Source organism: Bos indicus, chromosome 11, assembly GCF_029378745.1.
Source record: "Bos indicus isolate NIAB-ARS_2022 breed Sahiwal x Tharparkar chromosome 11, NIAB-ARS_B.indTharparkar_mat_pri_1.0, whole genome shotgun sequence".
Taxonomy (NCBI): Eukaryota; Metazoa; Chordata; class Mammalia; order Artiodactyla; family Bovidae; genus Bos; species Bos indicus.
Window position 1 is genome coordinate 48,850,244 of NC_091770.1, and position 71,530 is coordinate 48,921,773.

The 71,530-nt window shown below is 46.9% G+C and overlaps 1 protein-coding gene, 2 long non-coding RNA genes and 1 pseudogene across 3 annotated transcripts; 1 reads left to right on the forward strand and 3 right to left on the reverse strand.

Moving 5' to 3' along the window:
- Positions 1–13,553: 13,553 nt before the first annotated feature.
- On the reverse strand, positions 13,554–16,563 carry LOC109565757 (uncharacterized). The gene is made up of 3 exons (XR_002181694.2): positions 16,460–16,563; positions 14,491–14,531; positions 13,554–14,235 (listed from the first exon to the last, which is right to left on the reverse strand). It is a non-coding gene; the product is annotated as an uncharacterized lncRNA (long non-coding RNA).
- LOC139185782 (uncharacterized) lies at positions 15,367–53,468 on the forward strand. Its single transcript, XR_011569284.1, has 4 exons — positions 15,367–16,158; positions 16,412–17,028; positions 19,486–27,415; positions 53,078–53,468. It is a non-coding gene; the product is annotated as an uncharacterized lncRNA (long non-coding RNA).
- Positions 53,469–60,617: 7,149 nt separating this feature from the next.
- Positions 60,618–63,105, reverse strand: LOC139176103 (antimicrobial peptide NK-lysin-like). Its single transcript, XM_070799826.1, has 6 exons — positions 62,950–63,105; positions 62,574–62,678; positions 62,408–62,493; positions 61,982–62,083; positions 61,100–61,268; positions 60,618–60,754 (listed from the first exon to the last, which is right to left on the reverse strand). The coding sequence occupies exons 1-6, from the start codon at positions 62,999–63,001 to the stop codon at positions 60,741–60,743; spliced, it is 528 nt and encodes a 175-aa protein (XP_070655927.1). The 5' UTR covers positions 63,002–63,105; the 3' UTR covers positions 60,618–60,740.
- Positions 63,106–70,080: 6,975 nt separating this feature from the next.
- The window catches only part of LOC109566164 (dnaJ homolog subfamily C member 11 pseudogene), a 1,931-nt pseudogene continuing 481 nt past the window's right edge, over positions 70,081–71,530 (reverse strand).

The window sequence follows — 71,530 nt, forward strand, 5'->3', positions numbered from 1 at the left end:
GAAGATCACTGAGATCCCATGGGAACAGGGGAGGAGAAGGGAGTGGATAGGAGTGGTCAGCTGCGCTGGGCGGAGGTGGAATGGGACTCAGACCCAGCAGGTCTTCCAGGACACGCTCCTCCCCCCGCCATGCTGCCTCACCTGTGGGCCCAGGGGTTGGCATCAGGCTAGCCTAGGAGGTATCTGCTTTGCCACTTACCAGCTGTGTGGCCTTGAGCAGCCCCTTTACCTCTCTGAGCTGTAGTTTGTTATCTGGGCATTACTTCCTTAGTCATAAGATGGAGTGCCATGCACCAGAACTGGAGAGGCCAAGTGATGTGAAGGGTCCCTGTTATTGTGATTCTCAGCCCTCCAAGTGGCAGACCTTCAAAGTCCAGGCTAACTGCCCAAGGTCCCCCAGCTTAAGGGCAAACCTGCCACCCAGGGCTCACTTCCCTTAGTCTCCTGGAAAAGTGGAGGCAGACCAGCCTGCTGGCGCCCTCTGGTGGTATGATACAGTATGAACTACACACAGCATAGCTGACTCCTCACAAGAATTTAGAGCGCAGGACTAGAGTGAAGTCGCTCAGTATATCCAACTCTTTGCGACCCCATGGTTCCTCTGTCCATGGGATTTTCCAGGCAAGAATACTGGAGTGGGTTGCCATTTCCTTCTCCAGGAGATCTTCCCGACCCAGGGATTGAACCCGGATCTCCTGCATTGTAGGCAGACGCTTTACCGTCTGAGCCACCAGGACTGCTGCTGCTGCTGCTGCTAAGTCGCTTCAGTCCTGTCTGACTCTGTGCGACCCCATAGAGGGCAGCCCACCAGGCTCCCCCATCCCTGGGATTCTCCAGGCAAGAACACTGGAGTGGGTCGCCATTTCCTTCTCCAATGCATGAAAGTGAAAAGTGAAAGTGAAGTCGCTCAGTCGTGTCCGACTCTTCGCGACCCCCATGGACTGCAGCCCACCAGGCTTCTCCATCCATGGGATTTTCCAGGTAAGAGTACTGGAGTCGGGTGCCATCGCCTTCTCCGGAGCTACCAGGACTGGTAGCCCTGAAATGAGAGTAACATGGATTTTGTGAATTCATAGAAATGCCAGAGTAAAAAGGCTTTCAGGGCTCCAAGTGGTCTCACACCCTGCTTGGAATGGGACAAGACACACACCCCTAGAAAACCTATGTGCGCGCATGCTCAATCTCTCAGTTGTGTCTGACTCTTTGCGAACCCATTAGGCTGTAGCCTGCCAAGCTCCTCTGTCGATGGAATTTTCCAGGCAAGAATACCGGAGCGGGTTGTCATTTCCTCCTCCAGGGGGTCTTCCCGACCGAGGGATCAAACCCACGTCTCTTGCATCTCCTGCCTTAGCACTCGGAGTGTTTCCCTCTGAGCCACCTGGGAAGTCCTACATTAAAAACAGCCACTGGGCGGTTCCACATCCTCTGTGTGGCTGATCCAGGAATAGGAATGAAGCTAGAAAGAGAAGTGAAGGCAAGAGCTTAGGGCTTGGGTCACTGGGAACAAATGCTCAAAAGCCAGGCAGTAATACCACCACAGTGGCAGTGAATATAGGCTCTATTTCTACATAGGCTCAATTTCCTTGTAACAACCCAGGGAAGTAAACCCATTGTACAGATAAGGAAACTGAGGTTCCTAGACCAAAAAGAAAAAAAAAGAAAAAACTTGCCAATGGAAAAGTTAACAGAAGTGGGATTTGAACCCTGGCCAACTGACCCCAAAACTCAAGCTTTGAACCACTGTGTTTTGTGGCCTCCTGAGACCTCAGTGACCAGCATCTGACCAGGCGAGTCACTGGGCCACGTACAGGGCTGGCCTCTCTGGCTGGCCATGCTGGCCTCCCTGCATGTGCCACCAGGCTGGGTGAGCTTCTTGCTGTCCTCTTCTCAAGGGAAGCCTCTGGCCTCCCTTGGACCAGCTCAGTGATCCTCCAGGTCAGGGTCAGATGTCAGGGGTACTTCCTCTGGACATTTGATGATCTCAGGCATATGGATCCCAGATCTTATCCAGGCACTGGTACCTCCTGGCATTGCTGGGTGGAACCTACCCAGCAGTTCCTTAGTGCATACACACCACCCATGGGGGAGGACAGGAGAACTCTGCCAGGTGGCACCCCATGATTGCCATCTCCTTGGCAAATGAGATGGATCCTTGGATCCTTGCTACTTGGAATGCTGCATTCCTGAGTCTAGAGTTCCCATTTCCGACTGTCCAGATTGTTCCAAAGAGGGTGTGTCTTCAATTCGAGCAAGGAAGAATGGAATTAGACTGCCAGAAGGCTACAGAACGCATATGATCACTGCCTTCTGGAGTTGTGCTCATATCCACACTGGATAGGACCACCCAAGGGAGTGAGCAGAGAGTAGGATACAGCCAGCCTGGTGGCCCCCAAGTCCCCTCCCTACCTTTCAGTCAGAATGCCTGAACTGCCGCCATTAACCAGCAAGACACTGGATCCAGAGGACAGAAAGGAGATATCCAGGCAGAAAGCTCTCAAACTCCCTCTCCAGCTTTCCTTCTAGCTCCCTCTATCTAAGTGACCATCTAAATTGTGGAAAATTGAGAGACTTTGGGGCTGGGACAGGGCCTGGATAAGGACATGACAGGAGGGAAGCGGGGAGGCCTTTAGTACACCCTCTCTAGGACTCCCTCTCTGGGGTTCTGTCTCTGGCATAAGCTTGGGTATCCCTTCTCAGGCCCAAGCACATGCTCTGTGGCTAATGCAGCAGACTCCCCTGCACAAGGCAAAGTCCATAGGGCACACTTGGTCCTGACTCCTGTGGTCAGGAAGGAAATGGGAGGGTCGGGTCCGGAGAGAAGGGGTTCAACAAGCATGAGGGGGAGCCTGGTACAACAGGCAGGTGGGTGCCAGGTTCTCACACAGTTGACCAGAAGTCCTTTGAAACCTGGGACACAGCCTGTCATTCCTTTGGGTGACTTCCTTTTTTCCTCACATGTGTTAGGGGCTGCCAGCAATCCTCTCCACCTGCAAGCATGCAGGCATGGGTATGTTCCTCCATCCCAGGAACCTGGACTGCCTTGGCTAATGGAGGCCTGCTGGAGTAGAAGTGATGCTGCGCTTTTAAGGGCACTGGCTGTTTCAGCTTCCTGCCAGTGGGAGCCCTGAGTCACCATGTGAGGGGTCCAGGCTACTGTGTTGCAGGGCGAGGCCTCATGGGAAGCCCCATGGTGCCTGCCAGATCTGTGATGGAGGAAGGGACCCAAACACCTGCCTTCAGATGCTTCTAGCCTCAGCCTCTCTCTCTCTGTAACCACATGGAGAACCTGAGTGAGAACTGCCCAGTTGAGCCCAGTAAACCTCCAGAACCATGGAAACGTATCCTGAATTGTCGTGTTAAGCCACTGCATTTTGGGGTGATTTGTTATGCAAGCAATAGAGAACTGAAACATTCCAGTAGGAACCAAGGTTGGCATCTAGTCCCCCGTTTCTCCCATTTCCTCTCTGATCTCATCCCTCAGTTCTCCCCATAACCCACCCCATCCTTCTGCTCTCACCACACTGGGCTTCTTCTATACTTTGAACTTAGCCAGAAGGCTCCCTTCTGCCTCAGGGCCTTTGCACTGGCTATTCCCTCATTCTGGAATATTCTCTCTCAGGTAGCCTGTGACTCACTCCCTCATCCTCCTCTGGTGCCTCTATGTCACCTTCTCAATGAGACTGTCCCTGGGCATCCCGTAGAATTTGTATCCCCACCCCTTCAGAATCTTCTGCCTCTTTCCTGCTTTAATTTTTCAAGCACTTGCCATCATCTGACATATATGCATGTATATTGCTGGGGTTTTTGTTTCTTTGTATCCTGGACTAGAATGTCAGCTCCATGTGGGCAGGGATTTTTACCTGCCTTGTTCACTGCTATATCCCAGCATCTAGAACAATCCTGGTACACGTGTGTGCACGCATGCATGTGTACTTAAGTCACTTCAGTCGTGCCTGACTCTTTGCGACCCTGTGGACTGTAGCCTACCAGGCTCCTCTGTCCATGGGTTTCTCCAGGCAAGAATACTGGAGTGAGTTGCCTTTTCCTCTTCCAGGGGATCTTCCTGACCCAGGGATCAAATCTGGGTCTCCTGCCTTCGGGGCATATTCTTTACCATCTGAGCCACCAGGGAGGTTCACTGCTCAGTTTGGACCAGGTCTTACTCAACTATTCAATCAGCTGCTTTGATAGAAGAAGCCAGTGGATCCAGAGTTGATCGTGTCTTAGAAACAATTGCTGTGACCACCGAGAACTGGTGGTTTGTCGAATTCACTTTCTTTCTCTCTGGCTTCGTGTCTCCTGGCCTGATAAACAACATGGGGGACAATGGGTGCAAATCAACCATCATCCAGTCACTTGACAAACCTGGCACCTGGCCAGGCCCCGTGATGGGACTGGGACAGAGACATGAGGTGTCTGTCGTCAGGAGCTCGAGTAAGTCCCACCTTTGACTTGGTCCACCTGTGGTGATTCAGTGCGCATTTGTAGACACCTGCTGAGGCTAGGGAAACAGCAGTGAACAAAGCAAAAACCCCTGCTTCGGGGAGCTGACGTTTGGCGAGAGGGCATGAGGTGACCACCCCAAGGAGCTCCGGGTCCAGTAGAAAGATGATACAAATCCAAGAGCTGTTAGACACAGTTTGAAGTGACACACACTGCAGGGAAAACTCTGGGAATTCCAAGTGTGGCAGAACCATTCTGGGAGACTTCCTGGAAGAAGAGGCATTTGGGGTTTTGTTTGTTTGAATATTCATTTGGGAAGATCCCTGGCAGCTCAGACGGTAAAGAATCTGCTTTTAATGCAGGAGATCTGGGTTTGATCCCTGGGTTAGGAGGATCCCCTGGAGAAGGGAATGGCAACCTACTCCAGTCTTGTTGCCTGGAGAATTCCACGGACAAAGGAGAGCCTGGCAGGCTACAGTGCATGGGGTCGCAAAGAGTCAGACATGACTAAGTGACTAACACTTTCACTATATTTATTTGTTTTATTTTTTGGTTGGGTTGGGACTTTGTTGCTGCACGTGGGCTTCCTCTGGTTGCAGCGAGTGGTGGCTCCTCCCTTGTCACGTGTGGTTTCTCACTGCGGTGGCTTCTCATTGCGGAGCACAGGCTCTAGGAGCTCAGCCTTCAGTAGTTGCAGCGCAGGGGATTAGATGCTCCATGGCCTGTGGGATCCTCCCAGATCAGGAATTGAACTGGTGTCCCTTACATTGCAAGGTGGATACTTAAACCACTGGACCACCAGGGACGCCTGAAGAAGAGGCATTTGAACCAGGCTGGAAGGACAATGGGATTTTTGGCCAGGCAGACCTCCTCCCTGACAAATATCCATAGCTTACTCCCTAGCCTTGTCTCAGCCTCCTGTTATGTCACCTTTCGCTAAGGCCTCCCTTCACCACCCACTTACAACTGGAACCGTACCCCTTTTCTCCTTCACACACACTCTATGATCCACTTACACATCTATGGGATCCATTTGGCCTGCGTTCCCACCTGAAGTAGACAGGAAGCAGCAGGGAGCAGTGGCACCCACTCCCTCATGGAGCCTAGTGAAGGTTCCTCCCTGTGGTGGGTAAGATGGCAGAGCAGAGAGGGGATGGTAACGGGGCCCCGCCTTGACATCGGGGATTTGCTAAGAAGTGAGGGGACAGCCAAGCCTCAAGGAGACTTGGGAGAGCACACCGCCAAGAGGACATGAGGGCTCAGGCTCTGTGCTTTCCTTGACCAGCATCTGACTTGGCCCTGCCCTATCTGGTCCTCTTCCCTCCCCCAACATCACACTGTCCCCCAGATTCCTTCATTCCAGTGAGCTCTGATGGGAAAGTCCAGGGTCTTCAGTGGCTTCTCCTATGCTCCTCCTCTGCCCTCTATGTGCTCTGATTCAGTAAAACAGTGTTATCCATCTTTACCCCATGTTGTCCATTTGAATTGTATCACCCTTGTGCGTATGTGCTGAGTTGCTTCAGTTGTGTCCAACTCTGTGCAACCCCATGGACAGAGGAGCATGGGATTCTCCAGGCAAGAATACTGGAGTGGGTTTCCATACCCTCCTCCAGGGGATCTTTCCAACCCAGGGATTAAACTTGGTGAACTGTGACTCCTGCATTGCAGGTGGATTCTTTACCACTGAGCCACTGGGGAAGCACATCACCTTTGTAGTTTTGTTTACTAATTTATTTCTTTTTATAGTTATATAAAAATTAAAAGTATAAAGCCTAAGAGCATAGCGATGTCCTAGGGCTCTGTGACAAGGTGTCACCTTTCAAGACAGGAGCATACATTACTCAGGGTTTGAGAAATTCCAGGCTGGATGTTATCAGAGTTGTCCTAAGTTCTGACTTGCTGATCTGGGCATCGAAAAATGCATTCTCATCCCAGGACCAGCTATGTACTCTTCCCTTGGGTATCTGCTTCCTCTGTCCCCCTGCCCTTGCAAACCTCAGTTTCTTCATCTGTAAAATGGAAAGAGTAAGAAGGTGATGGCTCCTACCTACCTGGAGATACTCCCACCTTTAACATTTCAGCGTCTGTCTTAAGCGTCTTCCAAATCCAGAGCACAATGGGGAGAAGTGAAAAGTTCACTGGCTGTAAAGAAAACTCTCTTGCAGGCCTAACCCCTATCGCAGGCAAGAAAAGCTCTGTCATGGAGCCATCAAGCCCACTGGAACCCAAAGCCTGATCAGTCAGGGGGCGGGCAGAGAGCGAGCCAGGGGCCCATTAGTGCTTCCCTCATCAGGACCTAGTTGTCAACAGCCTAACAAGAACTGGCTTAAGCCAGTGATCTCCCGAGAGCTGTTACCAAGACTCATAGGCATGCTCTGTGGCTAGATGAGAAACCAGTGTGTGATAACTTTTTTTTTTAGGAGAACAACTTTCAATTCCCCAAGGAGCACATTCCTTCATTGTGAAGTATTCCCTACCCATCTCCCCCATTCCCTCAGAAAAGAAAGGAAATTAAAAAAAAAAAAAAAGGGGCTTGGCTGCTTCTTCTGTACAGGCTCCTTGAAAAACTATTTTTACAACTCTCTGAAAAAGTCCTCTCTGATGGCGGCAGCCGGAGCCCATGGGGGGCGTAGCGGAGCTGACGCAATGCACGTTTATTAGCAGTGAGGAAAATTTAAAAGGTACCGCTCTACCACAGCCGCCCCACAGACCTGGGAAGCCCTGGGGACAGCTGTCGATCTGGTGGTCTCTGGGCTGAGTCCTCAGACACACTTAATCAGTTGCAATCCTAGATCGGCACAGCCGGAGGGAGGCTTGGAGATCATCTAGGGCACCGAGGACAAACGCTTTTCATCATGCATGCCAAATCTAATTGATTGGTAGGGGCTGCCTGAAGCCCTGTGTTGAAAAGGATTCTGAGGCTGCATCCAGGTCCCATGGGAATGAACACTGTAATTGATTAGCAATGTCTGCCACGCAGAGGGCAGATTCATGCCATGTGTTGGCCACTCCTGGTCTAGTCCAGCCTTCCCATTTTATTGATGGGAGAGACTGAGTCCCAAAGCCCATTGTCTGTAGGGTCTTTCCCAGCCTTTTGGGGGGGCTGGGCTGTTGTCAGTGGTGTGCCTATGTGAGTACATACATGCTCAGTCCCTTCAGTCATATTCGACTGTGCAACCCCATGGACTGTAGCCCGCCAGGCTCCTCTGTCCGTGGAATTATCCAGGCAAGAATACTGGAGTGGGTTGCCATGCCCTCCTCGAGGGGATCTTCCCAACCAAGGGGTCAAACCCTCATCTCTTGCATTGTAGATGGATTCTTTACTCACTGAGCCACCTGGGAAGCCCTGTCAATGGGGTATGTGTGGGGGCGGGGGGGACTTAAATATTTGTGAGGTCCAAAGATGTGTCCAAAGACTGTCTCTGAAAAAGCAAAAGAATGACTGGGTTGGGTCAATTCAGTCAATGGCTTATTCCTGGAAATAATTGGTAAGATCAGTTGTCTTGTAGGATTGACAAGTGAGTTCAACCTATGTAGATGACCTGGCAGACCAAGGTGACCCCTACACAGTATTTACCTAACATTAATGGTTAGACAGTCAAAGAGTCCACGAGGCTTCCCTGGTGGCTCAGTGGTAAGGAGTACGCCTGCCAATGCAGGAGACACGGGTTTGATCCCTGATGCAGGAAGATCTCACGTGCCTCGGAGCAACTAAGCCTGTGTGCCACAACTATTTCACCTGTGCTCTAGAGCCTGGGAGCCTCAACTACTGAGCCCATGTGCTGCAACTACGGAAGGCTGCATGCCCTAGAGCCCGTGCTCCACAACAAGAGAAGCCCCCACAATGAGAAGCCAGCTCACCACAACTAGAGAAAAGCCTGTGCAGCAACAAAGACCTAATGCAACCCAAAATAAATAAATAATGAAAATAAAATTTTTAAAAATCTACGAGTGAGGCTAACCATTTGGCCTCAGGACAATAAAATCCTCAAATGACCAATGGAATCATTCTAATCAAATGGACAGCTATCCTTCTGGTCTCTACCTGACAAGCTTGGATCTAACCATCCTGTCCATACTCCCTTCCCTCACCCCCATCTTTTCCTCCCTGCCAAGCCTGGCTTGTTTCCTTCTCCTCTACTGAGCCTGAGAGAGACCCTGAAATAGACCTTGCTTTCTCTAACCAAGAATCCTTCTGTGGTGGGTCAGACAGTCCCCCCACAACCAATACCTGCATATCAGCTCTTCCATTTTAGATTCCCTCCTTCCATCTGTATGACAGCTCAGGGACCATCCAGACCATTCCTTGGGGTACAGACTCACTTGACATCACTGGGAAATACTGGCCCCGCTGGGTCCCCCGACTACCTCTCAGGTCATGCCGGGTGCCCTGGATACATCCATTCTGTCTGGTCCAGCTGGGTATTCATGAACCTCTCACAGTGGCAGATTACTACTGAGGACCCCTGAAGGGGGCAGTCCCACAGTGAACATTTGGGATGGGAAAGAACTTGGCATGTAATGCGGTGTGCTGAGGAGTACAGAAAGGGACCCAGGTCATTGATAAGGTGAGCCTGGCTGTCAGAGAGGCCTGGCTTGGTAGGAACTCTGGCAGGACTGCCCAGGGGCCCAGCCACCACTTCCTGGGGATGATGAGATGGGGCAAATTTTGTTCGGATCTCTCAGCACTTGTCACACTGCCCTCTGGGAGGTCTACCTTGGCATCTTTCATCCCCAACTTAAACTTAACTGCTCTTTTTCTGGGGGGAAAAAAAGACAGGCCCTTACCCAGAGAACTTGGCTAAGTGGGAAAAGACCCTCAGTGGTCAGGAGAAGTCAAGCTTTATTATGGGACAACTCTGAGCTGAACTAGGCTGGCCACGTACCAGCTAGGAGCTTGGCCAAGTTCCCTAAAAGCTCTGGTCCTCAGTTTCCTCATTTGCAATGTAGGATAGAAAGACCACTGACCCTCAAGGGTTGCTGGGACGATAAATGGTCATCAATGAAAGGGCTCAGCACAGTCTCAGCCTGGGGTAGCTAACAATCTCCTGAACACCTCTTTTCTTTTCTATGCAACACATATGATCCCTGACTTTCAATGGTTTGACTGAAGATTTTTTTTATTTTTATGGTGGTGTGAAAGTGATACACATTCAGTAGAAACTGTGCCTGAAATTTTGTTCTTTTCCTGCACACGCGGTGCATCCCTGGTGGTTCAGTGGGTAAGGATTCCACCTGCAATGCAGGAGACCTGGGTTGGGAAGATCCCCTGGAGGAAGAAATGGCAACCCACTCCAGTATTCTTGCCTGGGAAATCCCATGGACCAAGCTCTGAGCTACAGTCCATGGGGTCCCAAGGGTCAGACATGACTGAGCGAATAAACCACCCCCACTCGAAGCGATACTCTCTTGAGATGCTCTGCAGGGGCAGCCGCCACTCGCAGACAACCATGTGATCACACCAACCCACAAACATTCTGTCCCCAGACAACTTCTGTTTTTCACTTTCCGTCCAGTGTGCCATAAATTACATAAGAAAGTCCATGCCATGTGTGCGCTCTGTGCCGCGTGTCCGACTCTTTACGACCCCATGGACTGTTGCCCGCCAGGCTCCTCTGTCCATGGGATTTTCCAGGCAAGAATACTAGAGTGGATTGCCATTCCCTTCTCCAGGGTATCTTTCTGACCCAAAGATCGAACCTGCGTCTTTTGCATCTCCTGCATTGGCACGTAGATTCTTTACCACTCTGCCACCTGGGAAGCCCAAGAAAGTCTGTTACAAGATAGATTTTGTATTTGTTAAAATGGGCTTGTGTAGGTTAATGGAGTGTCCCAAGCACGTTTAAGGTAGGGTAGGTTAAGTTGTTATCTTTAGTAGATTGGCTGTATTACATACATTTTTTGACTTAAAAGTACTTTCAACTACTGATGGGTGTATTAGGATATAATCCCATCATAAGCAGAGAAAGACTTGTACTTCATACTCAGGGATGGGACCCTACCACACCTCCTCTGGGAAGCCTTCCCTGAAAAACCTCAGCCATTCATGCAGTCTGCAGGACAGCTCAGGGAGCATCAGGGACTCACTTGACCTCACTGGCACCACTGGTCTCCTGATTCCAGCCAGGGAACTTCCAAGCTAGCCTGACTGTTCTGTGCTGAGACCCTTGTTTCTCTAAGAGCCTATGAGTCACTGGGGGCTGGGGCAGGGGACTGCATCTCTCCTTGCTCCAGAGCACCCCCACCCTGAGCTTTAAGCAGAGGATACAAGGGGTGCTGGATAAAGTGGCCACACAGATCCTGGCACCATCTTCCCACCCCCATCCACCTAATCTCTCTGGTTCCTCTGATTTTTCCAAACCCCTGTCTAGCTTCTTCCTAATGCTTCTGTCTCCATGTCTCCAGGGCTCTGTTTGCATGAGGGAAAAAGTCTACACACACACACACACACACACACACAAAGCTCAGAAAGCATTCAGTTGCTCCCGGGCGGGCTGCCAGCGATTGAGTGACCTGCAGCTTCCCCCCTAAATCGCATTCCACTGGCACGGATCTTGCCCCGCCTGACGCCAGCCTCCGAACTCGCCCCCAGAGCAAACATTTCCAGTTGGCAGCCCGGTCTTGTTTTTCTGAGGCCCCAATTCAGGCTCCCTTGTAGAAAACAGAAAACAAAATGCATGGGACCAAAAAGGAATTCAAATCAAATGTGAAAGGAGTCAGGGGAAGGGGGGTGAGGTGGAGAGGCGTTGGCTCCAAGGCCCAGGGGAAAATAGGAGCCTCGGGATGTGCAAAGAGTTTCTAAAAAGCAAACACACATGCTCACAAGCCCTCCTTCCCTGCTGGCTGGGAAGCTGGGATCATTTCATTCAGGCCACTGCCTCCTGCTAAAGGACTTACTCTGTTCTCATTCACAGCTGCGCCGCCGGGAGGACCAGGGATGGCGGGGGAGGTGGTGGGGAGGCTGTGGATCTGAAAGGAGAGGGTGGTCGGTGTTACAGGACTGGTGTTTGTTCTAAAGGGGAAATTAAAGGAAGAAAAATAAACATGGCCAGCCGGGTTTTCACGCCAGCGCATGCGGCGTCAGCACGAGGAGGGGGGCGTGTTTTGCCTTCTCAAAATAAGAGCCGCTCAGTGGAAAGATGTCACAACCCAGGCTCAGGCGCTGGGGGACAGGCCAGTCAGGAAGGGCTCAGGCTGGCGCCCAAGCCTCCCCATGGGGTCAGGCAAAGGCCGGGTGTCAGGGCAGGGGTGCTCAGCCAGGACCCATTTGTCAGGGTCGAGCCTGTGGGGACCAGACTCAGAAGGTCAGCCCCCGATGGGGCGGTTGGTCCCTGGGGGAAAGATGGGCTGAGGAGTGTTACTAGGGGAGGATGGACTCTGACCTGAAAGATGGGTGCTCATCTCAACAGGGAGGGAGAGATGGGAGAAGCCCACAGAATGGGAAGGGGCTAGGTGGGGTTATGGGGTGGGAAAGGGGATAAAAAGGATGCTTTGCAGACTCTAAAGTGAAGGTAGCTGGCCACAAACCTGGCTCAACCACAGAACTGGTCAGCAGGTCTACAAAGAACCTCCTGCCCAGGGACAAGGGCCCCATGAGGGCACTGGCGGGGATAGAGGGATCCTGGCTGCTCAGATGGTAAAGAATCTGCCTGCAATGCAGGAGACCCAGATTCGGTCCCTGGATCAGGAAGATCTCCTGAAGAAGGGAATGGCAAGCCACTCCAGTATCCTTGCCTGGAGTATTCCATGAACAGAGGAGCCTGGCAGGCGATAGTCCATGGAGTGGCAAAGAGTCAGACACAGGCCCAAGGGCATGTCAAGGCCTGGGCTGGGATGTAGAGTCCCAGCCCAGCAGAGCCAGAGAGGAGTTGTCAAGCATCAGGGGCCCCAAGGGAGTGGGCTGTCACATGAGGAGCTGGGCGGGACAGCTGGGGAGGCTGTGAGAGAGAGGATAAGGGCAGGCAGCCCAGACTCATACTGGGACCCATGTGACCGTGTCCTTCCTCTATGGTACCCACTTCCCACATAGGAAAGGGCCTGGCATCTTAAAGGGAGCTGGGAGCAGTGATGAGGTCCCAGAGTGATGGGGACTGGTGAGGTTTGCAGAAGATGTATGTGCTCAGCTGTGACAGTCCACACTGCTGGAGCAGGAAGTCACAGAGACCAGGAGGAGAGATTCAGGGGCCCCGGTCCAGTGTTCCCCGAAGATGGTAGCAGGACAACCTGAGTTTGAATCACCCAGAATGTGTAATAAATGTACATCCCTGGCATGCTTTCAACCTGCTGGATCCGACTCATCTGATTGGGTTGGAGCTGTACTATGGAAGGCCAGCCCAGGGGGTTCTCCTGACCTCCATAATGGTGCCATGATCTTTCCCCTCCAGCCCTTCTTCTCTGGCTGTACCCCTACCTGTCCAGACCCCAGGAACCACAGGACTCCCACTTTCCCTCTATCACAATCTGTGTGGGACGTAATTAACAAATCTCTCCCAAGTGTTCAGTTCAGTTCAGTTCAGTCGCTCAGTTGTGTCTGACTCTTTGCGACCCTATGAATCACAGCACTCCAGGCCTCCCTGTCCATCACCAACTCCTGGAGTTCATTCAAACTCATGCCCATCGAATCAGTGATGCCATCCAGCCATCTCATCCTCTGTCGTCCCCTTCTCCTCCTGCCCCCAATCCCTCCCAGCAGTAGAGTCTTTTCCAATGAGTCAACTCTGCATGAGGTGGCCGAAGTACTGGAGTTTCAGCTTCAGCATCATTCCTTCCAATGAACACCCAGGACTGATCTCCTTTAGAATGGACTGGTTGGATCTCCTTGCAGTCCAAGGGACTCTCAAGAGTCTTCTCCAACACCACAGTTCAAAGGCATCAATTCTTTGACACTCAGCTTTCTTCACAGTCCAACTTTCCCATCCATACCTGACCACTGGAAAAACCATAGCCTTGACTAGACTTACCTTGACTCAAATTAAGGACACCTCTAACCTGAAAGAAATGAGTCTCTAATGGTGGAAATTCAGACCTGGAAAGAGCGAGAGGGAGAGTTTGGGGAGTACGTGAGAAACCTTCCAACTAACCCTCAACTTTACTGTGTCATTGAGAGGCCCCACAGGTAGCTTTTAAAAAACTTCTTTTCCCTTTATTTATCAGTTCTTAGAATAGTGAGTTATTTTTCTCTAAGCATTCTCCAAATGTCTTTTATTATTATCATTTTGAATTTATGGATTTTAAAAATATTTGATGTGTTTCAATTCATTGCAAGGTTTTTATTTGGTTGGTTTGGTATTTGATGCTCCTTCAGGTTGGCATCTGAGCCCTTTTGACATGAGCCCAGTGAGGTTTGGCAGCTTTCTTAACTTCTGATAAAAGATGCTCTGCGTTTACCTTGTATAATTGTTGCTCTGTACCTGGAAACAGCCAATTCTCCAAGAAGACTTGATTCCTTTCAGTGAGAAAAGATGCTTGCATATGTTCTCAGTCTCTTCAATCTTGTCAGACTCTTGGCGATCCTATGGACTGTAGCCACCAGGCTCCTCTGTCCATGGGAATTCTCTAGGCAAGAATACTGGAATGGGTTGCCATGCCTTCCTCCAGGGGATCTTCCTGACCCAGGGATCAGACCTGGATCTCCTGCACTGCACGCAGATTCTTTACTGCTGAGCCACCAGGAAAGCAGCCAAAAGGTGATTAGAGACCACAGTTTGGTCACTATAGGTACTCAGTCAAAGACAGCTTGTTTCAGTTTCTCAATCTTCTCCAAGTAGAGCTTGAGTTTGGGCCCAAGGGCATCTGAAAGATACCAAGCCCTACCCCATTAAGTATGTCTCTTCTTCTTGGAGGTAAGCTTTCTACCCACCTGAGGCAGCTTCACCCCACATACACTCTATCCCGCCCCACATACACATACCCACCCACACATACCCTCTATCCTCTCCTCAAAAATGAACCTCAGTCCCCCAGGCTGCCCATTAGCCTCAAAGCCCTCTTCACCATCTTTCTTCGATGCATACCATAGTATGAGGAACATAGCTAAGAAAATCCTACCTCAAGGGAGTTGCCATAGTTTTATGCCATAGTCTATTCACCTGCAAAGGGAGGTCAAAAAGTATTTTAAATGAGACAATTCAGGCAAAGTTCTTAGCACAGTGCTTGGCAAATAGTAAGCACTAGAAAACTTCATAGGTGTGGAGCACTCCTACCAGAGGATCCCACAGTCTTCGTGTGCAAATGGAGTTTCTCTGGATCCTTCCCTGACATTCCCAAAGCGGGAGGGCCTGTAGATCCTCACTATGCTACAAATCAGAGACACAAAGATGATTTGTGCTGGTTTAGGTTTGTTTTGTTTGCTTGTTTTTGGCCGCACCACATGTCTTGTGGGATTTTAGTTCCCTGACTGGAGATTGAACCTGGGCCTCAGCAGTGAGAGCATGTGGAGTCCTAACCACTGGACTATTAGTGAGTTCCTGGCTTTAGACTTTTGAGAAAGGGAGTCCCCAGAGGAAAGGAGCATTCAAAGGAAACAAGTCCCTAGCGTCCCTAGAGGGAGATTTTTTTTTTTTTAATATTTATTTATTTGGCTGCCCTGGGTCTTAGTTATAGCACTCAGGATCTTTGATATTCACTGCAGCATGTGGGATCTTTAACTGTGGCCAGAGGGATCTTTAACTGTGGCCAGAGGAAACTGTAGCTGCAATATATGGGGCTTCCCTGATGGCTCAGCAGGTAAAGAATCTGCCTGCAATGCAGGAGACACAGATTCGATCACTGGGTCAGGAAAATACCCTGAAGAAGGAAATGGCAACCCACTCTAGTATTCTTGCCTGAAAAATCCCACAGACAGAGGAGCCTGGTGGGCTACAGTCCAAAGGGTCAGACACAACTGAGTGATTAAACACACATACACATGTGGGATCTAGTTCTCTGATCAGGGATGGACCCCGGGCCACTTGCATTGCAAGCGTGGAATCTTAGCCACTGGGCCACCAGGAAAGTCACCAAGGGAGATCCTAAGTTGCAAGAAATAAGCAAATGTGTGTGTGGAGATGATGGGCATTGCAAGACAGGTGTGGGATAATAAGGGTGATGGGGATCTTGTGTGAGTACAAACCACAGCATGGCAGGGCCTCAGGAAATCTGGACCTGTGGGGTCTGAGGCTGCTCTGGGGACCAGCTTCCCTCTCTGTGGAATCAATAAGGCTGGTCACAAATATTCAAATTAGGCACAGCCATGAGGTTTGCTTTAGCCAATGAATTGTAAGCAGAAGGGGCATGTGTCACCTCTGGACAGAAGTTTTAACAGCTGACATGCAACTGGCTGAATTTCCTTCCCCTACCTCTGCAATTGTGGAAGCCTGGGTCAAAAGGGAGTCTCTGTTGCTCTGAGTTCTCATGTGGCCACAGTACACAGAGTCTTTCCTGCTCACAGGTAACAGGTAAGTCATGTGGGGTCAGGAATAAATTCTTATTGGGTTAAGCCACTGAGATCGGGGATATGTTTGTTTCCACAGCAGAACCTAACCTATCCTGACTAATTGTTCTCCACCTCTTTTTCAGGGGCTCACTCCCCCTCTCTCTTCTGCATAACTTTTGCTTGCTCAACATTCTCCTGTGGCCCTGTCTCTGCCTGTAACCGCTTCCTTCTTCAGGATGTCTCAGTTCAGAGAGACAAAGGAAGACTGATTTCCCCAGCTCATCTCTTCATACCAGCCACATGTGAGTTGTTGCCCAGCTTATAGACTGGCTCTGTGGGCTAGATACCAATTCCTGGTCCACATAACTGTAGGGTAGGGAGACAAGTGGGGTAGGTGGTATCACATGATACAAATCACAACACCTGCCTGAGGATTTGGGTAGGACATGACTACCTGGAAGGGACTAGAAGTGGGAAGGCACCAGATGGGGGCAGGGGAACAGGGGTGTTTGCTTTTAAGCATTAAACCAGCTTAACCTTGGATCTACAGTCTAGTCAACATCTGGCTGAAACAACACTTCGATGGAACATCTGGATACTTACTCTGCACAGTGTGAAACAGCAGGACCTTTGGCAGCATCTGTGTGAGTAACCCATGTGGGGTCTCCTCTGTGTGTTTAACATCACATTTGGGCTTTCCTCTGCCTGTAACAGAAAACCAGGCTCAAACTGGGTTTAAAAGTTTTAAAGGGAAATTCTTAGCTCCCTGGGCTGAAAAGTCTAGAGAAGAGGCTGGCTTTAGGTAGGTGTTAATCTAGCAATGAACAATATTACCAAGGACCCAGTTTCTTTGTATCCTGCTAACGGCTTTATCCCCAGACTGACTCCCCTCAGAGGATTCCCAAAGGCTATCAGAAGTCCCCCTGGTTGCATTTACCTCGTTCAGTCACAAGCATGGAATTGTATCTGTCTCAGCATCCCTAGCAAAAGGCTTGACATCTACTCTGATTGGACAGAATGGGGTCATGTACTATAACCAGTCCCTTCACTATGACCTAAGGGTTCTGGAATGGGCTGATGTACTTAGTCACATGCTCCACCTTTGGAGCTGGAGAAGGAGCAAGCTTCTTCAGAACCCCAAGGACCTCCAAGTACAAGCTGGGAAATGTTAGGTAGGTAAAAGGAGCATGAAACTTTACATCCTGCTAGATATAATGACTCAGCTGTAACAAATCTGCCTGCCAGTGCAGGAGATGAGGGTTCAAATCCTGGGTTGGGAAGATTCTCTGGCAACCCACTCCAGTATTCTTGCCTGGGAAACCCCATGGACCGAGAAGCCTGGCAGGCTACAGTCCACGGGGTTGCCAAGAGTCAGGTACGACTTAGCAACTAAACACACACAGAGAACTGGGACTAAAGTGAGGCAAGTGAGGAAGCCAGGGCTCAGAGTTAAGGAGGCATTCGTTTTCAGGGTTGGGTTCCTCACTTGCTTTACCCTAGTCCCAGCTCTGCTGCACAACAAATTACTCCAAACCTTTGGTGGCTTCCCTTGCGGCTCAGATGCAAAGAGTCTGCCCGCAATGCAGGAGACCAGGTCTGGTCCTTGGGTTGGAAAGATCCCCTGGAGAAGGGCATGACTACTATTCTTGCCTGGAGTATTCCATGGACAGAGGAGTCTGGCGGGCTATAGTCCATGGGATGGCAAAGAGTCAGACAGGACTGAGCGACTATCACTTTCACTTGGTGGTTTCAAACAAGAAACATTTATTATCTCATGGTTTCTGTGAGCAAGTCAGCAATTTGAGAGTGGCTTAACTGGGGGTTTCTGGCTTGGAGCTTTCTCATAAGGTGGCAGTCAAGATGTTGGCTGAGACTGCATTTATCTGAAGACTTGCCTGGGGCTAGAAAATCCACTTCCAGAATGGCTTCTTCACTCAGCTGATTGTAGAAGCTTGAGTTCTTCCCCCTTGAGGATTTCTTTGTAGAGCTGCTGGAGTGCCTTCTTGGCCTGGTAGCTGGGCTCCCCGGAGAAAGTGGTCCAAGAGAGAGCAAGGAGGAACCTCCACTGTCTTCTATACCTAGTCTCACAATTCACACACCATCACTCATGTCATTTTCTGTTCATTAGAAATAAATCACTAAATCCAATCCCCTACTCAAGGGGAGGAGAATATGCTTCCACCTTTGAAGGAAAGATTGCCAAAGAATTTGTAGACATATTTAAAGATGTCATGTGAGGGCGGATGGGAGGGAGGCTCAAGACGAAGGGATATATGTATACATGTAGCTGACTCACTCTATTGTACAACAGAAACTAACACAACATTGTAAAGTAATTATACCTCAATAAAAAATTTTTAAATTTTTAAAAAGATACCATGTGAGGCAATAAGATGACTGGGTTACTAAAGACACCCTGTATAATTGTTTCTTTATGTCACATTATCTAAGGCCAAGAGGACACATGCTTTATCTCCTATGCCAACTTTGGTAATAGCAGTCAGAAAAGGAGATCTGTAACTGATTAGTAATGTTTGCCCTAAGCCTAACCAACAGCTATGGCTCCTTATAACAAGGGGGCCTATTTCTTTGATAAAAGAAATTCATCTATTCAGAATCCAGTTGCTCAGAGAAGGTGGGCCCCAGATAATGAATCAGGATTGGCCTAAACCAACCATCCCATGGGAATGGGCAATGCCATTCTCCCTTGCCAGAATTTCATTGGGGGACACAGATGTAACTCAGCCTAGCCAAATTTGAATTGTGATGCTGGAGAAGACTCTTGAGAGTCCCTTGAGTGCAAGAAGAACAAATCAGTCCATCCTAAAGGAAATCAACTCTGAATATTCATTGGAAGGTTTGATGCTGAACCTGAAACTCCAATACTTCGGCCACCTGATGCAAAGAGCCGACTCACTGGAAAAGGCCCTGATGCTGGGAAAGATCAAAGGCAAAAGGAGGAGAGGGAGGCAGAGGATGAGATGGCTGGATGGCACCCCTGACTCAATGGATGTGAATCTGAGCAAACTCCAGGAGATAGTGAAGGACAGGGAAGCCTGGCATGCTGTAGTCCAGGGGGTCGCAAAGGGTCAGACACAACTGAGCAACTGAACAATAGCAACAGTCTAGCCAAGAGAAGGGGAATTCTGATGGAGAATTTCTGGGAAAGGTTATCCTCTCAGTCAAAATGACACTGATGAGGAAAATACTTCCTTTGAAAGCAATTTGAGGTCCAGCTGCCATCTTACAACCAAACAGAAAAGCTATGAGAATGTCTGAAAAATAGAATCAGAGCACAGATATCACACAGCTATTGAGTTAACCAATCCTGGAACTGCCCTCCTCTGGACCTCTCATTTTTGAAGATAACAGATGCTCTTACTGAGCATTCTGATTGGGTTTATTGTCACGGATGGCCCAAAGCAACCTAGCTGACGTGTGAGATGGTCCTGTATCTTATGTACCTTCATGTACCTTGAGGGAAACTAGACAAGTTCCTTCCTTACATCCTGGCTCAGTATGACATCACATCCATCTTCACAACCTCCAGGTACACTCCGGAGCCTCTTCTTGACTAAGTGGGAGAGTGTTGATAAAACCCTGCACTTGATTTTCTTTCCTTTTTTTAGATGCAGGCCTTCTCCAGAGACCTCACCGAAGTATCTATGGCCCACTTCCGGTCTGGGCCCCAGAAGCAGGCTAATCAGTCTTTGAGAAGAGAGAGGACTCCTGACCCCCAAGGAACTTGCCTAAGGCAGACCCTTAGACCCAGTCATCCTGGGGCGGGGGGGGAGCCAGGTGTGCTGGGAGGTCGGGTCTGGCCATGAGTACAAGCTGCTCCAAAGGGTTTTAACCCTCCTTCCCTTCCTGTCCTGTCTGCTCCTCCTTCCAAGAGTTTCCCTTCCTCTTTATTTTCCTGTCCCAATAACCAGTCTCCTTCTTTCTCATTCTTTCTAATATGGATACAGGGATGCTCCAAACAACTACATTCCCCAGCCTCCCTTGCAGCTAGATGTAACTGCAAGATGTAGATGCAGGGAGCTGGCAGGAGAAGTCATGTGCTCAATGCCCTCTTGGGTCTGTCTTGGGCATGCCCATCCCCCACCCCTTCCTCCATGCTGCAGCTTGGAACTGCTAGGAATGGTGGAAAAAGAATGCGAACCTGGGTTCAAACTTTAGCCCTGGACCCCCTACCTATAGCTGTATGTGGGAGAAATCGCCATCTCGTTTAAGCCTCTGTTATGTTGAGGTTTATTACCTGTAGCCCTTTCTCTCACCTCTCTGCCCTCTCTCTCTCTCCTCTTCCCTCTACTGTCCTTCTCTTCCTTCTCTGTTTCCCTCCTGATCTTCAGACCCCCTCACCTTCCTTTCCTCTCTTCTCTCCAATCCAGTGTGTGTGTGTGTGTGTGTGTGCATGCACAATCAGTCGTGTCCAACTCTTTGTTACTGTAGCCTGCCAGGCTCCTCTGTCCACGGGATTCTCTAGGCAAGAATACTGGAGTGGGTTGCCATGCCCTTCTCCAGGGGATATCCCCGACCCAGGGATTGAACCTGTGTCTCTTGCATCAGCATGCAGATTCTTTACTTCTGAGCCACCTGGGAAGCCCCGCAAACCCACTGGCCCCTTGCAAAGTGGCAGATGGTGACAGCAGGAAGCCAAGAGCCCAGATGGCTCTCTTGCTGCCCAGTTCCTGTGAACACCATCCTGTCCTGAGGGTCATGACCAACTGGGGGCTTGTTCCCACTCTGAGGCGTCTCCCATCATGTCCAGCTCTGTGGTCAGACCAGTCTGCTCTGGGGAGGTGCAGAGAGCCAGCCAGGGCACCAACCCCAGGCAGGCCATCCTGTGGCTGCATGCCCAGTGTCCAACTCCTGTCTCATGATTCCGCGGTGACCGCTGTGATGCCCAGCACTGGAGGCTTGCCTGGGCTAGAGCCCATCTGGCTATGCCCTCTGGCTTCCCCAGAAGGAAATGCTCTTGATGTCGGGGAAGCCAGCCTGAGCCGGGGGTGGGGCTGACCACTTCTAACTCTTACTCTTCAGCTCCAGGTCTGAACTCTGCACAAGTGAGTGAGGGTGGCAGAAGAAGAGAGGACAGCAAGGGTGCTGTCTCCCCAAGGGCAGCAAACCACCCACAAACCACCATGACCTCCCTGCTCCCAGCCCTGCCTTCTGAGCCCTGGTGCCAGCCGCCTGTCCCTGCTCAGCCCTCACAGGCAACAGATGGTGCCTTGAAGACAAGCCCTGGGTCCTGGCCCGGGTGCGGATGTCAGCTGTGGCGGGACTCCCCTTTCACTCTACGGCCCTGCAGCCAGGGCAGCCCCCAGTCATCACCTGGCTCAGCAGGCTTGGCGGGGCTAGCAGAGCTGAGCCCAAAGAAGCCACAGGCAGAGTGTTAGTGGCCTTTTAGGGGTGGCGGTCTGGCCTGTGTGGGAGGAGAGGTGGCCGAGGCCCCAGGGCAGGTAGGAGAGCCGCGAGAGAGCAGCCAAACTGGGCCCTGCCCATGGTGCTGGATGTGGGTGCAGGGCCTCTGCTGGGCTCAGCTCATAGGAAGAAGATGGACATCCGTTGGCCTCTGGGCTGCTGCTGGTGAGGTCCTAGACCACCAGAAGGCCCCACCCTGTGTCCCCAATCACAACCCCCCAACCCAGCCAAACTCCTTGACCTGAGCCAGCCCTGGGCAAGGGGCAAAGCTGGCGACGAGTCCACCTGGCCACTCCCAGATCGGTTACTGACCGTCAGCACGATGTCCTGACAGCATGATGTCACGTCAGAATTCTCGAAACACTTTCCATCTGGAGTCAACCATCCCTGCAGCTGCTGTGAGGGCCGCGCCCCACTGCCAGCCATGGGATGGGATCGAGTGTCCTGGTGGAAGCCAAGCTTAGGACAGGCTTAGGAAGAACAAAGTCAAGGCGGGGGCTGCTGGGGGAACAGGGAAGCCCTTGTGGGGCTCAAGTGCAGAAGCTCTGAGCCTGTGGGGAGTAGGCAGAGGCCCATAGAGGTCAAGGCTGGGCCGAGAGCCCCCAGGCAGGGGCTCAGGGGGGAAGCCAGAGGCCAAAGAATGTTAGGGAAACTTACATAAAGCCTCTTTCTCAGTCTCTGTCTCCTTCCCCCTTGTCTCTCTCACACACACATGCACCTTAATCTCCCTACCACCCTTTGTTGAGACACCACTCAAAAGTCTTTGAGCTTTGTTCACATAGTTTTCCTGCCAAGAGAGCTCTCGCTTCTCCTGGTGAATTTCTGTCATCCTTCAGAGGGCAGCTCGAATGTCACCTCCTCAGTGACACAGCCCCCTACACTGACCCCACTCTGCCCCTCCTCCACGAATAGGTTCTCAAGAGTCCGTCTCTGAGCTCCTCAACCATCTGGTGGTGTTGACAGACAGTTCACTGCCCACCTGCCCACCTCCGCCGCTGACGAGGGGCACCCCAGGGGGACGCCAAGGCAGCCTGAAAGAGCTCAGGTGTGACTTGGTCCTCCATAGACAGTCCCAGGGCCTGCCCTTGGAGGGGGTTTACACACAGGCATGAGGACATGCTAGTGGATCACTCCATTGCCCCATGCTGAGTACATGGGGATCAAACAAAGAGTTACTGATTGAATGCATTTTCAAAATTTATTTATTTTTAATTGGGGGCTTCCCTGGTGGCTCAATGGTTAAGAATCCACCTGCAGTTCAAGAGATCCAGGAGATGTGGGTTCGATCTCTGGGTCTGGAAAATACCCTGGAGAAGGGCATGGCAACCCACTCCAGTATTCTAGCCTGGAGAATCCCATGGACACAGGAGCCTGGCAGGCTACAGTCCAGTGGGTCACAAATAGTCAGATGTGACTGAGGCAACTGAGCACACACACACATTTTTAATTGGAGATAATTGCTTTACAATGTTATGTTGTTTTCTGCCATAGATCAACAAGAATCAGCCATAGGTATACATAATTTCTCTCCCGCTTGAACCTCCCTCCCATCTCCCCCGATTCCACTCTTCCAGGTTGTCACAGAACACCAGATACAACTTCCCATTAGCTATATTATGGGTCTCCCTGGTAGCTCAGACAGTAAAGAATCTGCCTGCAATGCAGGAGACCCAGGTTCAAGCCCTGGGTCAGGAAGATCCCTTGGAGAAGGGAATGGCCAGCCACTCCAGTATTCTTGCCTGGGAAATCCATGGACAGAGGAGCCTGGAGGGCCACAGTCTACAGCTTTACACATGGTAATGTATGTATTTCAATGCTACTCCCTCTCCCACCCCCTCCTTTCCTCGCTAAGAACAGTCTTACATAGAGAACAGACTTACATAGAGAACAGACTCATGAATGCATTTAAATAGGCCTTTGTCTGAGACCCACACATGACTCACAGGTCTCTCTTTCTCTTCAATGTCTTGGAGTTACTTGGAGGTTGGCCCTCAGTGTGCGGAAAAGGTGCCATGAAAGCAGTTCAGTTTTGTTGGAAAAAACAAAGTCAAAGCTGCCCAGGTGTTTCTGACACCACAGAAGCCCCAGAAAGCAGAGAGAGGCCTGGGGGCTAAACACCAGAGAACCTGATGGAAGCCCCATTAGCCCACATGGGTAAGCCTCAGTCAGACCGTCAGTTTCTTCCTTGGTCCAGTGAAAATGTCTATGGTAATAACATTCCCAGTGTTGTTACAAGAAACAAGTGAGATAACATGCAATCAAAAAATGTGAGACACTAATGCCATAAAGTGTCATTCAGCCCCACCTCCCACTTTTATATTTATTCATTTATCTTTTGGTTGCATACATGTGGGATCTTAGTTCCCTGACCCACACCCCCTGCAGTGGAAGTGCAGAGTCTTTCCACCAGACCTCCAGGGAACGTCCCTTGTCCCAATTCTTTAATTTCTAGTTCTAGAAAACTGGTGGAATAGGAATCCATTAATGTCCTAGATGCCAGAAAAGACTGAGGGCAGGAGGAGAAGGGGAGGACAGGGGATGAGATGGTTGGATGGCATCACCAACTCAAAGGACTTGAGTTTAAGCAAACTGGAAGACAGTGAAGAACAGGGCAGCCTGGTGTGCTGCAGTTTGTGGGGCTGCAAAGAGTTGGACAGTGCTGAGAGACTGAACAGCAACAGATGTCCTAGAGAAGACAATACAGGGGATTTCCTGCCTGTCTAGTGGCTGGGACTCTGTGCTTCCACTGTCGAGTGCCCGGGTTCAATCCCTAATCAAGGAGCTAAGATCCCATAAACTGTGCAGCCAAAAAAAAGACAATAAAAAGGTAGAAAGACTGATCCATATTAAGAATTCATTAAAGGTTTATTGATGAGATTATATTTTAGAATGATTCCTAACTCCAAAAGCCTAAAATTTTAAAGGTATTGAGGGTGGCCCTTATTTAACCAGAAAAGCTTGGTTACCTGAACACTAGCCTCTGGGCATCCTGGGTGGAGCCACACACGCCAAGCCCCCAGATCCTGGTGCCCTACCCGCACCCCCCCCGCCACCGCCACCTTCTGCCCTTGGCCGTGCTGAGGACCATTGCCTAAAAGCATCATCAGGGCTTAGTTGGCCCAGAAAAAAAGTTATCTGGGAATAAAGTGAACGACTGGTAAGGAGCCCCACATGACCCAGGCATTCTCAGGGCCAAGATATAGCACACCTGTGTCCACAGTGCCGTGGAGTGGGTGCCACAGAAGCCTGCTGGACTGCAGGGGGAAGATAGACCTGTGACAGCATCTCTAGGGCCCCCATCAACCCCACTCCATTTCCGCGACCTTCTTGGGAGAGGACAGCTTCAGGGACCATGCAGGCTATCAGCCAAGAATGAGTCCAGGTTGTCAGAATTACCCAGACAAGCCCATTTCAGTCTTTTGTAAGGGAGAGGGTTTGGCTGGGTGGAGACCTGGAATCCCACTGAGATAATCCTCACTGGGATAATCCTGAGAGCCTGAGTCCCTGGCTTAGGAAAGTGAGCATCTGCATCACCAACTCGATGGACATGAATTTGAGCAAACTCCAGGAGTTGGTGATGGACAGGGAAGCCTGGTGTGCTGCAGCCCATGGGGTCGCAAAAAGTTGGACACAACTGAGTGACAGAACTGAACTGGTCCAAGCTGTCCTGCCAGCCCTGGGGATGAAGGACTGTGACCGCCATTGTAAGGAGTGGGAGATGAGGCTGGGTCTTCTCTCCATTAGATTTACTGGAGCCCATTGACCTTGACACTGGACCCTATAATCACCTCCCAACTACCCTCCTCCACCCTCCCTTACCAGCTTACTGAGCCCAGGTTAGGTCTGCTTCAACTATCCCAACCCTCACCCTGATGCAAGATTTAAGAGATGCAAACTTTACGATTTCTAGAACACTTGACATTTTCATTGTTGTTTAGTCACTAAGTCGAGTTCGACTCTTTTGCAAACCTAGGGAGTGTGGCCCTCCAGGCTCCTCTGTCCATGGGATTTCCCAGGCAAGAATACTGGAATGGGCTGCCATTTCCTTCTCCAAGTGACCTTCCCAATGCAGGATTCAAACCCACATCTCTTGCATTGCAAGAAGATTCTTTACCACTGATCCACTAGGGAAGCCCATTCTCATACTTTTCAAACAAGGGCCCTTTACCCTTCTAGGCCAGAATTTTCAGCCTCTTTGCTTCAGCTCACAGGACAAATGACTTCTGCAGACAGACACACTCCTTTGGGTCACTTCTAAGCTAAGTCCCTAAAATACTAATTCTGTCTAAGCCCCTAAGACATAATTCTGCCCCTCTTTCTCCACTTTGTCCTGCCACTAAATCTCACACCTGTATATATTATTGAAGTTTACACTGTGTACCTTGGTTACTTATTTCTGTGACAAAGTCGCTTGGGAGTAAGACCTGTTTGGTGGTTTGTTTGTTTTTTTCTTAATCCCAGTGCCCAGGCCAGCATCTCACATGCTGTCTGCAGGAAGTGTGTGTCCCTGAGCTGTCTCCTCACCAGCCAAGATAGGACCTGTTTTGTGGAAGATGGAAAAAGTGCTCTGGGAGGAGGATTGTGAAATGATAGGGATGACGTGAGGGGCTTTCGAAACCCTGGGAAGGAGTACCCACGTGAACTACAGCCCCTGGCTATTCTTGGCCACCAGCAGCTCAGTCAGGACAGCTGCCCCAAGCCTGCAGTCAACTGGGGACAGGGCCGCCCCAGCCAATGCAGGCCTCTGCTGCCCCCTGGTGGCCCCCAGGGCCTCTGCTAGGCAGCGTCTCCAAGGCCCCCAGTGTCTGATCTCTGGGAAACTACTCAACCCCAATCCTGAAGACAGGAGACTTCTGTCTTTCAGACAGAAATCTTGAGATTTTCCATTGGAGCCCCCACTTCACAGCCGTTCAGGGCCTCCTTGCAATATGGCGCCAGGAATAGCTAAGAACAGAGCCTTAGGTATCTTTTCAACTCAGTACTTTGCAGTTAAACTCATGGTATGATCTTCAGTGGCCTCCTTCACTTATCAAAGGCTGTTTTCTCATCCATAAAATGGGAATGATAATATGGATCCTTACTCATGTGGGTTGTGTGAAGATTAAAGAAAATAATGCAAGACTTCCCTGGTGGTCCAGTGGTTGAGACTTCACTTTCCAGGGCATGCTGGTTTGATCCCTGGCAGAGGAGCTAGGATCCCATATGCCTTTCAGCCAAAAAAAAAAAAAAAAACCCAAACAAAAAACAGAAACAATATTGTAACAAATTCAATAAAAACTTAAAAAATAGTCCCCATTAAAAAAAAAACTTTAAAAAATAATTAAATAAATTTAAAAATAAAGAAAATAATGCATGAAAATCGATTAGCACAGTGCCTGATGCACAGTAAAGATCCAAGCGGTAAGCATTGCTATTATTGTAACAGTGGGAGTCTTGACGACCCTCTGTTTCATTCTGCCTCCTCTCTCTGTCACCTTTCTCCATGAGACCCTCTCTCCAGTGATCTGTCTCCCCCAGCCCACCACTTGCCTGCTACCACCTCCCAGTGCTGGCAAAGAATCTGCACCCGAGGAAATAATTATGGTGCCCATGGTGGCCTAGACATCTACAAGATCAAAATCTGATGACAAGTGAAATGCACCAGGCCTGGCCCAGGGACTCTTGGAGAAGCTTGGCTGGAGAAACTGAACAGAATTGCTACACTCCTCCTGGCCCACCCAGGACTGCCTGCTTAGGGAAAGCAGGCCTTGTGCCAGTGTTTTGTGCCCCTTGGGTGGTCTGGAGGCCCAGAACTTCGCCAATTTGGGGAGGTGGGGGTGAGGTGTGCAGAGGAAGGAGTTATTGCTACCAACACCCTGGGAAGGTAAGTGGAGTCCATTTAGGAAAAGAAATTTTTCTGCACCACCTCCCCCATTGTTTTCCCTTTTCTTTTCCTCATAAAAAATGTTAACTTATCGTGATGATGCAATTAAACAGGTTATTGTAGAAACTTCGGAATATACAGAAAGTATAGAGAAGAAAATAAGAACAACTTATAATACTTACATGTTCAACAGATACTTGCAAACAACAAGATCCTGGGAATGGAAAAGTAAATGAGAGACCCCATCTTAATCCTCCCAGAGTCACACTCAGGTAAGGGGATTGCATCCTCCTGGGACAACCAGCCACTTATAATAGTCTGACGTGCTTCCTTCAAGTCTTTTTCCTAAATAGATCTAAATCTATATCTAGTGATTTCAAACAGCACTGAGGTCACATTGTCTATATCCATGCCGTGTGTGTGCTAAGTCACTTCAGTAGTGTCTGACTCTGTGCAACCCTATGGACTATAACCCATCAGGCTCCTTCGTCCATGGGATTCTCCAGGCAAGAATACTGCAGTGGATTGCCATGCCCTCCTCCAGAGGATCCTCCCAACCCAGGGATCGAACCCTGTCTCTTACATCTCCTGCATTGGCAGGCAGGTTCATTACCACTAGTGCCCCCTGGGAAGTAAAACTGCTATCCATCCAAAAATTCTGGCGTGGATTAATAGCTGAGTACTCCAGCATATAAGTGCAATATAATCTAACCAATCCCAGTTTGTCAGTTATTATTGTTTCCAATTTTCTTGGCAGTTCTAAATAACATTATGCAAAAAATTCTTTTAGATAATTTTTATGATCTGCTCTGACTATTTACCTAGGGTATTTTTGTAGGAAAGGAATCATTGGATCAAATGGAATAAACATTAGAAACAAACAAAAACAATACTGAATTTTGGTTATAAAGTAATGCATGCATTTTGAAAAATAATTGACCAAATATAGAAAAGTACAAAGAAGAAAATAATGTTCACCTATAATTCTATTACCTCCAGGTAATCACTGCTAATAATCTTGAGACCTATATTTCCAGATTTGTATCTGCACATAAAGGTTTTAAACCCACTGACAGAATTCATCTGGTAACTCGAGTAGTACATTTTTCTTTGCACATATATACAATATTTTTTCCAAAATAGGATTTTACTGTAAATATTTTTATTCTAATCTGTTGATGATACACTGTGAGTTACTTTTCATTTACATAAATACATTTCTACCACATCATTTTTAACAGTTGCATGATATTTCACTATAGTTGTATACTATGTTTTATTAAATTACTCTTCTATTTTTAGACATCTAGGTTATATAAATTTTCTGCTGTTAGAAATCATATTGTGATAAATATTCTTATATGGGCATCTTTATGCATTTTTAAGATTTTATTTTATTTTTGGCCTTGCTGTGCAGCATACAAGATCTTAGTTCCCCAACCAGGGTTCAGACCTCTGCCCCCCACAGTGGAAGCATGGAATCCTAACCACTGGAACATCAGGGAATTCTCAGTTTTTAAGATTTTAAGACCACTTGCCCTTGGGCTTCCCTGGTGGCTCAAATGGAAAAGAATCTGCCTGCAATGCGGGTGGTCGGAAAGATCCCCTGGAGAAGGAAATGGCAACCCTCTCCAGTATTTTTGCCTCGAGAATTCCATGGACAGAGGAGCCCGGCAGGCTATAGTCCATGGTGTCACAAAGAGTCAGACACCACTGAGCAAATGCCACGCACACTTATCCCTAAAGTTCTCTAGTTATCTGTTTCAAGAAATTAAAAAAAAAATATATATATATATATACTAACTATCCCATAAATATATTGTGGATACTATATTTCTTGAAGTTTTCCTCTTTTTTCCTACAGTGACTTTATTTCTCTTTGTAAGCTTGTTCTTCTGCCTTGGTTTTTCTCTATTATTCACAGAGCCTTTTCTCAATTACTAGCTGATCTTTGGTTGTTTATATATAAGAGGGTGATATTAAAAAACTGATCGGAAGTTTCCAGGTTAAGAGTCCAGGCTGAGAACACACACACTATGTTTCTCCCTCCTGTACCCTCACCAATATTATAGTAAAGAGATTAAGTGTGGGGAGCAGGGGAAGAGAGAGAAACCAAAGGGCAGAGAAAGCAAGAGGGGGAACCACAGCAGCCAAACTTTAGATGCTGGAAAGCATACAGTGAGGAGGGGTTGATACGACACAGTGCAGGAGGAGCTGATGCGAGAGGTTTGTTGTTCAGTCGCTAAGTCACGTCTGACTCTTTGCAACCCCATGGACTGCAGCCCACCAGGCTCGCCTTGTCCTTTACCATCTCCTGAAGCTTGCTCAAACTCATGTCCATCGAGTCGGTGCTGCCATCCAACTATTCTCATCCTCTGTCATCCCTTTCTCCTCCTGCCCTCAATCTTTCCCAGCATCAGGATCTTTTCTAATAAGTCGGTTCTTTGCATCAGGTGGCCAAAGTACTGGAGTGTCAAATTCAGCATCAGTCCTTCCAGTGGATATTCAGGGTTGATTTCCTTTAGGATTGACTGGTTTAATCTCCTTTCTGTCCAAGGATAAATTACTGATTTACTGATTTTTTCCAAAGTGTATTAAGAGAATAATTTTTTAAATTTAATTTTATTTAACTTTACAATATTTTATTGGTTTTGCCATATATCAAAATGAATCTGCCACAGGTATACATGTGTTCCCCATCCTGAACCCTCCTCCCTTCTCCCTCCCCATACCATCCCTCTGGGTCGTCCCAGTGCACCAGCCCCAAGCATCCAGTATCATGCATCGAACCTGGACTGGCGACTCGTTTCATATATGATATTATACATATTTCAATGCCATTCTCCCAAATCATCCCACCCTCTCCCTCTCCCACAGAGTCCAAAAGACTGTTCTATACATCAGTGTCTCTTTTGCTGTCTCGTATACAGGGTTAAGGTTACCATCTTTCTAAATTCCATATATATGCGTTAGTATACTATATTGGTGTTTTTCTTTCTGGCTTACTTCACTCTGTATAATAGGCTCCAGTTTCATCCACCTCATTAGAACTGATTCAAATGTATTCTTTTTAATGGCTGAGTAATACTCCATTGTGTATATGTACCACAGCTTTCTTATCCATTCATCTGATGATGGACATCTAGGTTGCTTCCATGTCCTGGCTATTATAAACAGTGCTGTGATGAACATTGGGGTACACGTGTCTCTTTCAATTCTGGTTTCCTCGGTGTGTATGCCCAGCAGTGGGATTGCTGGATCATAAGGCAGTTCTATTTCCAGTTTTTTAAGGAATCTCCACACTGTTCTCCATAGTGGCTGTACTAGTTTGCATTCCCACAAACAGTGTAAGAGGGTTCCCTTTTCTCCACACCTTCTCCAGCATTTATTGCTTGTAGACTTTTGGTTCGCAGCCATTCTGACTGGCATGAAATGGTACCTCATAGTGGTTTTGATTTGCATTTCTCTGATAATGAGTGATGTTGAGCATCTCTTCATGTGTTTGTTAGCCATCTGTATGTCTTCTTTGGAGAAATGTCTATTTAGTTCTTTGGCCCATTTTTTGATTGGGTCATTTATTTATCTGGAATTGAGCTGCAGGAGTTGCTTGTATATTTTTGAGATTAGTTGTTTGTCTGTTGCTTCATTTGCTATTATTTTCTCCCATTCTGAAGGCTGCCTTTTCACCTTGCTTATAGTTTCCTTTGTGTGCAGAAGCTTTTAAGTTTAATTAGGTCCCATTTATTTTTGCTTTTATTTCCAATATTCTGGGAGGTGGGTCATATAGGATCCTGCTGTGATGTATGTCAGAGAGTGTTTTGCCTATGTTGTCCTCTAGGAGTTTTATAATTTCTGGTCTTACATTTAGATCTTTAATCCATTTTGAGTTTATTTTTGTATATGGTGTTAGAAAGTGCTCTAGTTTCATTCTTTTACAAGTGGTTGACCAGTTTTCCCAGCACCACTTGTTAAAGAGATTGTCTTTAATCCATTGTGTATTCTTGCCTCCTTTGTCAAAGATAAGGGGTCCATATGTGCGTGGATTTATCTCTGGGCTTTCTATTTTGTTCCATTGATCAATATTTCTGCCTTTGTGCCAGTACCATACTGTCTTGATGACTGTGGCTTTGTAGTAGAGCCTGAAGTCAGGCAGGTTGATTCATCCAGTTCCATTCTTCTTTCTCAAGATAGCTTTGGCTATTCGAGGTTTTTTGTATTTCCATACAAATTGTGAAATTATTTGTTCTAGCTCTGTGAAGAATACCGTTGGTAGCTTGATAGGGATTGCATTGAATCTATAGATTGCTTTGGGTAGTATACTTATTTTCACTATATTGATTCTTCCAACCCATGAACATGGTATATTTCTCCATCTATTAGTGTCCTCTTTGATTTCTTTCACCAGTGTTTTATAGTTTTCTATATATAGGTCTTTAGTTTCTTTAGGTAGATATATTCCTAAGTATTTTATTCTTTTCATTGCAATGGTGAATGGAATTATTTCCTTAATTTCTCTTTCTGTTTTCTCATTATTAGTGTATAGGAATGCAAGGGATTTCTGTGTGTTGATTTTATATCCTGCAACTTTACTATATTCATTGATTAGTTCTAGTAATTTTCTGGTGGAGTCTTTAGGGTTTTCTATGTAGAGGATCATGTCATCTGCAAACAGTGAGAGTTTTACTTCTTCTTTTCCAATTTGGATTCCTTTTATTTCTTTTTCTGCTCTTATTGCTGTGGCCAAAACTTCCAAAACTATGTTGAATAGTAATGGTGAAAGTGGGCACCCTTGTCTTGTTCCTGACTTTAGAGGAAATTCTTTCAATTTTTCACCATTGAGGATAATGTTTGCTGTGGGTTTGTCATATATAGCTTTTATTATGTTGAGGTATGTTCCTTCTATTCCTGCTTTCTGGAGAGTTTTTATCATAAATGGATGTTGAATTTTGTCAAAGGCTTTCTCTGCATCTATTGAGATAATCATATGGTTTTTATTTTTCAATTTGTTAATGTGGTGTATTACATTGATTGATTTGTGGATATTGAAGAATCCTTGCATCCCTGGGATAAAGCCCACTTGGTCATGGTGTATGACCTTTTTAATGTGTTGTTGGATTCTGATTGCTAGAATTTTGTTAAGGATTTTTGCATCTATGTTCATCAGTGATATTGGCCCATAGTTTTCTTTTTTTTGTGGCATCTTTGTCAGGTTTTGGTATTAGGGTGATGGTGGCCTCATAGAATGAGTTTGGAAGTTTACCTTCCTCTGCAACTTTCTGGAAGAGTTTGAGTAGGATAGGTGTTAGCTCTTCTCTAAATTTTTGGTAGAATTCAGCTGTGAAGCCATCTGGACCTGGGCTTTTGTTTGCTGGAAGATTTCTGATTACAGTTTCAATTTCCGTGCTTGTGATGGGTCTGTTAAGATTTTCTATTTCTTCCTGGTCCAGTTTTGGAAAGTTGTACTTTTCTAAGAATTTGTCCATTTCTTCCACGTTGTCCATTTTATTGGCATATAATTGCTGATAGTAGTCTCTTATGATCCTTTGTATTCTGTGTTGTCTGTTGTGATCTCTGCATTTTCATTAAGAGAATATTTTTAAGATTACAAAGATGGGAAAATGATAGTAGCATTGAAAAATTCAACAAAAAGAAAAAAACACTGAGGAAATTTCCCAGAAGTAGAACAAAAAGACAAAAAGAGAAAATTGGAGAAATCAGAATAGGAAGTCCAACATCCAAATCACTCTGACTTCTAGAAAGAGAGATCAGGGGAAAAAAAAAAACAAAAGGAAGGAACCAGTAAATAAACAAATTAAGAAAATAACTCAGAACTAAATAAAGGATATACATTTCTGGATTAAAGGGGCTGGTATATAGCCAGACAAATTAAAATGGAGCTACACCAAAGTGTAGTGTTGTGACACTGGAGAGCACTGGGGAACCAACGGGAGATCAGACAGGCTTCAGAGAGGAGAAACAGACATGTGAGAAAGGATCAGAATCAGACTGGCCGCAGCTACTTAACCCCCAGTACCCTAGATCCTGTGCTCTGCAACAGGAGAAGCCACTACAATGAGAAACCCACACACCGCAACTAGAGAGTAGCCCCGACTCGCCACAGCTAGAGAAAGCCTGCACATAGCAATGAAAACCCAGCACAGCCGTAAAGAAAGAAAGAAAGAAAGAAAGAAAAACTTTTTAAAAATAGTACAGTAAAACATTAACTTAGACATGCAACATTCAGATACAACTTTATTTTTGCTGCCCAGTATCAACTCATCTTCTGGAATTTGTGTTTTAATGGAATTTCTGGGGTCATGGACCCCACCCTTAGCTGAGGTGGGGGAGAGTGAGAGGGCATGAGCAGCACAGTCCAGGGTGGAACATTCAGGGCCCTGAATTCCCTGGCTCTGGGATTAGTTCAGGCAAAGGTCAAAAAAAAGGATCCAGCACAAGCAGTGACAATCCTGCCGAGATTCCTGGGCAAGAAACACATACTCTTTCCTGCACAAAGGAAGTGGGGCTCAAGCTGAGGCCACCATCTTGGGAAAGGCTTGTCTGAAGAGAGACATGGGACAGGGAAGAAACATCATCCAGGCTGAGTCAGGCTACACTCCTCCCCTGGATTGGCGTACCCACTTCCTGGTCTACCCACTTCATGTCTTAACCCACACTAAAGGGGCTTTCGCTTCCACCAGTGGAGCAAAAACTGCTTGTGTCACATCCAAGGTCACTTTCCTACTCCTTCAGACGACACTTTTTAGCAGCCTCTCCCGCTTCTAAAATCCCTGAGCTGTCTTCTGACTATGGTGCATACTCCTTGGGCTTCTCGTCTTCTGCTTGGCTGGCTGCTCATCCTCCCCTCAACCTCATGGTGATGGGGTCCCAGGGCTCAATCCTGCACCCTCTCACTTGCCTGCACCTTTCCCTGAAGTGAGCCCATCCACTCCCAAGGTGTTCTTCACTACTTTTTTGATGACACCCAAATTTGTATCCAGCCTAAACCTCTTTTCTGAGCTCCAGAAAGCTTGCATAATTCAGTTACCATCCTTGACGTGTCCAACATTTGTATTCTGGTCCCCACTCAAAGCCATTATATGCCTTAGCAAGTGCAAACATACACAGATGTTAAACCAGGAACATTTCAACCAGGAACCTGGAATATCATCTAGACTCTGCCCTCTGCTCCCCATCTCTCTATACATCACTCATCAGTAAGACCTGTTACTTTTCCTTCCAAACATATCTTGAATTTATTCACTTTCTCCAACTTCACTCTCACAGTTTGGATGGGTCATCAGTGTGGTCCGGGTTTTCTTCTCCTGGGGACATGGGATGATAGCACTTTTCCAGCCTATTTGAAGTTAGGCATGCCTGTGTGACTTACTTCTTACATGTGAGAAGACGAAGCATCTGTCACTTCTGGTGGGGAATTTCAAGAACCAGTACACATCCCTTCCTCCTGCCATGGGCATTATGGAAATCATATTGAGGTGAGGACCCTGACAACCTGAATCCCTGAGTAATTAATACAAGCATAGCTGTCCTGCTCACTGGCAAAAAAAAAAAAACACCTGAAAATAAATATTTGTTGTTAAGCCACTGAGGTTAAGGTCTGTTTGTTACTGTAGCACAACATAGCCTATCCTGTCTGATAAACTATCTGGTCCAAGTCACCCAAGCTCCTGCAGCAGCCTCCTACTTGTACTCCTCTCTCCTACCACACAGCAGAGTAACCTCTTTACAGCTTTATTGTTGTTGTTTAATCACTAAGTCATGTTCGACTCTTTTCGACCCCATGAACTGCAGCAAAACAGGCTTTCCGGTCCTTCACTATCTCCTGGAGTTTGCAAACTCATGTCCATTGAGTCAGTGATGCCATTCAACTATCTCATCCTCTGTTGCCCTCTTCTCCTCCTGCCTTCAATCTTTCCCAGGATCAGGGTCTTTTCCAATGAGTTAGATCTTTGCATCAGGTGGCCAAAGAATTGGAGCTTCAGTATCAGTCCTTCCAATGAATATTTAGGGCTCATTTCCTTTAGAATTTGTTGGTTTGACCTCCTTGCAGTCCAAGGGACTCTCAATAGTCTTCTCCAGCACCATAGTTTGAAAGCATCAATTTTTCAGCGCTCAGCCTTCCTTATGGTCCAACTCTCACATCCGTATATGACTACTGGAAAAACCATAGCTTTGACTATACAGACCTTTGTCGGCAAAAAATGTCTCTGCCTTTTAACACGCTGTCTAGATTTGTCATAGATTTTCTTCCAAGGAGCAAGTGTCTTTTAATTTCATGGCTAAGGTCACCATCCACAGTGATTTTGGAGCCCAAGAAAATAAAATCTGTCACTGTTTCCACTTATTTCCCATCTATTTGCCATGAAGTGATAGGATCAGATGCCATGATCTTAGTTTTTTGAATGTTGAGTTTTAAGCCAGCTTTTTCACTCTCCTCTTTCACTCTCATCAAGAAGCTCTTTAGTTTCCCTTCACCTTCTTTGCAACTTAAGTCAGATCTTATCACACCTTCCTTAAAACCTTTTGGCAGTTTCTCTTATCCGTAAAGAAAATCCACACTCTTTCTTAGGGTCACAGGATCTGATCCCTGCCTGTCTCTCTGACTGGGTTTCCCACCCCTTTTTTCTCACTCATTACACATCCAGTCCCCCAGGACTCCTTGCTGTCTCTGAGGCACGGAGCTCTTTTCTGCTTCAGGGCTTTCACAGATGCTGTTCCCTCTACCTGGAACCCTTTCCCACATTATTCACATAGCTAGCCCTTTCCCATCTTTCAAGCCTCAACTTAAATGACACCTCTGCCGGAAGGCCCCTACCGCTATTCCCTGTTTGTTCATTTCCTTCTTAGCTTTTACTAGAAGTTGGAATTGCATTTGCTCTTCACAATTATTTACTTGTTTATTCACAAGTAAGCTCTATGGGCGGCCCTGTTGGCCCTCAATACATATTTGTTGGGTGGAGGAATGACTGAGTGAGAAGGAATTGCAAAGGCTCAGTGGTAAAGAATCCACCTGCAATGCAGGAGATGAGGGTTCAATCCCTGGGTCAGGAAGATCCCTTGGAGAAGGAAATGACAACCCACTCCATTATTCTTTTTAGATTTATTTAATTGGAGAATAATTACTTTACAATATTGTGATGGTTTTTGCCACACATCAGTATGAATTGGCCATAGACATACATGTGTCCCCTCCACCCTGAACCCCCCACCTCCCTCCCCATCCCATCCTTCCAGGTCATCACAGAGCACTGCGTTTATGTTCCCTGTGTTATACATCAAACTTCCACTGGCCATCTGTTTTACATATGGTAATGTATATGCTTCAATACTATTCTCTCAAATCATCCCACCCTCTCCTTCTCTCACTGAGTCCAAAAATCTGTTCTTTATTCTTACCTGGAAAAGTCCATGGACAGAGGAACCTGGCAGGCTACAGTCCATGGGGTCGCAAAGAGTCAGACACGACTTAGTGACTAAACAACAACAACAATGCCCTAAGTAAACGTAAGGCCGTAGTGCTCATGGGGCTAGTGAATATCACAGGCCTATTCAGCCTGCCCTCGAGAGGGGATTCTTTAAGGTGACTACGGGCCCAGCCCCACAAGATCGTTTACTCTCCTTGGGAGCTAAAGTGCCCCTGAGACACAAGGCCTCTCCAGAGGGCCCAGCTTGGGCTCTGTCCTCCCCCTCAGCTACCACAGCTCACCCAGTGACAGCCCAGCCTGGAGCAGGTCCAACTGGAGCCGAAGAGTGAGCAGCCAGTCCCCAGGGGGAGGTGGCCAGCTGCTGCCGTCATGGAGAGTGTGGCCTGGCCAGCTCTCTAGAAATAGCCCAAGGTCAAGGTGGGGTGCTTCCGTCCACCACAGATGGAGAAATCTGAGAGGAGGCCAGTCCCGGATTTCCTTCTACCCCACTACCGGGATCCCTGACCTTGGTCTGGAGCTCCCTGATTTCCAGCCACCTTCCCATAGACCCCTGCACTCATCTCTGCTTTCAATGAACACTCAGGCTTCACTTCCTACCCCCTCTGCCTCCCAACATACCCCTGAGATGGACCAGGTGGGCCTTATCCCATGTCAAAGCTCAGAAGGTCAAGGGTGTCTTCCAACTTAGCACGTGAGTTGACCGACAAACTGGATGGCAGTGCAGAGCCCCATTCTAGACTCAGTGCCTTACCCTGGTGGGACCTTCCTCATGGAGGGGACATGCCTAGCAGAGTCCACAGCCTCTGCCCTGGGATTGATCACATCTACCTGTCACCTGCTCTCAGGGACCCTTTGTCCTGTGGACTCTGACCCTGTTCATTGGCACTGAGAGCAGTGTAGCCTCGTCAGCTGCTGCTGTCAGCTACTGGGACCTCGCTGTTTCCGGCCACTTGCACCTTGGGTGCTGAATACACTGCCTGCTGGTCCAGCTCATTCACCAGACCTCACAGCTGGCCCGACCACACAAACCCACTGTCCTCACACCCACAAAACTGGGGCATCCAGCCACAAGCTTCATCAGTCCCTTGTGGCAAGCAGGGCTCCAGACTCACTTTTCTTGAAGGTTCCCACAGGCCTGGGAGGAGGGAGCGGGGAGGTACCTCAGGGAGACCAGCTGGATGGTCTGGAACAGACGCAGGAAGGGGCGCTGCCCGGGGATGGCCAGCAGGGCCGGAGACGGGGGAGGATGGGAGGAGTCCACACAGGGGGTGACTGGCCCTTTGAAAAGAACAGGACAGGGTGGGCACCTGGTAGATTTCTGCTAATCAGATTACAGTAGGCAGAGCTGATTCAGGAAGTAGGAGAGAATGAAAGGTGGGATTTTTTTTTTTTTTTAAATAAATACAGCATTTGTTTTTAAAGGACTTTCAATAGGTCCAAATGAAAGCTGGTAGAATGTCCTGTAGTAGACAACCTTTGGAATTTGAATGACCCGTATCTGTGTGCACACCAGGATTCCATGTGCAGAAGCCCAGCAAGTGCACTGCACAACTCTAGGGCCCCCTTCACATTGCACAGATTGTGAACTCGAATACTTATCACAGATTTCTGGCGGGTGACAGCCAGGTGTCTTAAGGAAGGAAAGAAGGGCATCTTTCTTTTGGGCTAGTGGTAGGGCTTCAAGTAGGTACTTCTGGCAAGCTTGAAATTAAACTTCAAAAATTAAAATCTCTCTAGCATAAATGTGCTACTCATACTCATTTGCATGACAGCCCTTTCTTCCTGAAGTATGCAAAGGTGGAGACTAATTAGCATCCATTCTTAATTACAGAGCCCCAAATTCAAGAAGACAGATTTTTTTCTTACACGCTTTGGGATTGTGGGAGGTAGGGTGGAGGGAAGGGTATTCGAGAACTCAATGCTGTCAAAAGCACCAATAATTCCTAGGCCTTATTTTAAGCAATATTTGAATTTGGGTATTATATGATTCTCTCTATGCCTTTACATAGAGAGTGCTTACAAACTTTTCTGGAATTATTTTCTTCACTGGCTACCCATGTGACTCTTTGTTCCCAATCTTTGTTCCCACACATTCCAAACCAGCAACCCTATATCTTTGGTTAAATGAAGCACTGACTGCTCAGAACCCATTCACTTCTTTTTTCTTTTTAAATTTATTTGGCTGCACCAGGTCTTAGTAGAGGCATGCAGAATCGTCTAGTTGCAGCTTGTGAACTCTTAACTGTGGCATGTGGGATCTAGTTCCCTGACCAGGGATCAAACCCAGGCCCCCTGCTTTCAGAGTGCAGAAGTTTAGCCACTGGACCACCAGGGAAATCCCAGAAACCATTCACTTCTAACACCACAGATCCTTAACAGACAGACTCTGAAATGAGTATTCTCAGAATCATGAATACACTCACTCTCTGAGAATCACCAAAAGCAGACCTAGCAGGCAAAGTTTCCCTAATAAAGATAAGGGTCTCCAATGAGCTGAAGAAATGTTTTCCACATAGGCCAGACATTAAAGCATTCAGTGAAGGAGTGGCTGAGGAAAGTTTAGAATTGTGGGTAGAGGCTAGGTGTCCACAGGCTGTCACCTGGGAGCCTTGTGTTACCAACCACATGACCACTCACTTCCTGGGCAACAGTTTCTGGTCAACATGAAGACCTCTCTCTGGAAATTTCTTGAAGATATATTTGGCAAGTAAATAGCAACTAGGACTGTTTGCTGCCTTTATACCAAGTAAAAGGGAACATCCCCGCGTAACCCAGCCCTCAGTGGCAGCTTCCCCAGGCTTGTATATTGGGAAGTCCAGTGCTAACCCTGACGTATCACCCTGCCACCTGGGCTGGAAGCTGCTTCCCACAGTCCCCTCCCTCGTGTGCTCCCAGGTTAGACTTTGTCAGTGAGAGAATCATGTCCTGGACTTAGACGGCAGGAGGGAAGCAGAAGCCATTTTTCCCAGAAGCTTGGTCAGGTGCAAGAGTATCACAGAACTCTAAGGGCTCCCACTTTCTCCCCTCACACTTCTGGTTGCAGACTGGGTCCCCAGGTCACAGAACAGCTTCTGTTTTTCTGACCACCTGATAGATGCTGAGGCCCTCAAGTTCTCTCTGCTCTCTGATTTAACCCTCAGCCTTACACAGGGCCTCTCATGACTCCATTCCCACCCATGCTCAGCACTGACCCACATGGAGAGCTCAGCCCCCTTCCTCGAGGCTCTGTGTATGCAACAGACCTCACAGGATGCCTAGAGGTTAGCACCAATGACATGAAGAAATGTCATACACCATGATTCTTAAAAGTTGCTCCATCCATTTTCTCCACCTGTACTCAGTTTGGCCACCTGATGAAAAGAGTCAGTTCATTGGAAAAGACACTGATGCTGGAAAAGATTGAAGGCAAAAGGAGAAAAGGGTGGTAAAGGATGAGATGGTTAGATAGCATTACCAGGTCATTGGACATGAATCTGAGCAAACTCTGGGAAACAGTGAAGGACAGGGAAGCCTGGCGTGCTGCAGTTCATGGGGTTGCAAAAAGTTGGACACTACTTAGCCACTGAACAACAGCAACTCAGTTTCAGGCCTGCTTCGTGAGCCCTGATAAAACAAAAGCCACCCACTCTAGGTTGTAAGCTTCAACAGACTGAAGAGCTTCTAGACACCTTGAAGTTTGCACCTTTCCTTTATCCAGCTTCCACCAACAGAGGGGAATAGCATACACAGAGATTTCTCCACCACCCTAACCCCTTCCTCCCTTAGAAGGAAAATGCTGCTATACTTTCTATTCCTCTCATTCATTTTCTCCTCCTGCACTAGAGTTTGTCCTCAAATTGGATATTACTAACTCTGAATGATTTTATTTTAGGGTGGTGCATGCACTTGTCATCAATTACTGTGTAACAAGTCACCTCAAAGCTTAGCTGCTTAAAACTCACCATTACTATCTCACCATTTCTGTGGGTCAGGAGTTAAGGACTGACTTAGTTGAATGGTACTGGCTCAGGGATTCCCAGCAGCGGGTGGACAAGATGTGAGCCAAGACTCCAGTCACCTGATCGCTTGCTTGGAGCCAGAGGGTCTGCTTCCAAGATGAAAGTGAAAAGCAGATTCTTTACCATCTGAACCACCAGGGAAGTTTCCAAGATGCCACCCCCACAGAGCTGCTGTCAGCACACGGCCTTTCCTTCAGGCTGCAGGGGTATCCTCATGGGCATGCCAGCTAACTTCCCCAGAGTGAGTGATACAAGAAACAGAGCACCCATGATCTGGCCTCAAAAGTCACAAGCCATCAGTTCCTCCAGACTGTACGCATTTGAAATGAGCCATGAAGTCCACCCACACTCAAGGGGAAAGGAATTAAACTTCACTTTTTAAAGGGAAGCATTTCAAGGAATATGTAGGCATATTTTAAAGCCACCAAAGTGTGAAAGCAGAATAAAGATAAGATGTCAAAATACCTATGTTCTCTAGAGTCTGTTACAGAGTGAAGCCAGAAAGAGAAAAACAAATACTGTTTATTAACACGTAGTATAGAATCTAGAAAAACGGTACTGCTGAACCTATTTTCAGGGCAGGGATAGAGCAGCAGATGTAGAGAAAAGACTTGTGGACACCGTAAGAGAAGGAGAGGATGCGATCGATGAACTGAGAGAGCAGCAGGAAAACATATACATTACCATACGTAAAATAGATAGCCAGTGGGAATTTGCTGTTTGATGCAGGGAGCTCAAACTGGTGCTCTGTGACAACCTAGAGGGGCGCGATAGGGTGGGAGGAAGGTTCAAGAGAGAGGGGACATACATATATACTTATTGCTGATTCATGTTGATGTACGGCAGAAACCAACACACTATTGTAAAGCAGTTAGCCTCCAAATAAAGATAAATAAATAGAAGAAAAGAAACAAAACAAAAAAAAAAAGATAAAGCATCAAAGTACCTGTGTTCTCTAGAGCCTGTTATATAGAGTGAAGTAACTCAGAAAGAAAACAAAGTATATTAACGCATATATATGGAATCTAGAAAAATGGTACTGATGAACTTAGTTACAGGGCGGGAATGGAGCAGCAGACGTAAGAACAGACGTGCGGACACAGAGAGAAGGAGGGAGTGGGACGAACTGCGGGGGTTGCGCTGACACATGCACACTACCATGTGTAAAACAGATAGCTAGTGGAAGCTGCTTTATGTGATAACACACGGAGCTCAGCCCGGGCTTTGTGACAGTTGAGAGGTGTGAGATGGGGAGGGTCTGGGGGTGAGAAGGAGGCTTAAGAGGGAGGGAATATATGTATTGGCTGATTCACGTTGTTGTCTGGAGAAACCAACACAACACTGTAAAGCAACCATCCTCTAATTAAAAATTTTAAAATAAAAAAAATTTTAATTAAATTAAAAAAAAATTTTTATTTAAAGTTAAATTAAAAAAATTTTTTTCAAAACTGTGTTCTAATTTTACATCTAAATGCTGAGGGACATCCCCTCATCCCTCTAGATCTATTTCCCCAAGATAAGAAGATTGACTTCAGTGACCACTAGGGCTTTGTTTCCAGTTAGTAGGTGTCTCAGTGTTCCAGCTACAGCACTCAAGATCCTAGGACTTGACCCCAGACCTCAGGCACCCCTCCTTTTCCTCCCCTTCTCTTGCTGCAAGCTCTTGGCCCCAGGTGCATCCACCACCCACTGGAACCCAAACCTAGTTCATCAGCATCTCTGGATGGTACCCAGGCATCAGCAGGTTTTATGGCTCCCTGGTGGTTGAGGACATGGTTGAAGACCACTCCTCTAACTGCTCAGTGGGAACCCTGAGCAGAGAGATCCTTTCAACAAATAAAATAACAGTTGTTGTTGTTATTGTTGAGTTGATAAGTCATGTCTGACTCTTTGAACCTCATGGACTGCAGTACACCAGGCTTCCCTGTCCTTCACTATCTCCTGGGATTTGCTACGATTCATGTCCATTGAGTCAGTGATGCTATCTAACCATCTCATCCTCTGCCCACCTCTTCTCCATTTGCCTTCAAATCTTTCCCAGCATCAGAGTCTTTTCCAATGAGTCTTCTCTTCACCTCAGGGGGCCAAAGTATTAGAGCTTCAGCTTCAGCATCAATCCTTCTAATGAATATACAAGGTTGATTTCCTTTAGAATTGACTGGTTTGATCTCCTTGCTGTCCAAGGATAAATTACTGATTTGTCTTTTTCCTTTGAAGTATATGTACATCAAAGTACAGGTATTCAATGTCCAGTTAATCATTCCTGGCATCTGATTTTTCTAAGAGAACACTTTGCTCCTTGTTACCTCAGAGAAATACTTAGAAAAGTTTAGCAAGTTAGAGAAGTTTGCAGAAATTGTTCAAGGCCAGGATAGAACTTTTTATAGAAGTTTTCCTGCTCAGGCTTTCTCATCATGGTATTGTTTCTGTGGGAAAATTGACCCAATTTTTATCTTTTTGACTTACACCACCTTTTCCTAGAATATAACCTGCTATAAGTTTAAACAATGCCTGTCTTTTGGGGTTTTTTTTTTTTGCTTGTGTATGTGCATGTGTGGGTGTGAGAAAAATCAACCATCTCCAAGAGGGTAGAGCCCAGTGCTGAGAACGATGCAAGCTAGGAGCACTCTGGGAAGAAATGCCTCTGGAAGGCTGTGGGTGTGAGGCTTGGGTGTGATGCTAGAAACAGTCAGCTGGGCTTTTTGATCGTGACTTAGCATCTTTCCCCATGTGCCCGCCACATCAGTAAGTCATTGGCTCAGTTTGCCCAGGCCTGAGGGGTTTCCTGGGATGCAAGACTTTTCAGTGTTAAAATTGGGAAAGTTCCAGAAAATTAAGACAGTCAACCTCCTACAAGTGTTGGGAACTTCTAGCACTTTCTCTGTCTTTTAATAGTTCTAGAAGTTTCTTTCGGGCAAGGTGCTTTACAGACTCCTGAGCATGGTAAATGCCTGCTGACTGCCTGAACACGTTATCGGGGAAGGAATCTTACCTCCTACCAGTGTAAGAGGCAGGGTGGAGCCAGGCAGGGTGCTTCACTCACAGAAACAGGGATATTGAAAGCACCCCTCTGCACCACGAGGCTTTTAGATGCCAGTGGCAGAGCCCAAGGCCTAAGAAATGGAGCAAGCTACCTTCTATCAGCCGGCTCCAAACATTGGGGTGCCTATCATGGAGAAAGGGGGTGTGGCCTGTTGTCTGTCCTGAGACTTGTGAGTGACAGCCCTGCACACACATGGGAGGTTTCTGATTGCTTGGGTCTGGGGATTTGCACACACATGTACATTTCTTTGGAATAGGAAATGGCAACCCATTCCCTATTCTCACCTGGGAAATTCCATGGACAGAAGAGCCTGGCGGCCTCCAGTCCATGAGGTAGCAAAGAGTTGGACAAGATTGAGCATGCATGCAGGTATACATTTCTTGATCTTTCCCATTTCTAGGCAGGAAATTTCTCCCTGACTGTAAAAAAAAAATTTGTCACACGTAAACTTCTCTACTTCTTTCTCTGAGGTTACCTTGAGCAAAAAATGACTTTGATGGGGAATTTCCTGGTGGTCCAGTGGTTAGGACTCCATACTTCCAGTGCAGGCGGCAGGGGTTCAATCCATGGTTGGGGAACTAAGATCCCGCATGGCACCTGGTGCAGCCAGAAAAAGACAAAAAAGAAAGATGACTTTGATGAATCAGACCTTTTTGCTTATCAGTGGCAGTCAGGTTATAGATTCTTTTTACGGGAGGTTCTAAAGCAAAAGGATGAGATGAGGAGGGAGGTGGGAGGGAAGGTCAGGATGGGGAACACATGTACACCCATGGCTGATTCAAGTGAATGTATGGCAAAACCCACAATATTGTAAAGTAATTAGCCTCCAATTAAAAAAAATTTTTTTTAATATCCTGTGATAAACCATAATGGAAAAGAATATTTTTTAAATGTCTATATGTGTATACCTGAATCACTTTGCTGTACAATTGAGATTGGCACAATATTATAAATCAACTATACTCCAACTAAAAAAAAAGTTCAAACCACTCTTCACCATCTGTGAATACACAGAGTTCATTCATGGGTGTGGATGTATGTCCTGGATTCTCTTCCCTCCCGGCTCTCTCCTGGGCTTCTCCTCACCTGGATCCCCAGCTTCAGGAGATTTCCTTGGCTCTTCCTCTTGGCCCCATCTTCTCTTGTTTCTGTCATTTCTGGGATCCAGAACTTCCCCCACCCTCAGATGGGGGTTGGGAGAGAATGGATACATGTATACGTATGACTGAGTCCCTTCACTGTTCCCCTGAAACTATCACAACATTGTTAATCGGCTATACCCCAGTACAAAATGTTTTGATGTTAAAGAACTTTTTTTTATAAAATTAAAAAAAAAAAAAGAAATTCCCCCACCCACAGCTCAGCCAAAGTGGAGGATCCCACATGGTCGCTATGGACCTGCCTCACCTGGCGAGCCCATTAGATGGAGGGTTGGGGGATGCGGGCGGGGGGGTGGGGGAGGGGTGGGAATCCTGGCCAGCCTGGATAGAACACATTCTCTGTCTCTAAAATCCCGGGCTCAGCCTTAGGGCCTCTGGTGAGCCTGCTTCGTGTTCTGTATCTAAAAGTTTGTGAGTCTCAGGGCCTGTGGTTACCATGTGGGGAAGGAACTTTTTGAGGTCCTTGAGCAACAGTGATCAAACTAGGAGGCCAGGTCAGTGGATGGACAATGGAGACAGGTGACCAGGCAGCCTGGGTGAAGGAGACAGAGACAGTGACTCTGAGCCCACTCTGTTCCAGAAACTTCCTGGCCCCCATTCTCATCCTCTTGGTAACTTCAGGTCCTGCGGGACCCTTGTTCTAACTCCTCTTTAGCTTAGCCAGCTTTATACGTTTCTGTCACTTGCCACTCACCAACCCCCGAGAGTCACCAGTGCCCACTGCCCACCCACCCCAACACACACAGGCCCCTTCTTGGGACCCTAAATCTGAGCCTTTCCTGCACCAACAAGACGCCCTGAGCCCCGTCTTTTGCGCTCACTTTCAACTCTAGAGAGGGCCTGCACCCGCTCCCTGTGGGTCTGTTCCCCAGGAGTCAGGGGGAGATGACCTCCTCGCTGTGGCCTCTGCAGGGTCCTCACTCCTGTCTCCACTTCCCATAGCCCAGGCCTCACCTCCCTCACCATCCTGCCGCAGAGACACTTTAGAACACATTTGCTAGAACACTTGAACAAAGTAAACAGTGGTTTCCTCACATTCCTGTCAGCATTTGTTTTTCACAGACTGAAGAGTCTTGAACCTGAGGGCACTCCCCTCCCCACTGCCCCCACTGTGTTCATGGCTCTTGCCTGAACTTTTGCGGGGAAAGGGTGGGGGTGCTCAGGGTCGCTGGGCTTGGACAGCTGTTTCAGGTTGTCCATTTTTAGGCCTTCAGAGTCCATGTTCATCGTCCCCTCTCAAACCCTCCTCTGGCCCAGGACAAGTGACAGGTCAGGGCACTCGGCGCTCAGGATCAGACGGCCTTGACTCCTCACCACAGCACTCCCCTGCCTCCTCCTGTCACAGCCCCAGGCGCCCCTTGGGCCTCATTCTCAGCAACGCCTTGACTTTGTCCCAACCCCATCAGGGTCCAAGGACCTGGCTTCTCCTCTTCTAGGATGTGGTGTGGACCTCAGGGGAGACTTAAGAACAATGCTGGGCCCTTATCAACAGCTAATCCCATCCTGGCCGGCTCCTGGACTTCCCTTCTCAGAAATGCCAACTCTTATTTTAACACATGGCGTGTTCTCTTCTGAGTCACCTCAGTCCCGATTGTGTGCAGCCAGAGCAGCCACAGTCCCTCCCTAACTCACACCTCGGTCAAGCTCTTCCGCAAGAGCACAGAGCAAACACCTTCAAGTCCATCCGGAATGGGCCTGGCTTCCTTCTGCCTTGTCACCAGCTCCTGGCGCCGCAAAGTGCAGGAGCCGGAAGGGACCCTAGAAATCACCGGGTCTCACCCTGTCCTTCATAGCTGAGTTCACTAAAGCCCGGAGAGGGCAGGGTGTTGCTCAAGGTCACACAGCAAGGTCAGGAGTCCTGGTCCAGACCCTTGCTTTCTATGTATGTTACTTCTCAGAGAACATGAGGAGAAGGGAGAAAAACTGGGGAGGGGGCAGTTTGTGGCTGTTCAAATTTCTTCCTATTTAAGCCTCCATCCTGCGCTTTCCAGGTGAGGCTCAGTGGTAAAGCATCTGCCTGCAAATGCAGGAGATGTGAGAGATGCAGGTTTGATTTCTGGGTCAGGAAGATCCCTTGGAAAGCCCTGGAGTAGGAAATAGCAATCCACTCCAGTATTCTTGCCTGGAAAATTCCACAGACAGAGGAGCCTGGTGGGCTAAGTCCACGAGGTAGCAAAGAGTTGGATGCGATTTAGCGACTAAGCATGCATGCACAACGTGAGATATTTGCTGAGGTTTCAGGGAAGAAAGCCTCCTCTGACCACCACCCTTCCAGCAGAGCCCCTGCCTGGACAGTGTGTGCTGAGACTGTGACACCCAGAAAGCAGAGGACAGGCAGGGAGAGAAGCCAAATCTTAGTGACATGAGTCAGACATGATAGCGACTGAGCACACATACAGTTCTCCACCCTACACTGACTGGCCCAGAAGGGGTGCTTGTTCCACTTCCAGGGTCAGCACTGGGGCTTCTTTCAGCAGTAGGAACAGGCTTAGGCAATCCTAGTATGCGGAGGGACTTTTCCCAGAAGGGAGAGTATCAGAAACCCCCATGAATCAGAGCCTCCAAGTGTCCTGACTGTGGTACTTAACAGAAGAAACTGCTAAGTGGCCGGATTGTTGTTCAGTTGCTCAGTTGTGTCCAACTCTTTGCAACTACATGGACTGCAGCACACCAGGCTTCCCTCTCCTTCACCATGTCCCAGAGCTTGCTTTCAGTGATGCCATCCAACTATTCCTGCCCTCTCTTGTCCCCTTCTCCTCCTGCCCTCAATCTTTCCCAGCATCAGGGTCTTTTCTAATGAGTCGGCTCTTTGCATCAGGTGGCCAAACTATCGGAGCTTCAGCTTCAGCATTAGTCCTTCCAATGAATATTCAGGGTTGATTTCCCTTAGGATTGACTGGTCTGACTAGGTAAATGGTTAATAATAAAAAGAGTTGCTGTCATGGGGAAGTCCAGGCACCAGCCCTTGCAGCTAAGCCCACACTCCTGCAGAGTGGCTGCCAGAGCTCCTGCCAGTGCTTGAGTAGCTCTGATCCTGTTCCATTCTGAAACTCAGAGAGGAGTTCTACCAAACCCAGGAGAAGGGATTTCCCTGGTGGTCCAGTGGTTAAGAATCCACCTTCCAATGGCTCAGATAGTAAAGAATCTGCCTGCAATGCAGGAGACCCAGGTTCACTCCCCAGGTTGAAAAGATCCCCTGGAGAAGGGAATGACAACCTACTTCAGTATTCTTGCCTGGAGAATCCCATGGACAGAGGAGCTCGGCAGGTAACAGTCCATGGAGCTGCAAAGAGTTGGACACGACTGAGCGACTGCTACTACTACTTCCAACACAGCGGTTGCCAGGGAACTAAGATCCCACATGCTGTGGGGCAACTAAGCCCATGTCCCACAATTAAAAAGACCCAGAGCAGCCAAAAAACCACCACCAACAACAAAAACCCAAGATGGGTTGGAGGACTAACCCCCACTTACCTTGCATTCAGCCGCACCCCCTGCACCTTCTAACTCATCAGCATGTGGGCTCTGGAGGTGGCCTTCCTGGGCTCAGATCCTAGCCCCACAAGTTACTAGCTGTGCACGTCAGAGGAGAAGACCCTGGGCAAGTCTGCCACCCTCTTTGTAAACTGTGTATAGTAAGAGACCCTTCCTCTAGGGGTCGGATTAAGCATCAGAGCATTGGCAGGTGATCACTCAGCTACCATCATCATTTCATTGCTATTATCTCATGCCTCAGCAGACATGATCTGCTTCCTTTATCCCATTACCTGTGCCACCCCAGGGCCAGCATTATGAAAGCGGGAAATATTAAGTCCTGTGATCCTCAGGACCATGCTACATGCAGTTCTGGGGATGTCTGTGGAATGTGGGAACATAAGCCAGAGCAATGGTCAGAACATTCCAGAACAGGAGTGGAGGGTTTGGTCAGTCTGTGGTGTGTTCTGAAAGTGAAAATGTTAGTTACTCAGTCGTGTCCGACTCTTTGCAACCCCATGAACTGCAGCCCGCCAGGCTCCTCGGTTCGTGAAATTCTTCAGGCAAGAATACTGGAGTGGGTAGCCATTCCCTTCTCCAGGGGATCTTCCCAACACACAGATCAAACCTGGTCTCCTGCATTTCAGGTGGTTTCTTTATCATCTGGGCCACCACGGAAGCCCCACAGTGTGTTCTACAATTCCACTAAAACGTCGTGTGAATATCTACGTGTGTCTTGCTCAATATGTGCCCCAATACTTCCCTTCTTTCTACTTCTGTGTTGTGATAAAAGTAGAGGTTTTCATCTCACAGATTGGGCTCTGGCTTAAGGGAGGTTTCAAACTTGGGATAATCAGAAACCTGATACACATTGTAATGCCTTTTTAAAAAAAAATTATAAGTACAGTTGATTTACAGTCTTGTGTTCATTTCTGCTGTACAGCAATGTGATTCAGTTATACATTTTTTTTTTTCTTTTTTACCACTAGTACCAGGCTTAGATGGTAAAGAATTTATTTGCAATGCAGGAGACCCGAGTTTGATCCCTGGGTTGGGAAAATCTCCTGGAGAAGGGAATGGCTATTCATTCCAGTTCTCTTGCATGGAAAATCCCATGGACAGAGGAGCCTAGTGGGTTACAGTCCATAGGATCACCAAGAGTCAGACATGACTGAGCGAGCAAAACATATTTTTCTTTATATTTTTTTCCATTATGGTTTATCACAGGACATTGAATATAGTTTCCTGTGCTATACAGTAGCACCTTGTTGTTTACTCATTCTCTATATAATACTTTGTGCAACGCCTTTTAAAAATCATTATGTATGTATATTTCACACAATCTTGTTTTTAATTTTATTTTTCATTTTGAGATAATTTTAGACTTGAGAAACTTTGCAAAAATAGTAAGAAAAATGCCTAAATACACTTCACAAAGCTCTTCCAAATGTTAACATCTTCTATAACCGAGCATAATTATCAAGACCAGAATATGAACAGGAATTCCCAGGTAGTGGTAAAGAACCGCCTGCAGTGCAGGAGACACAGTGAGATGTGAGTTCAGTCCCCAGGTGGGAAGAGCCCCAGGAGGAGGACATGGCAACCCACTGCAGTATTTTGCCTGGAGAATGCCCTGGACAGAGGAGCCTGAGGGGTCACAGTCCATAGGGTCCCAGAGTGGGATGTGACTGAAGTGACTTAGCACGCATGCAGGATATGAACACTGATACAGCACTACTAACTTATCTTCAGCTGGTATTCCAACTTTGTCCACTGCCCCTGGATTCTTCTTCTCCCCAGGATCCCATGCAGTCTCACACAGGTCGCTGAGTTACCATGTCTCCTTAGCCTCCTCCAGTCTGGGACAGTTCCCTCAAACTTTGTCTTTCCTGATCACAGCACTTTTGAAGAGCAGTGGCCAGTTGCTCTGCAGAATGTTCCTCATTTTGGGTGTGTCTGGTGCTTTTCCAGAATTAGACTGAGGTTTTTCATTTTTGGCACAAATGCCTACAGAAGTGATTTTTTTTTAACTTCACTTATTTGCAAGATGTTACTTCCCTGACCAGGAACTGAACCCGTGCCCCCTCCATTGGGACTGTGGAGTCTTAACCACTGGACCACCGGGGAAGCCCCCAGAAGGAATGTTGTCTTCTCAGCACATCGCACCAGAAGGAACGTGATGCCCATAAATCTCATTTCTGCTGATAGGAACTTTTACCCCTTGGATACGGTGGTGTCTATCAGATTTATCCATGGCAAAGTTACCTTTTTCCCCTTTGTAATTAATAAGTATTTTGTGTGGAGATATCTTGAGACTATAAAGAGAAACTTTTTTTTTTTTCATTATACTTTTACCCACTAATTCTAGCACACATCAGTGGTTCTTGCCTGCAACAATTATGGTGAGGTTAGTGTTAGTCGCTCAGTCGTGTCTGACTCTGTGACAACATGGCCTATAGCCCACCCAGGCTTCTCTGTCCATGGACTTCTTCGGACAAAAACACTGGAGTGGGGAGCCATTCGCTTCTCCAGAGGATTTTTCCAACCCAGGGATTGAATCCAGGTCTCCTGTATTATAGGTGGTCTATACCATCTGAGCTACCAGGGAAGCCACTGTGGGGTTAGCCAAACAGCAATTTCCTATTTCCATCATTCCTTCTATATTTATTCATTGGAATTCTATTGTACGAGGCTTCACTTCATTTATTTATTTATGAAATTATTTATTTATATGTATATAGAGTCATGGATATATTCTTTATTCCATGAGTTATTATTTATTACTATTATTATTTATTTTGTTACTAAAATTGTCTCAGATCTGGCCATTGGGAACCCCTTCAATGTGAATCCTATGTTTTTTTAATAATATCCTCATCATTCCTGGGTTGGGAAGATCCCATGGAGAAGGAAATGGCAAGTGACTCCAGAATTCTTGCCTGGAGAATTCCATGGACAGAGGACCTTATGGGCTGCAGTCCATGGGGTCGCAAAACGTTAGACACGACTGAGTGACTAACACACACAAACATACGCACACACCATTTCTGAGCACTTTTTCTAGCACTGCAAAATCTTCTGTATTCATTTATATTTTCACTGCTCCAGCCCTAGAATCAGCCAGTTCTCCAAGGAGCCCTAATTGTTTTTCACTTGGAAATGGTACTTAGAAACCAAGATCCAGAGACTAGTATACTCATAGCTACCATCATTATTTCCAGTCCCTTACAAAGGATGAAGCTAGGGAGTATACATCTGTATGCACACACACATACATATACACCTATATCTATTTTTATTTCTATATCCAATCATCCACGTATATAAAACAAAGTTGTTGTTCAGTCGCTAAGTCATGTCTGACTCTTTGCAACCCCATGGACTGCAGCATGACAGGCTCCTCTGTCCTCCACCATCTCCTGGGGTTTGCTCAAACTCATGTCTATTGAATCGCTGATGCTATTTAACCATCTCATCCTCTGCCACCCCCTTCTCCTCCTGCCCTCAGTCTTTCCCAGTATCAGGGTCTTTTCCAATGAGTCAGCTCTTCGCATCAGGTGGCCAAAGTATTGGAGCTTCAGCTTCAGTATCATTCCTTCCAATGAATATTCAGGGTTGATTTCCTTTAGGACTGACTGTTTTGATTTCCTTGCTGTCCAAGGGACTCTCAAGAGTCTTCTCCAGCACCACAGTTCAAAAGCATCAGTTCTTCAGCAATTAACCTTCTTTATGGTCCAACTCTCACAGCCATACATGACTACTAGAAAAACCATAGCTTTGACTATACAGACCTTTGTTGGCAAAGTGCTCTCTTCTTTTTGACACTGTTAATTTTCCTCCAGTAGGTGGCAGCACTTGTACCATCACTTTTGAGCGGATTCCTGCTGCATTTTGGTAATAAAGTCATCAGGGCAGTTCACCCAAGTCAGTTGGAAACAGAACGCAACTTCAGGGTTAATAGCCTCACTCGACCCACAGCTTTAAAAAAGGGTAAAAAAAGTCCACATCTAAGGAAGTCTGTGAAGGGAATTCAAGCAAGTCTGTCCAAACCCTGCCCAGGCCACGGGGCAGCTGTTCCCCTAAGTGGGGACAGCTCCAGCCCCCAGCCTCAGATCATCATCCCTAGGTGGGGCTGGAGGTGGGGGGCAAGATGGACCGGACTTACTGAAGGTCTCAGGGCCCTGCCGCTTCATACTCTGGGGTCCCAAGAGACACAAAGGGACATGAACCCTTGTGTGCACCTTAACTGTCTCCGCTTAGAGTTTCCATCTGAAGCAAGAAGCAGAGACCCAGTCTACCTGGAGGAGGGTGGGGCACTGCCAGGGAATCCTGTGGCAAGGGAAACCACAGATCAAGACATTCAGACTCAGGAAATCAAGGTGGCTACACAGAGTCGCTGTCTCCCTTCACGGCCCGAGGGCTGCCAGTCCTGCTTCCTGGAGTGGCAGGAGAGGACAAGAGGTAGCCTGGGCTCCAATCCCAGATGTGCCACCTCCTAGCTGTGGGCCTTGACCAAGTTCCTTACCCTCTCTGTGCTTTATTCTTATCTGCAAATTTCGTAGGGATTTGGGGTGTTTATGAGGACTGCGTGAGATTACACTGTAAAGTTCTTAGAACTGAGCAGGGCACAAAGAAAAGGCTCAACAAAGCTTAGCTTTCATTTTTGTTACCACAAATACTCCTGTTGTTTCATTTTCATGCACTGCTTCATTATGGTTCTTGATCCCCAACGGTTTCAGCTTGCAGTGGGTATTGCTGCCCAGCCCTAAGGCTTTAAACAGCCTCTCACCTCCAGGCGTGTTACTTCTAATTCTAGATCAAGGGCTCTGATTGGCCCAGCACATCGCTGTAAGCCTGGGCCACAGACCAGGCTCCACCCATATGGGCGTCCCAGGTCGCAAGGTCACTGAAGGCAGCCAAACACGGAGAGTTTTCTTCCAAAAGGTGGACAGCCAGGAATAGACCAGTAAAGTCAACACACGCATAAAACATTTTTCAAAGTATGTACGTGCTGTTGTGAATAAAATAAAAGTGAAAGTGGTTCAGTCGTGTCGGACTCTTTGTGACTCCATGGACTATACAATCAATGGAATTCTCCAGGCTAGAATATTGGAGTGGGTAGCTTTTCGCTTCTCTAGGGGATCTTCCCAACCCAGGGATTGAACCCTGGTCTCCCGCATTGCAGGTGGATTCTTTACCAGCTGAACCACAAGCGAAGCCCAAGAATACTGGAGTGGGGAGCCTATCCCTTCTCCGGGGTATCTTCCCAACCCAGGAATGGAACCGCGGTCTCCTGCAAGCAGGTGGATTCTTTACCAACTGAGCTGCTAGGGAAGCTTGTGGATAAAATATGAATGTATTTAAAGGTGTCAATTGAGCCACAGTACTTTTCTTAATTATTCCTGTTATCAATAATATATTCATATATTATTATATTAATATTTTATATCAGTAAATATAAATGATCATCATTCACTTTCTCAATGCAACTTAAGGTGCAAATTTTACCATGTTCAGTTCAGTTCAATTGCTCAGTAGTGTCCAACTCTTTCCTGCAGACCCCATGGACTGCAGCATGCCAGGCTTCCCTGTCCATAACCAACTCCCAAAGCTTGCTCAAACTCATGTCTGCTGAATCAGTGATGCCATACAACCATCTCATTCTCTGTCTTCCCCTTCTCCTCTCGCCTCCAATCTTCCCCAGCATCAGGGTCTTTTCCAATGAGTCAGTTCTTCACATCAGGTGGCTAAAGTATGGGAGATTCAGCTTCAATATCAGTCCTTCCAATGAATATTCAGGACTGATTTCCTTTAGGATTGACTGGTTTGATCTCCTTGCAGTTCAAGGGACTCTCAAGAGTCTTCTCCAGCACCACAGTTCAAAAGCATCAATTCTTCAGTGTTCAGCTTTCTTTACAGTCCAACTCTCACATCCATACATGACTACTGGAAAAACCATAGCTTTGACTAGACGGACCTTTGTCTGCAAAGTACAAACAAATGGGTCACTCAGTCGTGTCCGACTCTTTGCGACCCCATGGACTGTAGCCTACCTGGCTCCTCTGTCCGTGGAATTTTCCAGGCAAGTGTACTGGAGTGGGTTGCCATTTCCTTCTCCAGGGAATCTTCCACACCCAGGCATTGAACCCAGGTCTCCGAAATTGCAGGCAGACGCTTTACCCTCTAATCCACCAGGGAAGCCCTTGTCAGCAAAGTAATGTCTCTGCTTTTTAATATGCTGTCTAGGTTGGTCACAGCTTTTCTTCCAAGGAGCAGGTATCTTAATTCCATGGCTGCAGTCACCATCTGCAGTGAATTTGGAGCCCCCCAAAATTAAGTCTCTCACTGTTTCCATTGTTTCCCTACCTATTTCCCATGAAGTGATGGTCTTTACCATGTTGGTCTTTATTAAATGTCTTGATTGTAAAAACAGTCTTCATCCATCCTCAAATATTTGGTATATAAGCCCTCAACACTACACTGGGCTGCTTCTGGTCCACCTTTAAAGTAGCTGACTGAGCCTTAAATCTCTGGACCAGTCCACTCTCCTCCCTGGCACCCTCCCCTGGCACAGAGGCTCCAGGGTTCTATTGCCCTAGGATGCATACCCCTCCCGACTCTTAGTCTCTGCCTGTGAGCATACAGCCTGCAGTGTCTGGGTGCTGTGATTATGAGATGTACCTATAAGTGCTCTCCTGAGCATCATCCCCACTCCCCAAAAAACATCTCCTTGGGTGGGAGTGAACTGAGTGGTACGGGAGGGGCATCCAGCATTTATTCTGAAGATACAGTGATTCTCTGGTCCTCTGGAGGACATTAGGGAGGGATGGTAGCATCTAAGAGAGAAACATAAGGCAGGCATGTCAGATGAGTCTTGTGCCTCAGGACAGGAACCCATCTCCAGGCTCTGGGTTTCTGGCAACTGCTGGAACCGGGGCTGAATCTGCAGCAAGGCAAGGTGATGACTCCAGCTTCTCTCTGTGATACAGCCTGCAGGAAACTGTCTCATTCACCGTGGACAACTGCGATTCTCACCACCTCATCATCTGCCTAAAATTCTGTACTCCCAGCACCTTCTAGGTAATCACCCATCTTCCAGGTAACCTCTTAGCACAGCTTACATCATGCTAGGCACACACATGAGTTATCTAAGCAGAGCAACGTAGGAGTCTTGCAAGTATTGTAGGTTCTATGTCAGATAAGGAAACCAAAGAGGCAAAGAGGCCAAGATCAACATCATCTGAATGAAACCAAGACCTGTCTGGGGCCCTGGTCTGTGCCCACAGGCAGTACTCTTGAAGCCTGTTGAGTAAACTCCAAGATTCTCAACCTGAGTATATGGGAAAGCACATCTTACTTAGAGACAGGCAAGCCCCTAATACCAGGAACCCACAGTTCCTGATTCCCTCCAGAGAAATGTCTTCCTATTCGGAAGTGCCTCAGAGACAATACTGGCTTCCCAGGTGGCACTAGTGGTAAAGAACCTGCCTGCCAATGCAGGAGACATAAAGTGAGGCAGGTTTGACCCTGGGGTGGGACGATCCCCTGGAGGAGGTCTTGGCAACTCACTCCAGTATCTTTGCCTGGAGAATCCCATGGACAGAGGACCTGGAAGGCTACAGTCCTTGGGGTCACAAAGAATCAGATATGACTGAAACAACCCACACACACTCAGAGACAACACTCACCATCATTACAAGCGGGACTGGACATTTGCTGCTTTGGCCACACAGCATCTACTCTTCCTTCCTAATAATCACTCTAATTTCCTGTGGGGAATTATCTGACAGCTACTGTGTACTGTCTCGGTGGACAGTAACTCATCTAGCAATCTATCCTCCACTTCATAAGCCGAAACAGTCACCCAGATCGCCTAGAGCCTGACTTCCTTTTCATCACCTTAGAACAATCAAAGCCAAGTATCTGATCTAAGCTTGGCTGGTTGAATGCTCTCTTTCCTAGGAATTTGGCTTTGGAGCAGGAGACACAAAGACAGAGTGAGCTCATTGTGGAACTTCATTCACCCCAATGACTGCACCTGGGTGAGACTGAAGTGCTCTCCCTGCTTCAAAGGACCCTTTGAGCTGCCCAGCTCCTGTCCAACTTCTGTTCTAGGTCTTGCCTTCCAGCCTGAGGCATCCATGGCCACCCAATCACTTCCCTTTTCTTAATTTAGCCTGAGTCAGTTTCTGTTGCTTGCCATCAATGAATCTGGCTAAAATACACCAGCTCATGCTAAGGAAGAAAGAATTCCCCATTTCCCTTCCACATGAGGGATTCAAAGACCAAGTGTGAACTCGCCAAGATTCTTTTTTATTTTATTTTATTTTGTTTTATTTTTGGCCGCACTGGGTCTTTGTTGCTGCGTGCAGGTTTTCTCTAGTTGTGGCAAGCAGGGCTACTCTTCATTCAAGTGTGTTGGTTTCTCATTGTAGTGCCTTTCTTGTTGTGGAGCACAGGCTCTAGGCTTGCGGGTTTCAGTAGTTGCAGCATACAAGCTCAGTAGTTGTGGCTCACAGGCTTAGCTGGCCTTATGGAATGTTGGCCTCATGGAATGTGGAACGGATAAGGCAATGGCACCCCACTCCAGTACTCTTGCCTGGAAAATCCCATGGATGGAGGAGCCTGGTAGGCTGCAGTCCACAGGGTCACACAGAGTCTGACACAACTGAAACGACTTAGCAGCAGCAGCAGTAGCAGAGAACTTTCATAGGGGTGGGCGGGATGGGTCTAACTGTAGAAACAGCACAGTCATCTCTAACAGTCATCTTTAAACTGGTCACCAGTGGTCTGACCAGCATCATCTTGATTGTTTTAGGTACAGTTAATCTTCAGTTCCAGGGTTCATTTGTTTCCATTTCTTTGAGGTCAATTCTCAGAATTGTGGCAGCTCATGGGTACACTTTGCTCATGATGTTAACTTCTCCACCTAGTGTTTTGGTATTTATAAGACCACTCACAGGATATTGCTCAGAATATTACCTATGTGTTGTGCTGTGCTGAGGTTAGTCACTCGGTTGTGTCCTACTCTTTGCCACCCCATGGACTGTAGCCCACCAGGCTCCTCTGACCATGGGATTCTCCAGGCAAGAATACTGTAGTGGGTTGCCATTCCCTTCTTCAGGGGATCTTCCTGACCCAGGAATGGAACCCAGGTCTCCTGCATTGCAGGTGGATTCTTTACTGTCTGAACCACCAGGGAAGCCCAAGAATACTGGAGTTGGTAACCTATCCTTTCTGCAGGGGATCTTCCTATCCCAGGAATCGAACTGCGGTCTCCCTCATTGCAGGTGATTCCTTACCATCTGAGCTACTAGGGAGGCCCCCAAATTATCTATAGCCCTTAAGAAGAAACTAAAAGTCCTTGACTATGCTTAATGACTGCATTATTATTTAGTCTCCTTTGACTGTTTTCCTTTGTTTCAGCATTTCTCACTCCTCTGATTAAACTTATTCTTTGACTAAAGTTTTCCACAGACAAAAGGCAGAGAGAAGACATGGTGGGGATGGGGCAAGGACCATAAGGTCTTGCTCCATTTCAAGTTCACTTGACAAAGTTAGGCTACTGGATGAAGGGAGGAGTGGAATTTCTAGTGTTTACTCAACTCACAGGGAAAGTCTAGAGATTACCTACTCACTATTGCAGCAGTCCTCAGATTTGTCCTGGGAACAGAATTGCACAGTAGAAGTTGTGGTGAAAGACACTTGGAAGGAGAGTGATAGCTGCCTTGGAGACATAAGGCTAACCTGTAAGCTGGCTAATTTGCTGGAGAGAAAGCAAAGAAAGAAAAACCTGTGAAGAGGCCTCCCTGAGTCAGAAAAAAGTCTCTAACAGTGACCCATACAGGACTTAGGTTTGATTGGACTTCATAAAGCCATTTATCCCCTGGGACATTGTTGAAAACAATAGAGCAGTGAGCCAGAAATTTTGGAGATTCACAACGCGGTGTTTTGAGACAAAGAGAACCCTTCCCAAACCTCTGTCATCACAGGATAGTTGTGGTCATGCTCAAGGCTGTAGCCCTTGAGGTGCAACATCTGAGGCATCACACTATGAAGGGTGGAGGGACCTCACTAAAATTACCCAGTCAGTTACTAAACATGAAAACAAGCAATTCATCTCGAAAAGGCAATAATATACCTGGGGAGTGGAGTGTGACCAGTAGCCATATTTGCTATAAGATATTATCTAAGATAACCAGTTTCCAACAAAAAATTATAAGACATAAAGAAATAGGAAAGAATAGGGAATTCCCTGGTGCTCCAGTGGTTAGAACTTGGCCCTTTCACACTGTAGGTTCAATCCCTGGTCAGGAAACTTAAATCCCACATGCCAAGAGGCAACAAAGCCTGCGTGCTATGACTAGAGAAACCCCAAACACCACAATGAAGACCCAGTGCAGCCAAAAATAAATAAATAGAAAATCTGAATAAACTGTAGACTTTAGGAAAGACAAATAAATAAAGATTATGTGGAAATAGATTGCATCAAGAATAGAGAACCCACACACTTATGGCCAATTAATCTACAACAAAGTATGCAAAATACACGGTGAAGAAAAGACAATCTCTTCGACAAGTGGTGCCAGGAAAACTGGACAGCTACATGTAAAAGAATGAACATTTTCATTTTGTCATATATAAGCTTAAGTGGGTTCAAAACCTAAATGCAAAGTCAGATACTATAAAACTCCTAGAGGAAAATGTAGGCCAAACAGTCTTTGACAGAACTTGCAGCAGTAGTTTTTTGGATCCATCTCTTAGGGTAATGGAAACAAAAGCAAAAATAACAAATGGGACCTATTAAACTCTAAATTGTTTGCACAGCAAGAGAAACCATAAAATGCAAAGATAACCTATGGAATGGGAGAAAATATTTGTAAATCATACCAACAGCAAGAGCTGAATTTCCAAGACATAAAAACAGTTTACACAGTTTAATAAAAAAAATTTAAAAAACAACCAAAAATGAGCAGAAGACCTAAGTAGACATTTCTCCAAAGAAGACAGACAGATGGCCAACAGAAACATGAAAAGATGCTCAACATCACTGATTATTCCGTTCAGTTCAGTCGCTAAGTCGTGTCGCCGACTCTTTGCCACCCCATGAATCGCAGCACGCCAGGTCTCCCTGTCCATCACCAACTCCTAGAGTTCACTCAAACTCATGTCCATCAAGTTGCTGATGCCATCCAGCCATCTCATTCTCTGTCATCCCCTTCTCCTCCTGCCCCCAATCCCTCCCATCATCAGAGTCTTTTCCAATGAGTCAACTCTTTGCATGAAGTGGCCAAAGTATTGGAGTTTCAGCTTTGGCATCAGTCCTCCCAATGAACACCCAGGACTGATCTCCTTTAGAATGGACTGGTTGGATCTCCTTGCAGTCCAAGGGACTCTCAAGAGTCTTCTCCAACACCACGGTTCAAAAGCATCAATTATTCAGTGCTCAGCTTTCTTCACTAATTATTAGAGAAATGCAAATTAAAACTACATTCAGGTAGTTTTGATGATGGCCATCTGACCTCACTCTGGTCAGAATGGCCATCATCAAAAAGTCTACAAGTAATAAATCCAGAGAGGGTATAGAGAAAAAGGAACCCTCCTGCACTGTCAGTGGGAATGTAAATTGGAACACCCACTGTGCTGAACAGTAAGGAGGTTACTTAAAAAACTAAAAATAGAGTAACCATATAATCCAGTAGCCCTGCTTCTGAGTATATACCCAGAAAAGACAAAAACTATAATTTGAAAATATAACATGTACCCCACTGTTCAATAGTACTATTTATAATAGACCTCATCTTTATCTATTCATATATATATATATATATATATATATAGCTTCCTCGGTAGTTTAATTGGTAAAGAATCCAACTGCAATGCAGGAAACACAGATAATTCGGGTTCCATCCCTGGGTCGGGAAGATCCCCTGAAGGAGGGAATGACAAGCCACTCCAGTACTCTTGCCTGGAGAATCCCATGGATAGAGGAGCCTGGTGGGCTACAGTCCATAGGGTCACAAAAAGTCGTACAAGTCTGAGCAACTGAGCAACAACAACAAAACCCGAATGGTCTCCTCAGCTGGTCTGAGAGCTCCTGGGGGTATGTTTGTGATGTACCCCAGGGTCTTGGAGTGACAAGCAGTACAATAATTATTTCATGACCATATGTGTGAGAGCTGCTAAGTTGTCTTGTTCACCACTAAACCCCTAGCATCTAGAACCACATGACATACAACCTGTTTATTGATTGAACTTATGAGTCAGATGAGCGTGCCCCTCTTCTGAAACCCAACAAAGGAAAAGAAGCTGAAGCAAAAGTCTTGCATGATATTTTATTCTGAGAGGGAAAGGCAGTGGAGGGAGTTTGGTGAGAGAAACTGGAGAGAAGACTCCTGGATTCAGGAAGGAAGGAGCCGGCCGAGGATGCTGGAGTTTCTGTGCTTTTTCCCCAGGATGGGGTAAGAGGACCCAGGGAATCAAATGAAACCTACTGTGGAGAGAAGAGACAGGTTGATCCGGGCTCTGATTTCTCAGTCTCGGGCCATTTCCTTGGTGTCAACCTCATCTTACGTGATGGTCTCATTCAATCCTCATTTCAGCCTCAGAAATAGAAATAATTATTGCCCTTTCACAGGTAAGGAAACGGAAGCTCAAAGAGGTTAGGTTACTTGCCCAAGGTCACACCTCTGAGGAGAAATGGAGACCTGATTTTACTCCAGGATTGTTTGCAGGAGTGTGGGGAGGGGCAGGGGGAGGCTGCCTCAGGCTGTTAGGAGTTTGCCTTTCACGGGGAGGCTGTCAGGGAATGAGTCCCTGCTGTTGCCTATGCACATACCTGGCTTGCTTTTGCACATCTTGATGTCCTCACAGACAACCCGAGAGGTTTTTCCAGCTGTGATGTCTGCAGCGATGCGACGGAGAAATCTCTTCGTGATTGACTTGCACAGACCTTTCAGCGGCCCCATCTTGCCGCACACCTTGGAGGCCGCCTCGATGACGGTATTCTGCAGCGGCAGCACCGTGGTGGGAAACGGGCCTCAGGTGAGCCCTGCTGGGCACTGTCTCTCTGCAGGCCCCGGCAGCCTTGGGCTCTCAGCGGGTCTGGCAGTGGGAGTGCTGGGTCCCGGGAGTTGGTGCCAGGTGGTAGTGGGAACAGGGACTGGAGAGACAGGGCTCAGCCCCCCTCCCCATCTCAAGCCTGGCCAGCAGGGGCTCTGGAAAGGACAATTGACCCTGCCGAGTCTTAGCCTCTGTATACCCAGGCCCTGTCTTCTGGGTGGAGAGTGGTGCCCAGACCCACTTTAAAGGCTCTGTCTATATAGCTTCTGGTCCAGGGCCAGACTGGGGGCTCCATCTGCTGGGGCGGGGGGGGGGGGGGTGCGGCTGTGGCGGGTTAGGAGGGTATCCAAGCTTGGAGCTTTGGTCCATTGCTTTTGAAATATCTTCTTCTGACATCTCCCATGGAAGGGGATAAATCTGAGTACCCCAGGGTGAAGGTAGTGATGCTGAGCAGGGTGGGGGAGCCAAGGAGAGGGAGGGAGGGAAAGTGAAACTATGGTTCTGGTGATGATGCCTCCACTTGTTAAGTATTCACACAGAGCTAAGTACATCCCACTTTCCAGCTCATTTAAAAAGCCCTGGTAAGGATTCCCAGCCCTCCCCACTCCACTTGGGGGCACCTCTCCACCCTCCAGGTCCCACAAGCCTCCCGTCTCACCTCATCGGGCTGATCTCCCAACTTGTCCATCAGATGTTGCATTATCATCCGACAAGGACCACAGAGTAGGCCCAGCTCTTCTCCTTGGAGCAGCAGGTCACCCTATCAGGAAAGGAAGCCCATTAGGGTGGTCTCTCAGACACCCCAACTTCATAAGGGCTCCAGGAAGGGTCCCCTGGGTGCTTTCAAGCCAGTAGGATGATCCATGATCTGTCTGTCCATATGAGGACCTGAGCCAGACTGGCTGGCCCCTGCCCATCTCTCTGCCTGTTTTAGAGGGGCTGAGAGACCCCACGACCTGCCCCCACACCCACAGCACCGGCCCCAGCCCAGCATCTGCCCCTCTGCTGTTCTACCATCAGACAAGGAGGAGGCTCTTGGGGAGGGCCCAGCCACCAGGGTAGCCCCCACCCCACTGTCAGGTACCAGTGTGAACAAAACCAGCATCTTCAGCTCCCAGCCCTGCCTCCCACCCCCTGACCAGTTCAGTCTCCAGACCCTCACACCTGGCACTGCCCAGGGAGGAGAGGAAGGAGAGGGATGATGGGGGGGGGGGGGGGGCGGGTAGCAGGTGGGGGGTATCCCCGTGTACCTGGGGATCCCTCCGGGTCCAGGCCCTGGCACAACTCATCTCCATCACACAGATGGGCCGTCGCCTGGTCATGGCTCTCAGGAGTCAGACCGGAAAAAGCCAGTCCTGGGGAAGAAACAGCATGAGCAGCCCTCCACAGAAAGATGGAGAGGAGAAGTCAGTGCTTCTGGCTGGGGAGAGCCCAGGAGGCAGCTGGCACCCAGGACGGGGAGGTGGCCTTGTGAGGGGTCCTGGGTGCCTCCTGCCCTGCTCTGCCCTGGGGCTGCTCTGACCCATGCCAGGTGCCCTTGGAGCTCATGCTCGGGTCCATCAAATCTGAGAAAGCAGGGCTGGGAGGAGGAGCCATTGGGATCTATCCCAAGGGGAATGTCCTCACCCGGGGCGACCAGGAGCACCGAGGCAATGAGCAGGACAGCCCAGGAGGTCATGTTGAGGCAGCTGCCCAGGCTCCCCCCACAGCCTGTTTTATAGAGGCTGCGAACCTGGCAGGGTCCTCTTCCTATTTTTGGCGACCTCCCGTGTCTCTGAGTTTACCACAAACACCGGTACTGGTCTGTGGAGAAGTGGGAGGAGGAGTGCACCTCAGAGCTTCCACACACCGCTCTCCACCCCGCCCTGCCCAGCACTAGAACTTTCTGAACTGAGCTGGGTGTTGATGGAGAGCATTGGCCGCCATGATGCCCATCCTGCCCTGATGTGGTAACGGGAAGAGAAGTCCCCACTACCGAGGGGTTGGGTAGGGCCCTTGGCCAAGTGAGCATCCATGCCCCCTGCCTCATCTCTTCCTCCCACCCCAGAGGTCTGGGCTGGTGTCACTATGTCATCCTTCTCCTCATCTCTTGGGTCTCCTTCCAGCCATTTAAGCCAGTGTAGCACTACCTGATTCAGATGAAGAAAAAGGTGCCCTCAGGGTAGATCCTGAAGCTCCTCCTCCCAGCCCTGGATTCTCCAGCTTCATGGACCCTGATCATGAGCTCTATGCGCACCCTGGGTCCCCTAGACCCACACCAGCCTTCTCACCATCATCAAGGAGGCTAGGCCTTTCCCTCAGAGCTGGGTTCAGCCCAGCCTGGCAGTGACCTGGCCGATGGGCAGAGAGAGCCGGTGGGAAGGACAGGAGCCCCAGCCAGGGTCTGGTCCCAACTTCTGGGTGTCTGAATAGTCATCTGTGTCATAAAGGTCATTGGCCTTCATCTGTCAGAAAAATTGAATAGTAGATAAAAATAATTTCTTAGTATCCATATGTCCCAAATATTGCGTGGGATATACTTACACTGGAAAGTATTTGTTGTTTACCTGAAATTCCAAATAAACAGCATTCCATAGTTTGTCTGGCCCCTTGAATCCTTTCTGGTTTATTACCCAAATCCCAGGGTAGCAGACACACTCACACTAACTCATGTCACACACTTACACACGGTTACATGAACTCAGGGACATACACTCTCCAAAGCACTGACAAATTCACACACACTCATAGCCACTCACACTTCCAGATACCCACACACACATACTCACACATTAATTCACAACCACATACTTTCATATACTCATAAATTCACACATAAACACACCACCTTTATTCTTGCCCATTGTGGAAGTCAGTGAATGCCACACTAAGGAGCAAGGAATTGAAGCATTTTTAAGCACTTTGGCTCTTTTATTTTTATTGAAATAAATTTTAATTAGATAAGTAAGAAACAATAAATTAAACCACTTATAAGTTCACCAAACAGATTTACAGAAATATTGACAGATGACAACTAGACTCATAGTGGTCATCATTTTTAAATTTATAGAAATATTGATTCTCTATGGTGTGTACGTAGTGTTGTCGGTCAATTATACTTAAAAACAAACTCTTGGAAAAAAGAGATTGGATTAATGGTTATCAGAGGCTGGGGTGGAAGGTTAAGGGGTAGGATTGGATGAAGGTGGTGGTCACAAGGTACAAACTTCCAGTTATAAGATAAGTAAATACTACGGATGTAATGTATAACATGAAAAAGATAATGAACACTGCTATTATATTTATTTTTACATTACATTTATTACATTATAAATGAAAATTGTAAAGAAAGTAAATCCTAAGAGCTCTCATTACAAGGAAAACTTTTTGTCTACTTAATGTTGATTTCTATGAGATGATAATTGTTCACTAAATCCACTGTAATCATCATTTCATGATGAATGTAAGTCAAATCATTATGTTGTACACCTTAAAAGTATATAATGCAGCATGTCTGATATCTCAATACATTGGAAATTAATTAATTATTAAAAATTTACATAAATATCCATTTATGCCTTTCAATGAATATATTTATAAACAAGTATATGTTTATATAAAGTTATATATCATAAAAAATGTTTTGGAACAGCTTTTTAAATTTAACAAGATGTCATGAACATCATCCCAGTCAATAAATTTAGATTTCCTTCATCATTTCCATTGGTTTCCTCATATTCTATTTGAGGGGTGAACTCTAACCGGAGTCCTCAATTCTGGGACTCATGAGGCTTCTACTTGCAGGGCAGAGGTCGGAGAGCCCAGCAACAGCTTGTGCAGTAGTCTGGGTGAGTGACACGAATGCCTTCTTGAGACTGGTTGCCTCATAATCCCAAGATGACTACTGAGGCCCTCCAGGCCCTAGGGCCCCGCCCCAGGTGGAAAACTGAGAAGAGTGAAGCAGGAAAGGGAGGTACTTATATATATTTTTAAAAAGCAAATATTTCCCAGAGACCTTCAGCTTGTCTCATCAGTACGCCCAGGGGGTACTCGCAACTGTGAAGGGCTATACAGAAGGAAGCCTTTGGCTGGACTTTGAACCAAACTGAGATTCTGCCGGGAAGGACAGATGAGAAGTCAGGGGGAACAGGTAGGCAACAGCAGTATCAGCTACAGAACTTCTCGCTAAACAGTGTTTTGAAGGAAAATTGATGGGATTTTGTAACTAATCAGATACAAGAGACAGAGGAGACAGGAGGCAAGAGTTTTATAGTATTTGAAGGCTGAGGGGCCAGTGGTGAAGCGGGAAAATTAGGAAATGGAGCTTGTGTGTGAAAGCTGAGTTTGAGGTGTTGCATTTGTGTGGTCTGCTTGAGGGCAGGGCTGCCTCTGCTGTCACATCCGCCCTTGATTACTAGAACTATCCTGAGACCAGATAGTCAGCTAAGGGTTCGCCTCCTGTAAGGAAACCAGGACTCAGAGAGGTCCAGTGAATGCTCCAAGGACACACAGCTCAAACCACATATGTCTGGGGATTTGAACTCAGACTCCAAAATCCAAGTTCGTCCCCACTCCACATTGGCCCTATCTCTAGGTTTCTAGGCCAAAGTTGCTTGCCATCTGGCCACCAGGTCAGGCGCTGTCCCCGCTCCCCTCCACAAGCCTCCTCTTTCCTAACCACGTGAAGATACCATGGTCTACATGTGGAGACCACATTAGTGAAGAGGAAAAAGCCCAAGAAGGTGACTCATGTCTTTCTTTACCGTATTCAGTAAATACACATATCAGTAAATACACACATATACAAATATCTTTGGGGAATTCATATTCCAGCAAGCCCTTTTCTGGGGTGCTAAGGGGTATGGACAAGGGGCCCTGGGGTCCCACGTGACAAGAACCTAGCACAAGTCCACAAGTCCTATCCGTTTGTGGTCGTGGGGTCCCATGGACCAGCCCATTGCAAGTCAATCTTCTTCAAGAAATCTTTGCTTTCCCCAGTGTCGTGAAGATATCCTCTTGTTTCTTCTAGCAGTTTTATAGTTTTCTACATGTAGGTCTGCGATTCACCTCAAATATGCTGGGTTGAAATTCTGTTGCTTCAGATCAATTTGTTGAAAAGATTTTCATTTTCCCATTGAATTGCTTTGACATCTGGGTCAGAAATCAAATGTGGGTCTGTTCGTAGGTTCTTTATCACAGCAAGTACTGCATTAATAATAATAGCAAAACACTCTGATTCTTTTAAACGGGCACAATATTTGAATAGTCACTTCATAAAGGAAGAATAGCGAATAAATATTTGAAAAAGTGTTAAATACCATAACTCATGAGGGAATTCTATATTAAAGCTACCATGAAATGATGGCACCAAAATGACTACAATTAAAACAAGATCTCGCTTACGTGTGGAATCTGAAAATGAAACAAACAAAAGAAAACAAAAAAACAGAACTCGTAGAAACAGAGCCCTTTTCTGGGCGTGGGGCCCGATGTGGGAAGAGGGCAAAATAGGTGAAGGTGGTAAAAAAGCACAGGCTTCCAGGTGTAGAGCAAGTCCTGGGTGTGTAACCTAGAGCACAGTGACTATAGTTAGTAATACTTTATGTATATTTGAAAGCTGCTGAGACAAATCTTAAAAGTGCCCATCACAAGAAAAAAATCGTACCGTGGTGATGAATGACAACTAGACTTCTGGTCATAGTCTTTTTGCAATCTATATTATATCAAAGCATTATGTTGTAAACCTAAAACATATCATATGTCATATGTCAATTACATCTCAAATTTTTTAAATGAATAATAATATCTATCGTGCAAGGATGTACTGAGATATTAAAAATCATATTAAATATTTGTCATATGTGGGGGGAGAAAAGACAAACAATACTAAGTGTTAAGAAGGATGTGGAGCAATGGGTACTTCAAAAGTTGTTGGTGAGAATACAAAATGAACTTTTTAAACATAGATTGACATTGTTTCACAGAGTTAAGTATACACTAATGAAAACATATGCACATACAAAGACGATTACAAAAATGTTCACAGAAACATGACCCAGCACCTACACTCCTAGATATATACTCCAAAAAACTGAAAACAGAGATTCAAAGGGACACTTGTTCATCAATGTTCATAACATTTTTCAAAATAACCAAAAGTGGGAATGACCCAAGTGTCCCTTGATAGATGAATGGATCAACAAAATATGGTATACACATACAATGGAATATTATTCAACCATGAAACGGAATAAAGTTCTGATACAGGTAACAACATGGATGAACCATGAAAGAATTAAGCTAAGTGAAGTAAGCCAGATACAAAATAATACATATGATACCACTTACATGAAATATCTATAAAAGGCAAATTCATAGGGATAGAAAATAGATCAAGGATTACCAGAGCCTGAGGGGAGGGGAAAAGAGGGGATTATTGCTATTGGTTACTGAGTTTCTATTTAAGGTCATTAAAATAAATTTTGGAAATAGTGATGATATTTGCAGAATATTTAATTAGTGCCACTGAATTGTACATTTTGAAATGGCTACAATGGCAAGTTTGTGTTATATGTATTTTACCACAACAATAACAAAAAAAGAGAGAGAGAGAGATAATGCTCTTAGAAACTTTCCCACAAAAGCCAAACATCAGAAATAACCCAAATGCCCACCAACAGGTAAATGGATAAATAAAGTTTAGCCATACAATGCAATACTACTTGGTGATAAAAAAGAAATAAAATGCTAATACATGCAACAAAATAGATGAATGCCAAACACTGAGCAAAAAGATACGAAACACAAAAAAACTACACTCTGCATGATCCCATTGATATGAAATTCTAGAACAGGCAAAATTCACATCTGGTGAAAAAGAGCAGAAAAATGATAGGAGGGGAGAAGAGGATGTGTGAGTTTTGGGGAAAGTACACAAAGGGGCTCTCTCAGGTGATGAAAATGTTCTCCATCCTGACTGGGGTGTGAATCTCATGGGTACATGCATCTATCAAATCTCATCACTGTCTACACTTAAGATTTATGCATTTCACTATATGTAATCACGTCCCAACAAAACGAGTATCCAAAAATGCTTAAGTTACAATCTCATGGTTCCTAATGAACATTAGGGATTCCCTGGTGACTCAGTGGTAAAGAATTGGCCTGCCAGTGCAGGAGATACAGGTTCAACTCCTGGTTTGGGAAGATACCCTGGAGAGGAAAATGGCAACCCACTCCTATATTCTTGCCTGGGAAATCCCACAGACAGAGGAAACTGGTGGGCTACAGTCCATGGGGTCTCGAAAGTTTGGATACAACTTAGCAACTAAACAACAGCAACAATGAACATTATCAAATACTTTCCAAAAGTATTATATCAGTTTACACTGCCATTACCTACAAGTTTGCTGTACTTTCACCAGCGTTAGATATTATCATAGTCTTTCATCTGCAAATGTAATGAGTAGAAATAGTAAGTACTTTTAATCTCCACTTATGACCACAAATTGTTTAATACTTTCCCAAATATTTATTTACTGTCAAATGCATTTGGGGAGGAGGACTTTCCTAGTGGTCCGGTGGTTAAGAACCTACCTCACAATGCAAGGAATCTGTGTTCGATCCCTGGTCAGGGAACTGGGATTGCACAAGCCACTGAGCAGCTAAGCCCTCCCAAACACAACTAGAGAGTCCCAGCATAACAACAAAAGATCTCACATGATGCAATGCAGTTCCTGCAACTGAGACCAGAGGCAGCCAAATAAATACATATCTACATATATTTTTTAAACTTTTTATTTGGGGGAATTATCTTTCTTATTTTGATTTTTGTCCCTTGCCCATTATCTATTAGACTCTACTATTTTTTTTTTAATTTCTAAGGATTCTTTATGTCATAAGTATATTAATGGTGATTAAACTACTCCACTTGGGGGAAGAGAGGGGATTAAAAAAAGCAAGAGTAAACATTAAAAAAAATAAAAAATAAAACAAAATACTCCGAATGCTTTGTCACTTCATAGCTTACCTTTAAATGCTGGTGACGTTTTTCTTTTGTTTAGAAAGGTTTCATTTTCTATAGTCAAACACATCTTTTCTTTATGACATGTTTTTTCAGTTTAGAAAGTTGTCATGTCATTACTGCCTTTTATCTAAAAATTTTTTTTTCAAATTTTTGCTGTTACCTAGTTTTTTAATGTGGTATTATTTTAATTCTCTGGAACTTTATTTTAGTAAGATATGCAGGAATCAAATTTTATTCTTTACAAAATGATACGTTCAGTTAATTTAAATTGTTGATGGTATATTTTCCCTGATTTCCCTGATTTTCTGCTGATTTGAATTTATTCTTTTATCATATATCAAGTTACCTTTAATAAAATCAAATTCTGAGCTATTTCTTCTGTCCCACTGGTCTGAATATTTAGTGTTCTATTTAACACCACAAGGTTTAACTACTGCAACTTTCTTTTCAGATTTTTCTTTGATAGTACTTTACTTTATTTTTTTTTTTCCTCAGGTAAAAAGTAGATTTATAAACCCACACCATCCTGTCCAGATTCACGCAGTCACATTTCAGCAGGAAGGTGACGCAACAGGCGTTCCCTTGATCCAGAGACTCTGCTCCTGGGAACGGCTTCCCTCCTTCCGCTTTGTTTTCTGTGTTCAGTGTGGATTTTAGGAAAGGTAGCTCACGGTCACGGGCATGAGGGCGAGGTGTTCATAAATACCTCACGGCAGACAGAGAGCTACTGGGTGGCTCAGCGGGCTGAGGGACCCTGAGGCCCCGGGGGCCGGGCCTTCCCTGCGGGGACATGATCCTTGGAAACAGACTCGGGCCCAGCTGCGGTTCCGGTCCTGGTGGGGTTGCCTTGGGGCATCTGTGTGTCCCTTCACATAATTGAGCCAGTACCACTTTCTATGCAAATACAAAATAAACATCTGATTCTGGGTTTTTTTCCCTGCTTCTTTCCAAAATTTGTTGACTCCTGGGGAAATTCTTTTGCAGCCCCTTTTGAATCTGGCTTCTCAAGTAGTTTATCCATCAGTATCAATTCTGTGAGACTGCTTTGGTATCCTGAGTGCCTCGCTGTCGAGCGCCATCACCTGATGAAGGACCCCGCGGAACTGGTAAAGCACTTTCAGGTTCTCTTCACCCACACACGGGTCGTAGAAGCTGGGCAGCCCAGCCTTGGAGGCCTCGGTGAGGATGAGCTTGGAGTCCTTCATCAGACACTGCAGGGGCACGGTCACATCGATCACCTTCACCTTCTCGCTCTTCTTGCTCTTGTCATTGACAAATTTTCCATACCAGGCATTGACGATGATGAGCCCCATTCTGGACTCTTCGACCTCGATTATTCTTCGGACAGATTCCTGCATCAACCAAACGGCAGCTTCTGCCTCTGGTTTCTTCTGCAGGATGTCGGTGGCTGTGCTTTCCCTTTGCTTCTCCAGTTCCTTCTCCTTCTGAGCCCTGAGGTAGGGTCTGATGACCAGGCGGTGCAGAGCGAAGTACAGCAGGAGCGGCCCCACGGTGGCGTAGAACACGGCGCTGGGCAGCAGCTGGTCTGTCAGGTAGATAGGGAAGAAGTAGGTCTGACTGGCCCTATTTAACTTGATTTTGAGGGAAACGGCCTGTGGGACTCCAACGCTGACAGCCGCCCCGAGGACACTGTGCCTGGAGATCTTCCTCTCTGCTTCCATCACCGTCCCGAAGAAGCTGGCCTTCAGGGACCCCTTCACTCGGGTCTGGTCGTCATCCTGGAATTTGTGCTGATAGCTGATGAGTGCGAAGGAGTGAGGGATTCCAAGCTGCAGGGCCACAGTGAAGTGGCTGGTCTTGGTGTCCCGGACGATGCTGGTGTTCATGGCTGACTGGACGCCCCAGCGCCACTGCAGGTAGCCCACCGTATTCTTGTCCAGGTTCCAGGCCAGGACAGTGGTGAGGCCCGGCTGGATGCCGTGGGATGAAAACTGCAGGGCACAGTGTGTCATCACAAAGCATCTTGGTGTGAGATTACGGAACAGCTTCAGGCCAAATAAAGGCCCCTGCAGATCCCCAGCTCCAAATTCTAACTCTCCCCAGCCCTTCACAGAAGTGACTCGTCTGAGCGCAAAGTTAATGGAACCCCCTCCATTCCCATTCTGGGTTGAGAGGCTTCCAGAGAGGATGGCTGTGTCTGAAGCTGTTGGGGTGCCACAATGGACTGTGATATGTGCATCT

Excerpts from the sequence above, each read along its gene's own strand:
- LOC139176103 (XM_070799826.1), bottom strand. The coding sequence starts at position 63,001 with ATGACCTCCTGGGCTGTCCTGCTCATTGCCTCGGTGCTCCTGGTCGCC. Across the intron at positions 62,494-62,573 it reads GGACCCGGAGGGATCCCCAG|TGCCAGGTGTGAGGGTCTGG; the intron begins GTACACGGGGAT and ends CTCCCTGGGCAG. Across the intron at positions 62,084-62,407 it reads TGCTGGTTTTGTTCACACTG|GGTGACCTGCTGCTCCAAGG; the intron begins GTACCTGACAGT and ends CTTTCCTGATAG.